General features: G+C 34.1%; 8 protein-coding genes across 12 annotated transcripts in view; 5 read left to right on the forward strand and 3 right to left on the reverse strand.

The window, feature by feature from the left end:
• Positions 1-47, forward strand: part of LOC110606877 (protein ECERIFERUM 2) — a 1230-nt gene extending 1183 nt beyond the window's left edge. Inside the window, 1 exon segment of the mRNA XM_043953526.1 lies at positions 1-47. This exon segment is cut by the window's left edge and continues 499 nt beyond it. The gene's annotated coding sequence lies outside the window, so the exon portion shown is untranslated.
• A 3340-nt stretch (positions 48-3387) lies between these two features.
• LOC110606520 (NADPH--cytochrome P450 reductase) lies at positions 3388-11285 on the forward strand. Of its 2 annotated transcripts, XM_021745368.2 has the most exons (18): positions 3392-3882; positions 4873-4932; positions 5052-5128; positions 5231-5288; positions 5400-5483; positions 5561-5597; positions 7775-7844; positions 7984-8178; positions 8292-8384; positions 8796-9021; positions 9127-9210; positions 9315-9466; positions 9553-9649; positions 9792-9941; positions 10016-10093; positions 10185-10307; positions 10386-10499; positions 10694-11285. In XM_021745368.2, exons 1-18 carry the CDS (start codon positions 3589-3591, stop codon positions 10772-10774), a joined length of 2073 nt encoding a protein of 690 aa, XP_021601060.1. In that variant the 5' UTR covers positions 3392-3588; the 3' UTR covers positions 10775-11285. The 2 variants fall into 2 exon arrangements, 1 of the variants encoding a protein (XP_021601060.1); XR_006349368.1 differs by lacking the exon at positions 10694-11285 and having other exon boundaries at positions 3388-3882; positions 10169-10307; positions 10386-10418.
• A 2092-nt stretch (positions 11286-13377) lies between these two features.
• Positions 13378-20152, forward strand: LOC110606519 (NADPH--cytochrome P450 reductase). The gene is made up of 18 exons (XM_021745366.2): positions 13378-13986; positions 14989-15048; positions 15165-15241; positions 15324-15381; positions 15491-15574; positions 15666-15702; positions 16769-16838; positions 16979-17173; positions 17247-17339; positions 17756-17981; positions 18089-18172; positions 18276-18427; positions 18520-18616; positions 18743-18892; positions 18966-19043; positions 19138-19260; positions 19339-19452; positions 19712-20152. Exons 1-18 carry the CDS (start codon positions 13690-13692, stop codon positions 19790-19792), a joined length of 2076 nt encoding a protein of 691 aa, XP_021601058.2. The 5' UTR covers positions 13378-13689; the 3' UTR covers positions 19793-20152.
• A 706-nt stretch (positions 20153-20858) lies between these two features.
• On the forward strand, positions 20859-26576 carry LOC110606592. 3 transcript variants are annotated; one of them, XM_043953052.1, is made up of 6 exons: positions 20859-21437; positions 21531-21723; positions 21823-21909; positions 22267-22650; positions 24937-25246; positions 25413-26576. In XM_043953052.1, the coding sequence occupies exons 1-6, from the start codon at positions 21367-21369 to the stop codon at positions 26306-26308; spliced, it is 1941 nt and encodes a 646-aa protein (XP_043808987.1). In that variant the 5' UTR covers positions 20859-21366; the 3' UTR covers positions 26309-26576. The 3 variants fall into 3 exon arrangements, with proteins under 3 accessions (XP_043808987.1, XP_043808988.1, XP_021601160.1); XM_043953053.1 differs by having other exon boundaries at positions 21539-21723; XM_021745468.2 differs by having other exon boundaries at positions 20865-21437; positions 25093-25246.
• Positions 26577-28264: 1688 nt separating this feature from the next.
• LOC110605872 lies at positions 28265-32115 on the reverse strand. Of its 2 annotated transcripts, none has more exons than XM_021744541.2 (3): positions 31262-32115; positions 30643-31124; positions 28265-28651 (listed from the first exon to the last, which is right to left on the reverse strand). In XM_021744541.2, the coding sequence occupies exons 1-3, from the start codon at positions 31267-31269 to the stop codon at positions 28602-28604; spliced, it is 540 nt and encodes a 179-aa protein (XP_021600233.1). In that variant the 5' UTR covers positions 31270-32115; the 3' UTR covers positions 28265-28601. The 2 variants fall into 2 exon arrangements, with proteins under 2 accessions (XP_021600233.1, XP_021600234.1); XM_021744542.2 differs by having other exon boundaries at positions 31950-32107.
• Positions 32116-35655: 3540 nt separating this feature from the next.
• Positions 35656-39952, forward strand: LOC110605871 (argininosuccinate lyase, chloroplastic). The gene is made up of 6 exons (XM_021744540.2): positions 35656-36074; positions 36275-36655; positions 37065-37213; positions 37802-38093; positions 38409-38573; positions 39336-39952. Exons 1-6 carry the CDS (start codon positions 35712-35714, stop codon positions 39597-39599), a joined length of 1614 nt encoding a protein of 537 aa, XP_021600232.1. The 5' UTR covers positions 35656-35711; the 3' UTR covers positions 39600-39952.
• A 1721-nt stretch (positions 39953-41673) lies between these two features.
• Positions 41674-46015, reverse strand: LOC110606879 (kinesin-like protein KIN-4C). Its single transcript, XM_043953373.1, has 12 exons — positions 45750-46015; positions 45233-45328; positions 45001-45135; positions 44815-44895; positions 44455-44526; positions 44249-44342; positions 44130-44161; positions 43381-43454; positions 43097-43159; positions 42846-42987; positions 42339-42740; positions 41674-42195 (listed from the first exon to the last, which is right to left on the reverse strand). The coding sequence occupies exons 1-12, from the start codon at positions 45894-45896 to the stop codon at positions 41998-42000; spliced, it is 1536 nt and encodes a 511-aa protein (XP_043809308.1). The 5' UTR covers positions 45897-46015; the 3' UTR covers positions 41674-41997.
• A 1929-nt stretch (positions 46016-47944) lies between these two features.
• LOC110605947 (kinesin-like protein KIN-4C) lies at positions 47945-58030 on the reverse strand. The gene is made up of 28 exons (XM_043953582.1): positions 57891-58030; positions 57595-57754; positions 57285-57437; positions 57007-57159; positions 56675-56928; positions 56313-56488; positions 55391-55515; positions 55044-55080; positions 54847-54938; positions 54644-54760; positions 54448-54561; positions 54257-54340; positions 53951-54158; positions 53497-53597; positions 53149-53247; positions 52956-53069; positions 52772-52888; positions 52568-52648; positions 52280-52351; positions 52104-52197; positions 51992-52023; positions 51775-51860; positions 51264-51335; positions 50929-51156; positions 50446-50590; positions 49613-49708; positions 48872-49441; positions 47945-48644 (listed from the first exon to the last, which is right to left on the reverse strand). Exons 2-28 carry the CDS (start codon positions 57703-57705, stop codon positions 48237-48239), a joined length of 3939 nt encoding a protein of 1312 aa, XP_043809517.1. The 5' UTR covers positions 57706-57754; positions 57891-58030; the 3' UTR covers positions 47945-48236.
• Positions 58031-69277: the final 11247 nt, after the last annotated feature.

Here is a 69277-nt window from a genome sequence, read left to right on the forward strand (position 1 = left end):
ATAAAGTTTTTAATTTTATTTATTTTATATAAATTTTTATTTATATAAATATTAAAGATAAAATTATCAAAGTTAAATAACATTAGAAAATTAACATTCATAAAATTTTACAAATCAAATTATTTTGCTCATTTTAGAATTTTTTTAATTTAAATAATTTAATTTATTACCATACAAACACAATTTCATTTTATATATATTTAATATTTTTAAAAACAAATAATTTGACTTATAACCAATTAAACTTATTTTTAAAAAATTTTTTTTTTCTAAATTTAAATTCTTCATAAAAGCTATTAAATAATTTAACCGTTACTCATAAAAAAAATTTTCAAAAAATTTTAATTGTGTAATATATAATTTTCAATCATATAAATATAATTAAATAAAAAAATTATTATTTTTTACAATAAAAGTAATTATATAAAAATAAATTAAATAATAAATAAATAACTTATCTTATAAATATTTTAAAAAAATAATAATAAAATACTTAAAATTGAAATCTTAAAAAACAGAAACAAATTTTCTATATTGAAAAATAATAGAAAAAGTAGGTGGATGTTGTAAAAATAATATTTGAATTGTGGTTTTATATACGGGAGAAATTTAGTTTTTAAAAAATTTAATAATTTTTTATATTAAAATTATTTGAGTAAATTTTTTTATATTTTAATTATAAAATTAAATTATTTAATAATTTGTAAAAAAATTAATAAATTTGATTTAGTTTTAGTCATAAAAATTGACTGCTATGTATATTTTAAATATTAAATAATATATATAGTTAAAATTATATAAATTAAATAATGTGAATATTTAAAATAGGTTAATAAATTTTTAGATAATAAGATTAAATAATTTAATTTATAAAATATAAATATATATTTTACTTATATAATTTTTAAGTAGAATTTTTTTTTTAAATTTAAGAATTTAATAATAATTTTTCATATATTTAGAATTAAAATAAAGTTATTAAAATTTTTAATAAATAATTTGATCTCAAATATAAATATAGTATTTATTTTTTTTAAACATAAATATTGTGTTTATTCGGAGTGTTGCTTTTATTGTGAAATTCCAATGATTTTTAAAATCCTATGCAATCTTTAATCTCACATTTGGATAAGTTTGAAGAGAGAAGTGGGAAAATAAGAGAAGGGAAAAGTTTGTTTATTTTTTTATTTTCCTTGGATAACTATAAAATAAAAGCGCACACAAGCCATTTTTCTAAAAAAAGCAATTTTTTATGATTTCTCATTAAAGAATTAGTCATCAAATCAAATAACTAAGAAAAAGACTTCTATCTCCTCTTCTCTATCATGTTCATTATTTTATTTTTTTAATTTTAAGCTCTATTTATTTTTATGAAAATTTTTTTAGAAATAATATTTTTTTGATATTTAAAATTTTATAAAATTAGTCAACGATAATATTTTTTTAATAAAAAAATTAAAATATTATAAAGAAAGTAATTTTAAAAAAATAGAGTCATTTTCTATATTTTTATTAAATTTTTATATATAAATTTATTAATATATTTTATTTTTAAATTAAAATTAAATAAAAATAAATAAATTATATTATTAAAAATTATTTTCATAAAAAATATTTTCTATAAAGTTGCAAATAACAAATGGCGGCTCAGTATCAACTTTCAACACAACGTGTTGAGTTGATGTTACTTTCCGCCAATGCAGGAGTTTTGGGTCTCTGTTAAATCGTCAGGAAAGCCAATCACGCAAATGCCGTTTCCTCTATACAACTTCAAAGCGACAAATATTTCGCCTTATAATATGATGAACTGACCTAATTAGTTACGTATCAATGGCCACATTTCTTCATTATTTGTTGTTTGAAATATATAATTATATTTGTTGTATGCGTGCTTCCATGAATAAGATTAAAATTTTAATTAATTAATAATATGAAAAAAAAATTACTCGAGTAATTTTCTAGTTTCACTTGTAGAAAAGAAAAAGTTATCAATGAATTTTCACTTATTTACTATTGAAATATCTCTAAACTGAGAAAATGTCGGAATTAATTGTAAAAAAAAATTATTACTCACCATTTTATCACAAAGTGTGAAATTGGATTCAAATTTTTTAAAAAATATATATCAAATTAATTTTAGTTTTATTTTAATATTAAAGTTTGCTTTTAACTATAAATTTTAAAAACTTAATATATTCAGTATGTATTAAAAATTCTACAGTTTAAAAACAAAGAATAAAAGAAAACTATATAATTTAAAAAGCACCCTACCCTATACCTTTGCATGCAATTAATTTGTTTACTTACCATTTATTTTCAATCAATTTGTTTATTAAGTCAAAATTAAATAATATACACCAAAATTAGTAATTCCTTACAAAAATTAGTAATTCCTTACAAAATTAGTAATTCGAATATTAATGATATAAATAAGATACGAATCTGGATCGAGTAATTTTGCGGATATTTACTGTTACATCCAACCCAGCTTTACAACGAGGTTAAACTCTTCAACCCATGTTTATTTGGGGATGTTCAGCTCAACGATATTAATTCCTCCGAGTCCCATTGGAGTCCAACTAGCCAATCATGCAACCTACATTATACACAGTACTGGGACGCATGAAGCTCCAATAATCAACTTCCCTTTCTTTGAGCATTATTGTCTTTGTCAGCAATAGCATGCATGGGTTTGAAATTTTTTCATTGCCATTTGTGTTTTTCTTTTTCTACGTAATTACGATTCTGATAACATGATAGATAAAGGCAAATTATCCACAACTTGTTAAAATACAAAGCTGGCCTTGCAACAATGAACCCGGTGAGGTATTATTTGCTGGCTCGGTTAAAACTACTCCCATCACCGATATTTTTTAGAGAAGAATAAGATCTCCATCCTACCACTTGCAATTAACATGCAACACAACAAAAGATACATGCAACTAAGTTAGAAGGATAGAGGAACGTCGGACGAAGCCAGCAGAGAAAAGGTCGACTGCCCAAAAGTTCAAAAGGAGATGAGAATAAACGAGGAAAGAAAGTGAGAGATTTTTCTTTTTGCTCCTTTTGATTTCTTTACTGTAAACTCAAGTCTACTGTGTAATTTATTTATAGTTGCTGTGGAGAGGAGGATAACTGGACCGTCTGGACGAGGGCCCCCTTTTCACCTCTCTTTGACGCGGGAAGAGGGAGTTAAGCCATTAATATTCTGAAGAAAGAAAGACAATAATGTCAAACTTTTAGCTCGCGGTTGCCATAAAGACACCCACTTCGGGAAAGGAGCTCTCAAAATAAAAAAAAAAAAGGAAAAAAGGAAAATAAAACAACTGGTCAAGATCTCGGTGGGTCCCTTCTCCATACACCAAACCTACTTCTCCTTGTCTCCACTGTCTCTCTCTCTCTCTCTCTCTGCTCCTACCCAACTCTCTCTGCTTACCCACCCCCATCTTCTAGGGCTCATTCTCGATGCCACAAAGGGATAGAAGAAACTGAACCAAACCAAAACCAAAGCCGATTATTTCGAGGCTTTGAATTATTTATTATTGTATTGTTTAATAGTTTTGGTTTGGATTTGGATTTTAGATCGAGATGAGTCCCAGTTCGGATTTGGTCAACTTCGTTGAGTCGTTGATCGGTGTCTCGCTCGGAAGTTCTGTGTCCGACTCTGTGCTTCTTATTGTAACGACGTCGTTTGCTGTTATTGTGGGGTTGTTGGTATTGTCGTGGAAGAGATCGTCGGATCGGAGCAAAGAGCTGAAACCTGTGGTGATTCCTAAGTCGCTTTCAGTGAAGGACGAGGAGGATGAGGCTGAGCTTGCGGGTAGAATTAAGGTTACTATCTTTTATGGGACTCAGACTGGAACAGCTGAGGGCTTTGCTAAGGTATGATCATTTTCTTTTAATATGATAATGAGATTGTTTGTTTCGTTTTTGGTCTGGCCTTTGATTATGGATTGGTGTTTGGGGATTTGGCTGGATTGGTTAAAAGAGAACGAGAATTGATCAGCGTGGCTGTGGATGAAGGTTTGTTTGGCAGTCAAAGTTAGGGGATTATTTTGACTGATGTGAAATCCGAATTTAGTATTTGGTTAACAGCGGCTAATAAGAACTGCCCGATATGGTCTGGATTTTTAACTTAGTTTTTGGGTGATAGAATTTGGCGTTGAACTTTGAAACGAGTTAATGAGCTGAATCTAATTTTATGGGCATTCTTTGACAAGCTTGGAAGTTGGAAGTGGTTTTGTCAATTTCGAGAAAAAAGCATTAAGAGCCACTTTCCGATTGTATGTTAAGATCGATGAATTCAAGCTACACCTTGGAACTTGACCTCTGGGAGAAAATTGCGATAATATTAACTTTTCAACATTATGGGTTTTGATAGATGAAAAACTAGTTAAATGGAGGATTTTAATGTGCATATTAACTTTATTAGCTTTTTGTTCTTTGTTCTTTGTTCTTGTTGTGTCTATTGATTCCATGGTATTGGCATCCTTGTATGCATGATTATGGTATCAATTTTGGTTGAAGGCCTCAATCATTGCTAAGGTGGGGTACATAGGGGCAGATATGTGTAGCTTAATTTTATGATTTCAAGAGACCCTGCAGCTAAGTTCCATAAAATTTGGAGTGGAGCCTTACAGAAAGTGATGGCATAGTGTAAAAATTGCATGTGCGTTGCTGGGGATACAAATACAACAGATGATTAACTCTTTGGATAGATGTAATCTTCTGTTTGTCATGTGTTGTGTTTTTGATGTTCGGTGTTATAATTGGAGAGCAGCTGCAGAATCGTGTATTTAGCATTGTCTTAGAGCACCCCTATTTTGTATTATTTAAGCTTTTAATTATTGCTTTCCCTAATTATTATTGCAGGCCTTAGCTGAGGAGATCAAGGCAAGGTATGAGAAAGCAGCTGTTAAAGTTGTTGACCTGGTATGTTCATGGGATTGTTGAATAAGAGTGTGAAGTTGAATGAGAAAATTGCTTCCTTGGATTGTAGCTGTAGAATTATTATTATTATGATTATTTTTCTGTAATTTGGTTTGAATTAGGATGATTATGCTATGGATGATGATCAATATGAAGAAAAATTGAAGAAGGAAACGCTGGCATTGTTCATGGTTGCCACGTAAGGCAACTCTTTTCATTAATGGGCCTTTTGCATACATAAATCATATGATTGTTCTTTTAGGAAATGATGCTTTTTTTGTGGTTGTGTTCAACATTGCAGTTATGGAGATGGAGAGCCAACTGATAATGCTGCAAGATTTTATAAGTGGTTTACTGAGGTTGGTGATTTTGTTAAGATTCTAACACTGAATAACATTCCAAGACACATTTTATTGCCTTCTGTATCTGGCATTTTTTTTTCATGCATGATGATGGTGATTTAATTTCAGGAAAGTGAAAGGGGAGTTTGGCTTCAACAGCTCACTTATGGTGTTTTTGGCTTGGGTAACCGTCAATATGAACATTTTAACAAGGTAAATATAACAGGATATGTTGTTCTTTTCCTTCTTATCATTATTTTATAATTTGATGGAATGTCTTTGCAAAACAGATAGCAAAGGTGCTTGATGAACAACTCAGTGAACAAGGTACAAATATTCATATTTCATTCTCATTTTTTACCCGGTGTTTTGTTCATTTGCTTGTTTGTTTTCCCTTGATGGTTAGTAGAGTTTGTGTTATTGAGCCATATTAAATCTTGTTAATTGCCCAAATGTAGCAAATATTTTTGTTAAATGGTTTCATCTTTTCTAAATGTCCTTTTAATTTTTGAATCTAAGAGCCATGCCTTGGCTTTGAATCCATCAATGTACCAAGCGAGTAATGAGGTGAAAAAGCTTTAAAATTCTAGTCACTTTAGTTTTCAAAGCCAGAGAAATTTAGATTTATGGAACTTGTAGGATTTTATATGGGAAGATTGTCATATATGCTGGTTTTAAATGTTACATCTTGAAAACAAAGAGAGTGCAGAATAAAGTTGCAAATTTTTGGTTCCAAAAAAAATATCCCCCAATAAAAATAACCAAGGTCCTGAATATCATTCAGCATAGTTGCATAAGTCATAAACTCTGGTCTTACCATGTTCATAAAAGCATCAGCTTCCCAATAATAATCTCCATCAAATAATTAAATGAATATAGCATGCAAAATCTGGAAAAGGGATAAATAATTAACTAAATTCTTTTTCTCCAAGATGGTTATATGAACTCTGGTCTTACCATGTTAGCATATTGGTGTATGATTATTAGACTAGGAGCATATAAAATATTTCCCTGAAACTTGTGTCTGAAATTCTTTTTTCTTTTCTATTGTGGGCACTTAAAAGAAGGGCAGGGGGAGGGAGGGTTTAAATTTGGAAGCCTCGTCACCTTGTTGGCTTTGCTGTGTGGTAGATGTTAATATCCATTCTTGTAATTTCACTTTTGCGAAGACAGTTGATACGAAGTCAATATAATGTTTTACTACTGTTCTTCTCTGCTTGTGAGTTTTTGCAACCACTTCCATTTGTAGCTTATAGTATCATACTTATAGTGTATTTCATTCTTGTGCTCCTTTTGGAAGGTGATTTAACTGTATTCCACATACATAGACATTCACAACTAGTTCTGCATCTGGCAATGGTTAGTGCTTGTTATTAGGGGTGTGCAATTGGTGGGTACCGAACCCAACCAACATAACTGAAAACCAAATTTTATTTATAAGTAAAAATTGAATCTAACTGAACAATATATACAACCGAATCGAACTGAACTGTAGTAAATCGGTTCGATTCAGTTTGAAAATTCTGTTCCTTTCAAATCTCAAACTTCATATGGTCAACCCTCAACTTAAAGTCAGATTTCCCAGAAAATTCCAACAAAAGTAAAAACTATATAAACAAATTTTCATTAACAAAATACATTAATTCAAAATCACAAGCTTTCAAATGAGATAAAATTACATAAAATAAAAAAAAATCAAGGGAAAAGAATGGAGAAGTTGTGGCCATAGTGCTTCTATCTAATGTCCTATTGCTCTAAGGTGCTTCAACGATGAGCGAGGGAGGCTGAGCAATGCTGCTGCGGCCTTGACAAGCAAGCTGCCTCAGTTGCACGGCAAGCAAGGCTGATGTTGATGCTGCTTCCAGGGTGCCGCTTGTTGCCTTCCGCGATTGACGTTCACTAGTGGATGGAGAAGATTAGAGTGGAAATATGGATGGAGCATGGAAATGGGTAAGAAACAAAAGGAAGAGTTTGTGAGAGAGATGGGGGATGGGAAAGGGTATAGGTGGCAGCTGCAAAAAAAGAAAGAAGAAAATAGGGTTCTCTGATTTATGAAATAATAAATTTATAGCAACCCTTGAATGGCTGAGATTTAAGTATATTAAATGGATTGTCATATTTAATTTTCAAAAATTGGAAAACAAGAGACAGTGGTGTTTGCGAGTCTCGAGCCTTGTATTCACAAAAACTAGTGAAAAGTTCCAACCACTAAGCTAAATTGAGAATTATTATAAGAATCATCTTCAAAATATTTTATTGGGGTTCGGTTCGGTTTTTCTGAAATCTATTTTTCCAAAACCGAAAGGACCTATTTATTTCGAAATTTTTAAAAAGCCGAAACAAAATTTTAAAATTAATTGGTTCGATCGCTTTATTCGGTTTGAACCGAATAGTGCTCACCCCTATTTGTTATCATGTTTTTTTTGTCGAGTTACTCAATGGTTTGAAGTTAAAATGATATTATTCATTTTAATATGATAGATACATCTTTGTGGTTGAAATAGGTGCAAAACGCCTCATTCCTGTTGGACTTGGAGACGATGATCAATGCATTGAAGATGATTTTACTGCTTGGTATACTATGTAGTTAGATTTGAACATTCATTAGTCTATAGTCTTGCAATATAAATTCAAGTCCATGCCTTCTCCATCCTTGAGAGTATGAAGCTTTTACGATTATATGTTGTATCAACTGCACGTTGGTTTTCTCTAGGAGAGAATTATTATGGCCTGAGTTAGACCAGTTACTCAGAGATGAAGATGATGGGAATGGTGGGTCTACTCCATATACAGCTGCAATACCTGAATACCGAGTGGTGATTCATGATACCTCTGTTACATATTGTGAGGATAAATCGACATACTTGGCAAATGGGAATACTTCATTTGACATTCACCACCCATGCAGGTATTTATCGTTTGCGTTTGTCATTTATTACACTAATTGTTTACTGATATAGAAAAGGACAAGCATCATTTTAATACACAAATTAGTGATATGTTATTTTTCTTTCTCTATAGGGTTAATGTTTCTGTCCAAAAGGAGCTCCACAAATCTGAGTCAGACCGCTCTTGCATACATCTGGAGTTTGATCTATCAGGGACTGGTATTATGTGAGTTTTTTTTTTCCAAAAGATGGTACACAAAAATTAATCGGTGAACAGCTAGCATGTTCTATTTTCCACTTCATGTATTTTCGTGATCCTTTTCAATACAATTATTAAGAAACTACTTCCAACTTGATACAAGAAGAAACAATTTTAATATTCTACAACCTGCGTTCTCTGGCTTGATGTGGAATTATTGATACATGATTTATTCTCAGCCTTTTTGTTTATCTATTGGAATGCATAGTTGACCTTATATTGATCTTAATGATATTTGCTTATAACCAGTATGCTTTAGCTCAGTTGTATGGGTTCATCTTTAGGGATGCGCTATCTTAGGTTTGAGTCCCAATTGAATCAAAATGAACCACAAAAGGTTGCTTATACTTTTTCTTTTCTATTTATTTGTTTTTTTAGATATGAAACTGGGGACCATGTGGGTGTTTATGCTGAAAATAGTGATGAAACTGTTGAAGCAGCAGGGAAGTTGTTAGGTCAACCCTTAGGTTTGCTATTTTCTGTCCACACTGACAAGGAAGATGGCACATCACTTGGAAGCTCATTGCCTCCTGCTTTCCCAGGGCCTTGCACCCTTCGATCTGCTTTGGCACGTTATGCAGATCTGTTGAATCCTCCTCGAAAGGTGATATTTGGCACATTGCTAGTTAGTCTGTCTGCTATCTCCTCCTCTCGGTGTGTTGATATTGTAACACTAATTTATTTACTGTATTGTGTTGTCACTTGTCAGGCTTCTTTGATTGCTTTGGCTGCTCATGCCAGTGAACCCAGTGAGGCAGAAAGACTAAAATTCCTTTCGTCACCGCAGGGGAAGGTCTCTGAAGCATTTATGTCCTTTTCTTATTATTTGCTCTTGTGAGTCATCTTTGTCTGTTCTTGGCTTCTTGCTTATGCTTGTCATTCTTTTTTGTTATCCAGGATGAGTACTCCCAATGGGTTGTTGCAAGTCAGAGAAGCCTTCTTGAGGTAATGGCTGAGTTCCCATCTGCAAGACCTCCACTGGGTGTATTTTTTGCAGCAGTGGCTCCTCGCCTACAGCCTCGCTACTATTCAATCTCATCCTCCCCAAGGTTATTTACTGCTTGTAATTGAGAATTTTAAAATGCATTTTTGTCTAATAAAGCAAAATCCTAATTCCCCATCATACCCTCTGCAGATTTGCTTCCAATAGAGTACATGTCACATGTGCTTTAGTTTATGGTCCAACACCATCCGGTAGAACTCACAAAGGGGTGTGCTCAACCTGGATGAAGGTAGTGTATCCTTAAATATATTTTATGCTACTGGACTCTTCTTTCCACACTTTTTGATGTTATTGCTTCATGTGCACTACCCTAGTAACATTTTTGCTTTTGTACTAACACCTGCTTCTAACGTGAAAAAAAAAAAAATCAGAATGCAATTCCTCTGGAGAAAAGTAGTGCCTGTAGCTGGGCACCGATTTTCATTAGGACATCTAATTTCAAGTTACCATCTGATCCTTCAATTCCAATCATCATGGTGGGACCTGGTACCGGATTGGCACCCTTTAGAGGATTTCTACAGGTTTGGAATCACTTCCTGATTGTGGGTTCTATTATTTCTTATCTGAAGAAGAAACTAATAATTGTTTCTTTCAGGAAAGAATGGCCCTGAAAGAGGAAGGTGCTCAGCTTGGTCCTGCACTGCTTTTCTTTGGATGTAGAAATCGTCGAATGGTTAGCATCTTTTTCATGCATGACTCTTCGTTGGATAATTACCCATACATTGCAATCCTATGCTCAATGATCCAGTGGTGTTTCTTTACAGGATTTCATATACGAGGATGAGCTTAATAATTTTGTGGAGCAAGGTGTGATTTCTGAGCTGATTGTTGCATTCTCTAGGGAGGGGCCACAAAAGGAGTATGTTCAGCATAAGATGCTAGAAAAAGTAAGTACTTTCGTACTGCAAATCAATGTCCTTGACAATCTGAAGACATAATTTATATTGTGTTATTTAATGCAACAGGCAGCACAAATATGGAGCATAATTTCTCAGGGAGGATATCTTTATGTGTGTGGCGATGCCAAGGGTATGGCTAGAGATGTTCATCGGACTTTGCATACGATTGTTCAGGAGCAGGTATTTCTTATAGCCCAGTGCCTTTTATTTTGCTCTCGTTTCCTTTTGTGCATGCTTGCTAGAGTTTCCTGTTTTAGTAGAGTTGTTAAGTGGTCTCCATGGGAATTTCTGTTGTATGAAATGCGGCCACTCCAGTACTTGAAATTATCTTTGTTTGCTCCCAATATCACATGCCTGTAATTTTTGTATTTCAGGGGAATTTGGACTCGTCAAAGACGGAGTCTATGGTTAAGAAACTCCAGATGGATGGACGATATTTGAGAGATGTTTGGTGACAGCTATACTTCTCACATTCAATCTTATGGTTGTTTGCAGTGACATTGAAGCATAGTATAGCATTGGGTTTATTCATCTACTTTCTCAAGCGTCTTGACCACTCATATATCTTCCATCCTGGAGTTGTAGCAACGATGGAAGCTGAAACTTTATTTCCTTTAAAAACTGAAATTATGTAGTCTTGATGCCTTTTCATCCTCTTGAACTTTTCTTTTACAAATACATCTCCAAAATGGAAAAATTCAAACAGGCAGAGCGGGTAGGAAGTAGCAAAGTGGCAATAGTCGCTCACAGGTGGCTTGTATGTTGATGTAGTCAAATATGGTATTGCAGAATAAATTGAAGATTAAAATTGTTCTTGAGAATGTGTTTGTGGTGCACTTGTACCTTTGTTTTATGATGGGTCAGAAATTTTCAAGAATGTATAGATTTTGAAGTGAAATTATTAGATGGATTCGATTCAGTATAAATCAAGATCATAAAAATAATGGGTTGTATGTAATTTTTTCATGGAGTGATCTATTTATTTGTGTTTTGGATGCGATGGATTAAATTCTATTCGTAAATCTATATTTTTTATCCCCGCATATTTTCATTTTTAATATAAAAAATAAGTTAATTTCTATTAAGTATTTATTTTATTTTTATTGCTCTTGATGAATTAGACATGATATCTCAAAAAAAATTAAGTAAATGTTTTATTAAAATTGGGAAATATTGCAACCTCATTGAAATGTTGATTAAAATATATAAAAGATTATGTACTCTTATTACATTAAAATATAATATATTTAAATATTAATAATATTAAAACATAAATAAATAAATGTTATTTGATTGTAACTTATTCATAATAATGGCAATTTATTATAGTATTAACAAGTTACTAAATACTGTGTAACTCAATCACAATTTAAAGTAATTGAATAACTAGTTAATAAAATTAAATAATTTATTTTATAAAAAAATCATCCTTATATTTGTGGGTGTGGGAGTCTGTGTAATGATTATGACATTTTAAAACTTCTAATTTCGTTTAATTAAATTATTAATTGCTTCAAAAATAATTCACTAAAATATGATTCAATTGGGAATAGCCTTTTTTTTTAAACAACAAATATTTTTCTTTAATCTTATAACTCATATATAATATTTGATAAAGTACATTAAAAATTTGTCATAAATGAGAAAAAAAAATGCAAAATTAGTTCATTAAAAAAATATGATTCAATCATTAGCAAATATAAATTTTTTATTTCTCTTTTGAAACAGCAAATATTCTTCTTTAATCTTATAATTGATATATAATATTTTATAAATACATTAAAAAGTTGTAAAAAATATGAAAAATGTGCAAATATTAAATAAAAAATATTATTACTTTAGACAAAACAATAATATATTTGACAAAGTACATTAAAAGTTTGTCATAAAGGAGAAAAAATCATAAAAAAAATATATTAAATAAAGATAAACGAGTCACAAAAATGTACATTAAATAAAGAATAATATTACTTTTGATAGAAAGAAGTTATTTGACAAAGTACATTGAAAATTTGTGATAGAAGATTAAAAAATATAAAAAAATGTATATTGAACCATTATTAATATTACTTTTAGTAAAAATAATATAATGATTTTCAATTAAAACCACGAATATAAATTGTTAAAAAATACTACAACCTAAAAGTCTTAAAAGAATCTAAAAAATGGCTTTTCTAAAAATAATTTTTTTTTTGAAATTTAATTATTGAAAATCCTATTTTCTTGTAGATATATGTGCGTATTTAAATTATAATATTAAATTTAATATTACTTTATACGTATAAACGTTCGTAAGTACTTCTCATAAATGTTATATATTAATTATAGGATCGATGAATAAAATTCTTACTGATGCCAGTTACTGAACCAATTTAAGAAAAAAAAAACAATTTAATTAAAATTAAGAAAATTTTATCCATTTAATATATATAAAAACTATAAATAAAAAAATATTGAAAGTCATAAAAATAATTTTAAAAATTTATTAATATCAAAATAGTTTTATCAAATGAAAATATTAGGCATCTGATTAATATTTACTTTAATTATTAAATATTTTATATAATTTCAAAAGTTTAAAGATTATATTTCTTAAAAATAGTAAAAAATAAATTATATTTATAAAAATAAAATTAGAAATATATACAATATTAACTTGTATATATATAAAATTTTAAAATAAACTATATTAAATAATGTTTGAATGTAATTAAAGTAAAATAAAATAATATATATTATTAATTGCATTAAAATAAAATAAATTATATATTAAAAAATCTTATCTTATTTTATGTTACCTCTACCCAAATAGGGTATAAGAATTTTATTTCTTAGCCGTATTTCTCCCAAGTTGTAGACAGCGGATAAGTGGAAAAGGGTCCTTTTTCTCACCTCCCTTTGGCGCAGGTAAAGAGAGAGAGGGAGAGAGAGCATTAAGCCATTAATAATATTTCAGAATAAAAAAGGCGTACAATGTCAAAACTTTTAGCTCGCGGCTGCCATAGGGACACGAACTCCGCCACACTTCCAGGGCAGACGCCACAGAACTTAGCAAAAGCGAGCTCTTTTCCTCCCTTTCTATTTATTTATTTATTTCAATAAAAAAAATAAAACAACTGGTCAAGATCTCAGTGGTCCCGTCTCCATATATCAAACCTACTTCTCCTTGTCTCCACCGTCTCTCTCTTCTCCCACCCAACGCTCTCCGCTTACCCACCCCCATCTTTTAGGGCTCATTCTCCAAAGCCACAAAGAAAAAAAAAAACTGAACCCAAACCATAACCAAAACTGAAGCCGAGTATTTCAAGGCTTTGGATTTTTTTTTTCAGTATTGAATTGTTTTTGGTTTGGATTTGGATTATAGATCGAGATGAGTTCCAGTTCGGATTTGGTAAGCTTCGTTGAGTCGTTGCTCGGAGTCTCGCTCGGTGGTTCTGTGTCTGACTCCGTGCTACTTATGATAACGACGTCGTTTGCTGTTATTGTGGGGTTGTTGGTGTTATCGTGGAAGAGATCGTCGGATCGGAGCAAAGAGCTGAAACCTGTAGTGATTCCTAAGTCGCTTGCAGTGAAGGACGAGGAGGATGAGGCTGAGGCTCTTGCCGGTAAAACTAAGGTTACTATCTTTTATGGGACTCAGACTGGAACCGCTGAGGGCTTTGCTAAGGTATGATCATTTTTTGTTAATATGACAATGATTCTGTTTCGTTTTGGGTTTGGCCTTTGATTGTGGATTGGTGTTTGGGGATTTGGCTGGGTTTGTTGAAAGACTGCGAGAATTGATCAGCGTGGCTGTGGATGAAGGTTCGTTTGGAAGTCAAAGTTAAGTGATAATTTTGACTGATGTGAAATCCAAATTTAGTATTTGGTTAACAGTAGCTAATGAGAAGTGGCTGGTATGGTCTGGATTTTTAACTTAGTCTTTGGGGAAAGAACTTGGCGTTGAATTTTGAAACGAGCTGAATTGAATCTAAATTTTATGGGCATTCTTTGATCAGCTTGGAACTTGGAAGTGGTTTTTGTCAATTTCGAGAGAAGCGGCAAGAAGAGGCACTTTCCGATTGTATCTTTAGATGGATGGCTCCAAGCCAAATCTTGGAACTTGGCCTCCGAGAGAGAAATGCAATATTAGTAACTTCCCAACATTATGGGTTTTCATAGACGAAAAGCTAAACAAATGGAGGATTTTAAAATTGACATTCACTTTATTAGTTTTTTATTCTTGGTTCTTGTTGTTCCTATTGATTCCATGGTATTGGCATCCTTGTATGCATGGTGATGGTATCAATTTTGGATGAAGGTGTTAATCATTGCTAATGGTGGGGTAAATAAGGGCAAATATGTGTAGTTTACTTTTATGATTTCAAGAGACCCTGCTGCTAAGTTCCATGAGATTTGGAGGCCTTATTGAAAGTGATGTCATAGTGTACAAACTGTATGTTTGCAGGTTCCTGGGGATAAAAATACAACAGATGATTGACTGTTTAGACAGATGTAATTTTCTGTCTGCAATGTGTTGTGTTTTTGATGTTCAGTGTTATAATCAGAGAGCCACTGCACAATCCTGTGTTTAGCATTGTGTCTTTATCTTATCATGAATCTATATAGTGCACCTTTATTTCATATTACTTAAGCTTTTAATAAGGATTTTCCCTAATTACTATTGCAGGCATTAGCTGAGGAGATCAAGGCAAGATATGAGAAAGCAGCTGTTAAAGTTGTTGACCTGGTATGTTGGTGGGGTTGTTGAATAACATTGTGAAGTTGAATGAGAAAATTGCTTCCTTGGATTGTAGTAGTAATATTATTATTATTAACTTCTTATGTAAATTGGTTTTGAATTAGGATGATTATGCTGTGGATGATGATCAATATGAAGAAAAATTGAAGAAGGAGACACTGGCATTTTTCATGGTTGCAACGTAAGACAAATCTTTTCATTTACTGGCCTTTTGCAAACATAAATCATATGATTGTTCTTTGTGGTTGTGTTCAACATTGCAGTTATGGAGATGGAGAGCCAACTGATAATGCTGCAAGATTTTATAAGTGGTTCACTGAGGTTGGTGATTTTGTTAAGATGCTAACACTGAATAACATTCCAAGGCACATTTTATTGCCTTATGTATCTTGCGTTTTTTTCATGTTTGATAATGGTGATTTAATTTCAGGAAAGCGAAAGGGGAGCTTGGCTTCAACAGCTCACTTATGGTGTTTTTGGCTTGGGTAACCGTCAATACGAACATTTTAATAAGGTAAATGTAACAGGATATATTGTTCTTTTCCTTCTCCTTCTCCTCCTGCTTATCATGTTTTATAATTTGATGGGATGTCTTTGCTAAACAGATAGCGAAGGTGCTTGATGAACAACTCAGTGAACAAGGTACAAATATTCATATTTCTTTTTCTGGTGTTTTGTTCATTTGCTTGTTTGCTTTCCCTTGATAGTTAGTAGAGTTAATGTTATTGAGCCATATTAAATCTGGCAATTGCCCTAATATTGCAACTTTTGTTGTTAAATGGTTTCATATTTTCTGATTTTTCTTTTAATATTTGAATGTAAGGGTTATGCCTTGGCCTTGAATCCATCTATATGCCAAGAAAACAATGATGTGAAAAGCTTTAAAATGCTAGTCATTTCAGTGTTCAAAGCCAGAGAAATTTAGAGAAATATTGTCATATATGCTGTGTTTAAATGGTATGTCTTGAAAACAAAGAGAGGATTGAATGAAGTTGTAAATTTTCGAAAAAGGAAAAAAGAAATCCCTAATTGAATTAACAAAGGTCTCGATATGGCTCGACATAGTTAACATAAAGGGCATCAGCTTCCCAAATATAATCTCCATAAAGTAATTAAATGAGTATAGCATGCAAAATCTGAAAATGGATAAAACTGACTAAATTCTTTTCTTCCAAGATGGTTATATGAACTCTCTTCTTACCATGTTAGTATATTTGGTGTATGATTATTAGGGTAGTTACATATAAAATATTTCCCCGGAACTTGTGTGTGAAATTTTATTTACTGTGGGGCACTTAAAATAAGGGCAGGGGAAGGGAGGGTTTAAATTTGGAAGACCTTGTGATCTTGTTGGTTTTGCTGTGTAGTAGATATTATTGTCCATTTTTGTCATTTCGCTTCTGCGTAGACATTGGATCCAAAGTCAATGTAATCTTTTACTACTATTCTTCTCTGCTTGTGAGGTTTTGCAACCACTTCCATTTATAGCTTATAGTATCATACTTGTTATTTATTTCATTCTTGTGCTCCTTTTGGAAGGTGGTTTAGCTGTATGCCACATTCATAGACATTCACAACTAGTTTTGCATCTGGCAATGGTTGGTGCTTGTTATCATGCTTTGTCATGTCAAGTTTCTTATTCTATGGTTTGAAGTTAAAATGATTCATTCATTTTAATATGATAGATTCATCTTTGTGGTTGAAATAGGTGCAAAACGCCTCATTCCTGTGGGACTTGGAGACGATGATCAATGCATTGAAGATGATTTTACTGCTTGGTATACTATGTAGTTAGATTTGAACATTCATTAATCTTTGCTGTTGCAATATAAATTCAAGCCCATGCCTTCTCCATCTTTTAGAGTACGAAGCTTCTTACAATTATATGTTGAATCAACTGCTTGTTTGTTTTCTCTAGGAGAGAATTATTGTGGCCTGAGTTAGACCAGTTACTCAGAGATGAAGATGATGTGAACGGTGGGTCTACTCCATATACAGCTGCTATACCTGAATACCGAGTGGTGATTCATGATGCTTCTGTTACATATTATGAGGATAAATCGTCATACTTGGCAAATGGGAATGCTTCGTTTGATATTCACCATCCGTGCAGGTATTTGCTGTTCACATTTGTCATTTATCACACATTAATTGTTTACTGAAATGTTATCTTTCTTTTCCTATAGAGTTAATGTTGCTGTTCAAAAGGAGCTCCACAAACCTGAGTCTGACCGCTCTTGCATACATCTAGAGTTTGACCTATCAGGGACTGGTATTACGTAAGTTTTTTTTTTCTTTTTTGAAAGATGGTACACATAAGTTAACTGCTGAAGAGTTACAGTCTCCCATTTTTCTTTTCATGTATTTTCGTAATCCTTTCCAATATAATTATAAAGAAATTGCTTCCAAATTGTATACAATAAGAATCAATTTGCATTTTCTACTACCTGCATTCTCTGGCTTGATGTGGAATTATTGATATGTTTTGTTCTCATCCTTTTTCTTCATCTATTAGAATGCATATTTGGCATTATGCTGATCTTTATAATATTTGCTTCTAACCTGTGTCCTTTAGCTCAGTGGCAAGAATTAATCTTTAGTGATGCGAGATCTTGAGTTTGAGTTCATTCGAAGTCAAAATGAACCACAAGAAAGTTTCTTATACTTAGTTTGCTCTGTTCATATGTTTCTTTAGATATGAAACTGGGGATCATGTGGGTGTTTATGCTGAAAATAGTAATGAAACTGTTGAAGAAGCAGGGAAGTTGTTAGGTCAACCCTTAGATTTGCTATTTTCTGTCCACACTGACAAGGATGATGGCTCACCACTTGGAAGTTCATTGCCTCCTGCTTTCCCAGGGCCTTGCACCCTTCGATCTGCTTTGGCACGTTATGCAGATTTGTTGAATCCTCCTCGAAAGGTGATATTTTCAGCACATTGCTAGTTAGTCTGTCTGCTATCTCCTTCTCTCTGTGTGTTGATATTGTAACACTAATTTGTTTACTGTATTGTGTTGTCACTTGTCAGGCTTCTTTGATTGCTTTGGCTGCTCATGCCAGTGAACCTAGTGAGGCAGAAAGACTCAAATTTTTATCATCACCACAGGGGAAGGTCCACGTAGCATTCATGTTATTTTTCTTTTTTATTATTTGGCCTTGTGAGTCATATTTTGTGTCTTCTCTTGCTTATGCTTTTCATTCTTTTTGTTATCCAGGATGAGTACTCCCAATGGATTGTTGCAAGTCAAAGAAGTCTTCTTGAGGTAATGGCTGAGTTCCCATCTGCAAAACCTCCACTGGGTGTATTTTTTGCAGCAGTGGCTCCTCACCTGCAGCCTCGCTACTATTCAATCTCATCCTCCCCGAGGTTATTTACTGCTTATAATTGATCATTTGAAATTGCATTTTTGGCTAATTGTTAGAATGCAAAATCCTAATTCCCGGTCCTACCTTGTGCAGATTCTCTCCCAACAGGGTACATGTGACATGTGCTTTAGTTTATGGTCCAACACCAACTGGTAGAATTCACAAAGGGTTGTGCTCAACCTGGATGAAGGTAGTGTGTCAACACCAACCAAACTCATCTTTCCACACTTTTTGATGTTATTGCTTCATGTGCACAACCCTTGTAAAACAGTTTTGCTTTTGTACTAAAATCCACCTCTACCCAAAAAAAATTCAGAATGCAATTTCTCTGGAGAAAAGTAGTGCTTGTAGCTGGGCACCAATTTTCATTAGGACATCTAATTTCAAATTACCATCTGATCCTTCAATTCCAATCATCATGGTGGGACCTGGTACCGGATTGGCACCCTTTAGAGGATTTCTACAGGTTTGGAATCACTTTCTCATGGTGGGTTCCATTATTTGTTGTCTAAGAAGAAACTAATAATTGTTTCTTTCAGGAAAGAATGGCCCTGAAAGAGGAGGGGGCTCAGCTTGGTCCTGCACTGCTCTTCTTTGGATGTAGAAATCGTCGAATGGTTATTATCTTTGCCATGCATGACTCTTGGTTGGATAGTTACTCTGATAACATTGCAATCCTATTCTCAATGATTTGGTGGTGTTGCCTTGCAGGATTTCATATATGAAGATGAGCTTAATAATTTTGTGGAACAAGGTGTGATTTCTGAGCTGATTGTCGCATTCTCTAGAGAGGGGCCACAGAAGGAGTATGTTCAGCATAAGATGGTGGAAAAAGTAAGTACTTTTGTACAGCACATCAATGTTCTTGACAAGCTGAAGGCATAATTTATATTGTGTTATTTAATGTAACAGGCAGAACAAATATGGAGCATAATTTCTCAGGGAGGATATCTTTATGTGTGTGGTGATGCCAAGGGTATGGCGAGAGATGTTCATCGGACTTTGCATACGATTGTTCAGGAGCAGGTATTTCTTATTGCCCAATGCTTTTTATTTTGCTCTCCTTTTCTTTGTGCATGCTTGCATGTGGAGGGAGGGGGTGTCCCACTCTTCTGTTAGAGAACACAACAAAAAGAAAAGCATGCATATGTGCGTGAAGCTTTTCTTGAGTAGAGTTGTTAAGTGGTCTCCGTGGGAATATATCTTGTATGAAATGTAGCCATTTTGATATTTGAATTTGTCTTTGCTTCCTCCCAATATCACGTTTCTTTATTTTGTGTTTCAGGGAAATTTGGACTCATCAAAGACAGAGTCTATGGTTAAGAAACTCCAGATGGATGGACGATATCTGAGAGACGTTTGGTGACTGCTACACTTTTCACATTCAATCTTATGGTTGTTTGCAGTGAAATTGGAGTATAGCATTGAATTTATTCATCTACTTGCTCAAGCTTCTTGACCACTTGTATATCTTCCATCCTGGAGTTGTAGCGGGTGATAACGATGGGACTGAAACTTGATTTCCTTTAGAAACTAAAATTATGTCGTCTAGATGCCTTTTCATCCTCTTGAACTTTTCTTTTTCAAACACATCTCCAAAGTGGGAAAATTCAAACAGTTAATAGCGTGTAGAGGTTGCAAAATGTCGATAGACGCTCACAGGTGGTATGTATGTTATTATAGTAAAATATGGTATTGCAGAATAAATTGAAGATTAAATTTGTGATGTTTTTGAGGATGTGCTTTTTTTTTTTTTATTAATGATAAAATTAGGTGATTTTATTGAAAGTCTTGAGAGGCAAAGATAAGATACAAAGCTTTCCTGAACCATTGGGTTACGCAGAAAAGAATCATCAGATCTAGTTCTAGAGTTTGGTGAACTGGTACCTGTAGACATCGGAGTAGCGTGAAGGATAATTTTTTAAAGAGTAGCAACCTTGGTTTGAAAGAATGGGCATAAATTTTTATGGATGTGTGTTTTAAAATTTTTACTATCTTCATTCTTTGCTGAAAGACCTGATCATTTAATTCTGGCTGCATTTAAATATCTAAACTCAAGCTTTGATAAAAAGTATCCACCCCTGAAGTTATATATATAAATCTCACCATGAAATTTTTAGCTCTAATCAAGGATTCAATCAATTCGGTAATTTTCAAGCGTTTAATTTAATTAATTTTATTAGAATAAGGTTATATTGCTATATAATTAGGATTAATTTAAATTTAAAATGTTATTGCATTGATTTTAGTTTTTATATGTTGAAAGGAAATATAATATCTTAAAGAAGTATAAATAAAAAATATATATATATATTAAAAATAAATTATTAATTCGTATACAAAACTAAACTTACTAAGCATTATTCAAATAAAAATAAATAAATTTAAACAAATTGGAATCTAAAAATATTAACTAAATTATATTTAAACCAAAATAGATAATATGGTATCTTCACCACAATAATAACTTTGCGTCCTCAATCACGGCCCTCCATCTCTTTCCATCACAAAGCCAAGGTAAAGTCCGTTTTCCAGATTAGCTTTAGCCGAGGGCATTATCATCACAGAGAAAGTACCGTCATATCCTCGTCGACTTCGAGCCTAAACCCCGCCCCGCAATTCAGCGTTTAGTCGTTTACCATTTTCTCTTTCCCTACTGCGCACCGTTTCTTTCTCCGCCCGAAAACATCCCCTGCTAGGCGCGTCTCCTACACGCTATTCAACGGTCGGTCCTCCTCCGTACTTAATACCAATTCTTCTTTCTTCTTCAGTTCTCGGCTTCTCTCCGGCCCTCTCCTTTTCTGAGTTTTTACTCTCTCTTTCCTTCTCTGTGTAAAACCCTTGCTAGGGTTTTGGCTAATTGGGACTTAACAAGTGGTTATTGCTTCAATGTTCTGTTTATCCTCTATATAATATGCAATTCTACTGTAAGCGCACACAATGATTGAGAAATCCACGAAACAAAAGAAGGGAATAGTTAGTGAAGAAGACATCTCGACTCTCCTGCAAAGGTAACTTCTTCATTCTTGTTCCTTTTTTTTTTTTTGAGATTTATTGGTCTTTTTTTGCAATTTGTTAAATCTCGGGGTTTTGGGTGGGGGAAGGTATACAGCGAATACAGTGCTGACATTGCTTCAAGAAGTGGCTCAATTCGAAGGAGTGAAGATTGATTGGAATGCGCTCGTGAAGACAACGACTACAGGGATTTCTAATGCGAGGGAGTACCAGATGCTATGGAGGCATTTGGCCTATCGACACGCCTTGCTTGAAAATTTTGAACATGGAGCTCAGCCTTTGGTTTGCTTTGCCACTTCCTTTCAAATTCCTTAGCTTCCTAAACATCCAATATATCCCCCCCTCCATTTTTTGAAGTTATTGCTCTTTTCTGTGATGCAGGATGATGACAGTGATTTAGAGTATGAATTACAAGCATTTCCGGATGTTAGTAGTGAAGCTTCAACGGAGGCTGCGGCTTGTGTCAAGGTAAATCTAAAATGGAATTTTGGGAAAGTCATGAACCTTTGTGATGCACTTATATTATGGTCTTTAATTAATCCAAAGTCCTTCCCTCTCACTTCTGGGAGTATTCTGGTAAGATGTTGGCTGGTGTAAAAAAAATTGAGGTTATGTTGCATTTTTGTGCTCTATGGAGAATGCCAAGAGGGCAGAATGATGTAATTTCTGGTGGGTTGCTTGGATCAAATATAATTGGGGAAGGCGTATCAGTCTCCATGACTAATGGGAGAATATTTTTATTTTTGAATTAATTTCTTAAAAAAAAATAGTGCCTTGTGATATGTAGAATCTATATGCTTATTTAATGCAAATGATTCTGTTTAGGTCCTGATTGCTTCTGGTTCACCAAGTGACTCCACCCACCCAAATAGCACAACAGTTGAGGCTCCCTTAACTATAAATATACCTAATGGGCAAGCAGTTAGAGCTACATCAGAAAATTTGCAACCTGCTACAATGCGAGGGATGAATATTACGGTTCCAGTTTCTGTTCAGAAACAGCCTCTGCCTGCAGCAACTTCCACTGAAGGATTGGATGCAAATGGATCTGCAAGTGGCACTATTCCTCCACGAAGGAAAAGAAAACCATGGTTGGAGTCTGAGGATATGGAATTGATTGCTGCTGTGCAGAAGTATGGTGAAGGGAATTGGGCGAATATCTTACGAAGCGAATTCAAGTGGGATAGAACAGCTTCACAGCTATCTCAGGTTGTTTTCCTCACAGTGGTCCCATTAATTTCACATTTTATTTTAATTTCCTCCCGTTTCCACCCCATCCTGCATGTCCTTATCATACATTACATATGGACTTATTTACTTTCTTTAGTCTCATAGGTTGGAAGAAAGCATGTAGGATTAAGTGAATAATTTTCTGTTTAAACTCTTTTTTGCTTTCTACAGTTGATAGAACCTTTGATAAAGAATCTCTATTCCTTTGTGAAATGGGATTCAAATAATCTCATAGCCAGTAGGTGGTTGCTTTGTCTTGGAAATCATTGATTAATATGATTTACATACGTTGGCTAAGCATATATGGAATGTTGCATACTGATCAGTATTTTCATGAAACTATATGATGTGATGATATTTATTCCACATGATTTGGGCAGTCATATTGGTATTTCTTTGGATGAAAATATTTAAGGTAATTCAAGATGAGATCAAATAATTGAAAATGTGGATTCAGGAAATAAAAAGGAATTGAAATGATCACTGGAAATTAAAGGACAAGAGATACCCTTTAGTCTCTTTCTTTTTGTGCTAATTTTTCATAATATATGTTGGTTTTGGCTTTCTGGGTCTTTATAGAATTGGCCCGGCCAATGCATGGTTTTGGATGGAGAGGTTCTCTAAGTAGATTTGAAGTCAGGTTTTCAGAATAAAGAAGCTTTTGTGTTTTGTTTTGTTTTTTAAAAAATTGCTGTTGAAGAACTATATGTGTGACTAATTCAAGCAAATATAGAGTAAGAATTGGGTCATGTGATGAACTAGATGCAACTCGATTAATGAACTAGGAGACTTAGTGAAGGCATGGTAATGCAAATTTATTAGTGTATAGATAGGAAGGATCAAGAAAAGGCACCAGAAGGAATATATAGAGAGAGACAACGTCGCTGAGGAATGGCAGGAGGTTTGCTGTAGCTAGAGTGGATAGCGCAGAAGCATGAAGACACTGCATAGTTGCTCAAGTTCATTTTTGAAATTGAGGAACCATATGGAATATATTTTTCATTTTAAATTTTGCAAGTGATCTATGACGGCTCTTCCTTACTCTGTTGCCCTCTTTCAGATAATACAAAATTTTCAAGTGGATGTGTAATGATATAGTGCACATTTTCCAGTACTCTCATTTTCTCTTCTGAAGGGGAAGGTATGAAAAAACAGTTACATGAGTTGATTCTCTGTTTGGCGCAACCACCGAAACATGTGCTGTGCTTTTGTCTTATATGATTATTTATTTTATTCTATAAGATTTCTATCCGAGTTCAATGCTAATCCTGGCATGAGCCCATGACCCTTTTCCAGCTTGTCCAAGGCCCAGGGACTTTCTGAAGTATAGTTACACATTAGCTGGTAGAAGATTTGAAGGTGCAGAATAAAGCTTTTATAAAAAAGATGTATAAAAAGAGTGAAATTATTTAATAGTTGCTGATGTGTGATAATGGTAAACACTGCATTTGATAGGAGGTCGAGAGCATATATCTGTGCATTGTCCAAGGGAGAGGGAGAGTACTGAAGAGGTCTATGATATTTATAGAACATTTGAGAAACAAATGCTGTGGGTTTGAGCCATGAAAACAACATCTCTACCTTCATTTGGAAACAACACTATGAACTGCCAATACTGCGTTGGATTTGTATATTCATTTTGAGTGAGCCATGTTTACTGTATTGTAAAGATTTCAAGAGTAGAACCAGTTCTTGGCATCATCTATGGAAGTCAAATGCATCTTCGTCCTTGTTGAAGTTCTATTTGTAGCTTTCTTTTAGCCATATATGTAATGGATTGAAATGCTTTTGTTAATTGATTTTCTTGAGAGTGAATAATCTATATCTAAGCTGATACAACGCGAGGAGAATGACACTTCACCAAACTTCTAAATATCATAATGTTGGTTCTGCATTTTCTTCTTTTTCCTAAGCTGCTGAAACTGACATTTACACATGTTCTGTAAACTTCTACTCAATGTTGATAATATACCTATACGTGTTAGCCAGAAAATAAACTTGATGTTTGGTATGAGAGCATTAAACTTCAATTATATTATTTGAAGTATTACCTCTTCATAAATAGAATTTTTGTTTTTAAGTTGCTTTGATTGATTTATTTGTTTAGCTTTATTTTATTGGGGACTTAATACTGCCATGTAATAAAATCTGTTGTCATCTACTCTGGTTAGGGTGTCTGGAGTCCACCTAGTTTTCCTGAGTTCAAATTCTGGCAATGGGAAAAAATTTCTGACCTGAATAATAAATTTTGCCTTTTCTACTAAGGTCTTTGAATCTGGCTTATGTCAACGAAATTTCAATCTGGGTTCACCTTCAGTATTATTTTTTCCTGGTCTATCTCCTATGAGATTTCGGGGCAAATTCTATGTTGTTTTGGGCCTGGTTTTATTTCTGCTAATGGTCATAGCTTGTCCCAAACAGAGGTGGGCCATCATTCGTAAGAGGCGGCTTGGCAACTGGAATCTGGGAGGTAACACAAGCGGTGTGCAGTTAACTGAGGCACAGCGAGCTGCACGTCATGCAATGAATTTAGCCCTTGATCCACCGGTTAAGAGCACATTTACAAATAACTCTGGTAATTCTCTTCTCTATCTCTTAGTATTACATGATGTCAAGTATATCCAAAAAGCAGGTTAAATTTTTGAGTTGGCATAACTATATTGAAATTTACATCTACTTAATTTTTTATTCAGTACTGGCAATTAGTTCAATGCGTCCAATTCATATGATTGTTGTTACAGGTGAAACATCGTCTTCCCAACCCTCATCTCAAAGACCCTTTGTAACAAAATCATCTTCGATGGGACCACTGGGTTCTGCTGCAAACTCTCAAGTAGCTGTGAACAAACTAGTGAAGCCTGATTTGAATTCAAATCCAGTAAGAGCTGCGGCAGTTGCTGCTGGGGCCCGTGTTGCTACTCAATCAGATGCAGCTTCATTGCTCAAGGCTGCTCAGGCAAAGAATGCTGTTCATATTATGCAAGCAAGCAGTTCTTCAATACCATCCATGCCTGGTGGTGCGTCCAGCCACTCTGAGGCTCGTCTTGATGTCCACCTTAATGACCAGGCAGCTGCATCGGTTTCCACCCATCCAGCTGTTTCAACCAGTGGCCCATGCGTTGCTTTGGAGAAAGCTCCCTCACCAACCACTGAGCCTACTCCAAATTCTAATGCTGAGCTTTCATCGAAGCAAGATGCTGAAACCACTGAAGAGACAAAAATTTTGTCAGAGGATGTGACAAAAGTGCAAGTCCAAGAACATCAAGGCATTGTCTTGGGAAATGTTCCTAGAGAGCAAGTTCAAGAAGAAAAAGCAGCCTTGCCAAACCAAGGAGCAGAACTTAAAACTGAAGTAGGTGTTGCTCAGAGTACTGATGTATCACGGAAAGTGAACATGGTGGATGTCCATGGCAACCAGGCTGAAGGGATTCAGAAATCTAATGTTGATAAAGTCCCGTCTTTGTCATCAGTTGGAAAAGATGAAAACCAATCTCCAGTTCAGGAGAATGGTGACAATAAAAGCACAAGCAACAAACAAGTGGATCTGCCAAGAGTGGCAACTGATGAATGCAGTGAAAAACTTGAAGCTGTGTGCAAAGCAGAGCCTTGCAATATGATGACTGACGGACAAGGTTAGTGAATCTTAGGGACAAGGTTAGACAATCTTGTGTAAAGTGGGAGAAATTCATTCTTTTTTCCTTTTCAGCGTAATCTTATATTTGCATTTTGATTGACTCTTGAAATTAATTAGTGTAAATTAGTTAACAGAATTTTGTGGAAGGAAAATGATTGAATGATGACTTGATTATGGTCCAAATCCTATTTGCTTCCTGCAATGAGATTGCTTGGACTGCACACGAGCATGTAAGAAATAAAGCTTTCTGTTGGGCGCTAAAATTCGCCAATTCTATGTGTCTAATCTTTATTAAGTTGTTGTTCCTCCTCGCTTCCCCTTCCCTTTCGATGATTTTGAAGCTCAAAAACCATAGAAAATCTTCTGCATACTTGGAATGTGCATAGTTAATCCTAGGGGTCTAAATTTTGGACACGACTTGTCTGAAGCGGATATGAAAATAACAAAAATTAAGGATAGGGTGAGCTTATTCGTATTTGTATCAAAATCGTATCAACTCATTTATATTTGTTAACGGAAATTGATATGTTTATGATAAATTGATATGTTAGCAATTGATACGTTTATGACACATTATACGTTTATGACATTGATACGTTTCTTTGTTATGCCATCAGTTAAATTCATAATTATATTATTAAAAAAATATATTATTTAATATAAATATTAATTTTTTATAAATTATTTATATTTTATTTATTAAAAATTTATTTAATATATGTATTTATATAATATTATATTGTTTTATAATTTTTTGTTAAAATATTAATTTATTAAATATTAAATTCTTTTTAATATTAAATAATTAGGCTTTGTATTTTAATTATTATTAAATATGAATATTTAAAATAAATATATAAAAAGAATGTTAAATTTTTTATCCAAATGTTGGTGCTAAATTTATGTAAATTGCCACCCTTAGTTAATCCTCCCATCATGGATTGGTCTAAGAACATGTTGGAATGGAAAAAGGAGAAAAGAGAAGTCAGCCTATTGTATCGTGGGTGTTCTTTCACAGGCATATCATTAGTTCATCAAATTCAGGAATTGAACATGAGAAGAGTGATTCTGATTTCCATCTCCTTTTAACATCCAAAAAACTTTAAGCCATTTATGAACAACAAAAGGGACTAAATAGGTAGTTTGATTAGATTTCATTTTAACAATTTTATTTTCCCACGTCAGCTATTTAAGGAAGACAAACATATTTAACAGTTATGGCTCAATTGGCATTCTCAAACAATTTAGTTATTTTTATAGCATTTTTTTTCATGAATACAATAGCATTTAGGGAAACAAATCTATTAGCCAAGTTAGACGCAACCCTTAACAAATCAGATACAAGGACGCGCTCTGCTCTTGGATCTTGCGTGTTGGAGACGCTTCGTTTGTTATTCCCAGCCGGCGCTGCATCTCTGGCACAAGGAACTCCGACAACGCTGTAGGCTGTTTCGATTCTTGGACTAAATCTCAATATTTTCCGGTGAATTTTAGGTGTCCAGTTCTGCTCAAAATATAGTTTTTCATCCAATTTATCAAAACGCTTTGATTTATATCAAGTTAGCTCATTTTATTAAAATAATAAGTTTAAATTTTAATAGTTAGATATTATTTTATATTTTAAAACTATTATAATTATTAAATATTAAAATATTTAACCATTATATATCCAAAAATATTAAAGTATAAAATAATTTTGTAATATTTTTTGCTTGAGATATAAAATACAGATAATATAAAATATTTTTAATAAATATTAAAAATTAATATTTTATTATTAATTATGTTAAAAAATATTTTTTTTTAAAAAAAAAAGGTATTCTTTTGTCGAAAAAAGAGCTAATTCGATTCTAAACCAAAAGATTTGGACATTAATGAAATTGAATATTACTCTAAAATTTAGGGTTAAAAATATATATCTTGGCTAAAACTTTTTTAATATTTATTTTATGTAAAATATATTAAATTTCTACACAATTTACATAAACAACTTGTAGTTATGTACATTTTATTTACAGCAAGAAAATGAAGCATGAGACTGCTTCAATATATACAAGCATATTTACATCAAAGAATATGGAACCCACACACACACTTCCTCTTTAATTTCTAGTGCTTAAAGCATTATCAACAGCGTTTGATCAACTACGCCACCTACTCTCTCTCCTTTTACATCCCCAGCTATCTGTTTAATCTTTATACAAGATCTTTCCATTTTAAATCAACAGGTCTGTTTCTTCCAGAAGATCCAGCAGCTAAAAAGAGACCTGCGTGCAACTATTTAGAGAGCTAAATGTCAGCTGCTCTGGAGAGAAGAGAGCCACTTTTCCATGTACTTTTTACTCTCTGCACACGCAGGAAAAACAAGAAAGAAAAAGATCAACCACTCAACAAAGAGCAATGAGAATAAGAACTAAATTTGCTTGCACCACCTTTTACATGACCATTGCAACTAATACATCAAGAAATAAGTGAACGAGGAGCCAAGAGAAAGGGGGAAAAAATGATGGTTGTATGTATCAAACACCGACAAAGGCATAAGACAATATATCAGCAGATACAACAGAAGCAAAATATGAGTTGTGACTGAATAAAAAGGAAAGGAGATGGAATGCACATCATGAATTCCTTTGAACCTTGTAGGGAAAAGTTACTGAGCCACCTAGTGACCTATTGCCAGTTTTGGATGACAGATCCTCTTAAGTTTATGGTTAGAGATTCATAAATGGTAAAGGAAAAAAAAAGCTAGAACTTGCAGCTGAGTTGGCCTTGAAGTGATTGATATTGGAGGCAACAAGGCAAGAGAAATGGTTAATTCGAGAATCTCAGATTCCACTTGTAGGCATTTTTGACCGCATGAAACTTTTGGGTTTTAAGTGTTCTTTTGGGTAATTGATTGATAGGTAAATTCTGGATAGATGCAAGGGTTATAAAGTTCACTTGTTTTGTTCATCGGCTGGAGCTTTGGTTTTGGATTATTAAGTGCTTGATCTGGTCGGAATTCACCATGCAGTGAATATTAACCATTGTAGCAGCATGTTTAGAAATCAAAGAAAAGGAGCATAAAGAAGACGACCTATCACAACCGTTTAATTCTAGCACAATAACGCATAATACCACCAATAGTTTTCACAACAATCTTAAACTATGACACCAGCAGCAGGTTTGCAGATCAAGAAAGGGAGCAAAAAGAAGAGGAACTATCATAAACATTCAATTCTAGCACCACAAACTTAAACCAAAGTTTTCATAATAAGTAAATCTATTAACAACATTAGGAATCATAGGTTATTCGAGACAGAAAACCATCAAGAAAAGATCTCAACTGGATTATACCACATTATTGTCAGTTGTGCAATTCCCCAATGTTATATTCCTAAAAAGCCTCCGTACAAGAATAGAGAGTTTGACTAGTAATTAACCACTTAATAAACAAGACTATGTTATTTCATATCCTTTGCAATAACAAAATGCCTCAGAAAAGTTGCAGTAAATTGCAGCTAACATCTCTCGAGGCAAACTATTTGTTAGAGAAGGGTGCTTTGTATTAAAGGCCAGTGAAAACTGCTAAATTTCACAACTTTCTGAAAACCAATGCCATTTTGGATGATAAAGAACTTTCAAGCATGAAAGTCAAAAGGAAAATAGAAGTGCAAGCGCACACAAATAAGATGAGAGAGCAGGAGACTTCTTGTCTTCCATGCATTCACTTGGGCACACTACTTCAAAATGTTGAAATGTCAATATTTGAGCTTAAAAAAGTTCAGCATAAGGGTTAATTGCTTGGAATACAATAATCCAGATGTGGTATGTGGTCAACTAACTGCCCAACAGCTTTCGAATGAAGGACTTTTTCAATTTTAGGTTTGAGAGAAAAAAAAAAAAAAAAAAAAAACTTAGCCATTGTTGAATCCCACATGGGTTGTGAAAAGGGGGTAATGTGCCCCTTATAGGCCATAGACACTCCTCCCATTAAGCTAGCTTTTGGGTGAGTTAGGACGGAAAGTGTAATGAGCCCCTTATATATAGGCAATAGGCACTCTTCCACTTGAGGTAGGGGTGAGTTAGGCCTAACCCTTTTGACCTTAGGCATCACAGACATCAAAGAACATAGTCCATAACTTCGGAAGAAGTTTATATATAGAGAGAGCGAGAAATTTGGAAAGAATAAATAGATATGAGCTATTTCTGTTATCCACAACCAGATTACTTGTACTCTAATCAGACAACAACCTAACCAGTAAATTACTAATCAACTTTAAGTAAAATTACTTTGACATTGCATAAGAAAATAGAAGATCCCATGACAAGTAAAAAACAAAGAAAATGACTCTCACCTTCAGAGAAACCATCTTGAATGTTGACAATGGCACCAAACATATTGTTCTTTGAACTCTCAAATACTTTGTCTTGAGCACGCCCGTAGCATGGGACCAGTACAGCAAAACTGTTATCTGTTTCATCATCACTCAGGAATTCAGGTCCATGAGGCTCCAACCATCCGATGGAATAATCTGAATCATCAGACTCAGACCCTGAAACACAGCCACCATCAGATGGCACAAGAACAACATCATATTCCCTGTCAATTTTCCTCTCTTCCCGGCTGTGCCATTTTCGCTTGACCCTTCTAGATGAGGAAGCCACATTAGCCCCTCGAACAAAAGGAAATTTCAATGTATCTGATTCCCACAAGTCTGAATCAGGTCTGGCATTTAAAGAAGATGGATTTGATATTCTAGGCTCCCGGTGCTTTCCACTCCATAACCACCACGAGAGATTGGTAAATGCCACAGCCATATTGAACAGTCCTTTCCTCCTGTCATATTAATTGAAGATAAGAACAAACTGAACATACATAAAACCCACTCACGCATTCAACCCAAAAAGAAGAACAAGAACATTATGATGATGATATGGTTGCTGGAAAATTAAGGAATGCAAGGAAGATTAAACCTTCTCATGATTTCCTTCTTTTTGCTGAACTATATAGAAACCGCATAGGCATTTTAAGCAAAATCTTGCACAATTTTCGCGACAGTAATTACAAATCTCTCATTGATTTCGTAATCAGCATGACAAAATATCAAAAAAAAAGTTCAAGTAATTTTCCATGTTCTCTTTCTTTCTTCAAATCTCCCCGTCCAATCAGACCCTCCTTCCTTTACCATACATCGGCAACTAAACTGCCAACACATAACTTCAATACATCTACTTTAAATACGCTACAATGAACCGAGAAATCACAGAAATATCTCCAACTACAATAAATCTAGCTTGGCAAAATTGCCTTCAAACCACCAAAACTAAGATATCCAAAAATAGCCTAAATAAATAGAAAACACGTAATTAAGCCAAAAATAGCAATTTCGAGCTAAAAGATCATGAAATTAAACTAAATAGAAACCATTAAAACTTATTAAAGCTCAATCTTTCTCTTTATTTGGTTCAAAAAAAAAAGCACCCTTTATTTCCATTTCTGGGTTTTATTACAATTCCAATCCAAATCCCATGATCAAGCAGATCCCAAAAAGAGAGAGAGAGAGAGAAAGAGAGAAAAGAAAAGAAAAACTTGTCGCTGAAACTTGGAATATCAGAGTAGATTCAAAAAGGCACGCCTCTGCAGAAACTATAATGTGGATACCTTCAAAGGCACAATTGGAATGTAAAAATCCCTAATTCGTTTTCCCCTCCCTCTCTCTGTCTCCTCCAACTGAGAAAGAAAGTGATGGAATTACAGAGAAAATTTAGTTTCCAACATCCAACTGCTAATGCGAATGTTCTTCCTTTGTTCTTTTATCAGCTGCTTCAATAATTTCGAATTATTATATGAAACTGAGTTCCGTAAGTGAAACAAGCGCTCGCGTACACGTGCACAAATGGTGGGCCCATTGGGAATTCTCAAAAGAGAGATGAAGGATAAAATTGTCAAAAGCTTTGGTGTTATAGTGGGTATGGATGTAGGAGAGTGTAACCATTGGGAGGGAGAATGACAAGTCAGGCAAAGGCGACTGCGACTGCGGCTGCGGCGGCCGGAAAGGAAAGAGGAAATGATGACGTGGAGTGAGAAATGGCCAGAGATTGGATGGTTTGCGTATGTGTGTGGCTCAAGTAAGTGAAAGCTCTTGTTCCTGGAAGTGGCAGCCCACTTGTTGGGAATTTATGGCCTTAAAAGTCTTTTCGTTCGCTTATAGTCCATCCAATTGAATTATTCCACATTTCCCAAAAAAAAAAGGAATCATTCCACATATTATTAATTAATTAGATAAATATTTTTGTTTTTTTATTCATTACACAACTGATATTTTCCTTATTTTTCAATTTTTAACTTTTATAATTTTTAATTATATTAATATATGGTATTAAAATATACAATCTCTTAAAGAACTGCAATAATTACGATAAAGAACTATATTTTTAAAAAATATAATATATGAATAAATTCATAAATTAAAAAAAACATATGCATATTATAATTAAATAATTTAATATTAATACTTAGCAATTAAAAAAGTAATTTATAAAATTTATGACATTTAATTAAATATTATATAATAAATATAATTACTATATCATTTAACCGCTATTACAACAACTAAAAATTATTACGATAGTTAGTGAATAGTATTTAAATCGAAAAAATTAATCAAATTAAATTAATTTAAAATTTTAGTTTAATTTTTTATTTATTTCGATTCGATTTAATTTTTATTTTTAAAAATTTTCGATCATTTTAATTCGATTCGATTTTGATAAAAAAAATTAAAAAAATCAAATCGAATCAATTTAGTGATAATAATATATTATTTTTAATAATACAAAAAGATTAAATTATATTAAGGTTAAAATATTATAATTAAATTTTAAAATATTAAAAATAAAGTATAAAAAATAAAAAATTATTAAAAATTTAAATTAATCAAATCGAATCAAATCAGATCAATTCAATTTGATTTAATTTCTAATTAAAATCAGGTCGATTTAATTTTTATAAATACTAAAATTTTAATTTTTAATTTATTAAATTTCATTCAGTTTTACACGGAACCAATAAATACTCTCGTATTACTAAATATATATACATAAAGATGATGATCGTTGTTAAATATTTGTATATAATAAGAAAAAGGCTTAAACATTTTTATATAATAAGAAGAATGGCATAATTTGAACATGGAGACATTAAAGCAGAGGCATACTTATTTTGGCAATAAATGAGAAAGAATAATTGAGAAAAAGCAATGCACAGTCATTATTTATTTGTATTCATATCCAATCCAATTGATGAATTAGTAAGTGGAAACAAATCACAATTATACTAAACATATCCTTCATTCATCCTCCAAGACAAGAACAAGAGAATAATTTTTTGTTTGGCTCTCATTGCTCCACATGTTAAAGGATGCTCCTAAAAACTTGCATGTCTTATTCGAGCCCTCTAATTATGTGATTAAGACTTGCTTTTATCAATTTCTTAGAATAGAAATGAAAATAAAGAAGAAAACAATGATGAAAGGAAAATGTTTTCTTTTTTTCAAAATGCATTAAATATTTTTAATATTTTTAAAAAATTATTAATTAATTTTTTCTAATCGTTAAATATTTTATTATTAATTTTTATAATATTAAATATTTTATTAATTAATTTTTATTATAAAACTAGGGCAAGAGTTGTTAAAATAAGGCAAGCAACTATTTGTTATATGCTTTGAAGTCTAAACAGCCTCTCATAACAAACATAGAGAATGTAGAATGTTAATACTTCAGAAATTCACTTCTCACCGATATTTTTTTATAATTAAAATTTAACATTTTAAAATTATTACAATTATATTCTATTATTACTTGTACTATTAAAAACTAATGAATTTATAAGTTATTCACCACGTTAATGCTACATCAATATGATACGTTTTTAAAGTAAAATTAATTTTATTTTAAAAATTTAGGATAAAATTACAATAAAATTAAAAGTGTATAATTTTTTTAATAAATTATTTATTTTAAATATTAGTATAATTTAAAAAATATAAATTAATATTATACTTAAGAGTTAAGAGAATAATTAAAAAATATATCTTAAAAAATTAATTTATTATTTTTAATATTTTCAAAATAAATTATATTAAATATTATTTTAAATTATTTTTTAATACTCTATAACTAATGTATTTAATAAAATTATTTTCTTAACAATAATTTTAAAAGTAATGTTAATAAAATTATTTTCTTAACCATAATTTTAAAAATAATAGTAAATATATTAGACAATTAAAAAAATTAATTAATAATAATTTTAATCGAAATAAAATCAAGATAAATATTATTATTATAAAATTATTGATAAAAATTAAAATAATAATAATAATAGTAATTTTTAATATATTTAATAATAAAAGAAATAACTAGTTTTCAATTAAAAAGTAACATAGTACATTTCAATAAACATTAAAATAACATAATTGAATTGATAAAAAATAAAAGTATAGACAAAATTATAATAAAAAATATATATTTTTTTATTTAAACTCACATATACCTATTTATAATATTTTTTTATTTAGACTCACACATATTTTTTAATTAATAGAGATATTAATTAATAAATAAAAAGACATTTATGTTGTAGAATAAAGGAATCAAATACATCTTTTTAATTAAAAATATCAATGTTTATTATTAATTTCATCTCATAATTTTTTATATATTTTTTAATTATTTTAAAATTATTATTTATTTTTTATATTATAATAACATATAAATTATCTATTATAATCATATTTAATTTTATTTTATTTTTAAAAAATCTCCCAAAATATTTATTAGTATTTAATAAAATTTAATATTTATAAAATAAATATAATAAAAAATATTATTTTTTAATCTGTATAAAAAAATAATAGATAAAATTTAGATAAAGAGTAATTAAAAAATATAATTATGATTGAATAGATCCTGCCACAATTAATTTTAGGTCAAATTCGAAAACTGAACTTACAGTTCTGATTCTAAAACTAGAGGCATTAAAATCGGATCAAAGACAAATCCTCTATCATGTTTTTTTTTTTTTTTTCGTTTCAATTTTAATATGGATTTGATCTTAAACTTATTATAATAAAGAGAAAATTTCAATTTGATTTAAAAATAAAAATCTATTTAAATTCAGTTTTAATTAATTTAATTTTTTTAATTAGACTGTTTCAAATTCTACTTTCAAATCAGATAATGGCTTTAGAGATGGCCCAAAACACTTACAGCCTTTTAGGCCCAAAGCTGATTCTCCTCCGGTCCACCCCCACCGCCGCCCCCGAGAAAGCCTAAACACAAACGGACAAATTCTCCCAGAAAATTAAAAGAACCCTGCTGGAAACTCCCACTTTTGTCTGCCTCAGTAGCCGTTTCCAGAATGAAATCGCACTCACTTCCACTCTCCCCTTCACTGAACCGTTTCCAGTGCTCTTCACCTGGAGCCTCCTTCTTTAGACAAACCACACTCACATGCCCGCCACTTGTTCCTTTAACGCTTCAGAGTAAAGCCAAGGGAAGGGTCGAAGGTTTGTGCAGCATTAGGGCTATGGGTCCGTCTTCTCAACCTGAGATTGAAACCAAGGAAACTAATAATAAGGAGGCCAAGTTGTGGGGTGGAAGATTTGAAGAGAGCGTCACCGATGCCGTGGAGAAATTTACAGAGTCCATTTCCTTTGATAAGGAGCTTTATAAGCATGATATAATGGGTAGCAAGGCCCATGCTTCTATGCTGTCCCAACAGGTTTTTTCCTTTTTTCCTTTTCAAATAGACTCTGTGAATTGTTTGTTTTCTGAGAAAATGTGGGGGAGCAGAGAGAGGGGAAAAAAGACTTTGAGTTTGATCTTTATTTTTGCTTATGCCATTCGTTTGCCCTGAAAACTCACTGTGAATGATTTTTTATGGTATTCGTTTTAATCATATGCATATGATTGTATATTTAGGGATTGATAAGTATCAGTGATAGGGATAGTATCCTACAAGGTCTTGATGAGATTCAGAGACGCATTGAAGCTGGTGAATTTGTGTGGAGGACAGACAGGGAGGATGTGCACATGAACATTGAGGCTGCACTTACTGATATGATTGGTGAGCCAGCAAAAAAGCTACATACAGCTAGGAGTCGAAACGATCAAGTTCTGACTGATTTTCGTTTGTGGTGTCGTGATGCAATTGATAGAATCATTGCATCTATCAAAAATCTACAAGTTGCATTAGTGACTTTGGCCTTGAACGAGGAGGGGCTTATTGTTCCTGGTTATACGCATTTGCAAAGGGCACAGCCAGTTTTATTGCCACATCTTCTGTTAGCTTATGTTGAGCAGGTATTCATTGTTCTGTTGCACAGCAATTTATTTTCTAATGCTTTTAGTGCATTTATTTGCTGAGAACGAAAATTTTTGGTGATTCCAGCTGAAATTTATAACTGGGACTTACCGACATTAGTTTGTTGGGGAAAATATCTCATTCATGTGGTTACACAATAACAAAGTACATGTGCCCTAATCTTTCCATAAAAAGCTTCTACTTGAATTTTCTCTGGACTCCTTAAATATCAACTTGATATTTTTTATATCCCTCCATGGGACATGATAAAATATAGGTTTCTTTACTTTGGAATATATTGCCAACGTTGTTGTTACCAACCAAAACAGATCTAACATAATTTTATTTAAATTACCTCAGGTGTCTTCACAGAAGATAAACTTAAATTTTCATGATGTTGTGTTGTAGCTTGATCGCGATGCTGGTCGATTAATTGATTGTAGAGCTAGGTTGAACTTCTGCCCCCTTGGTGCATGTGCATTGGCTGGCACTGGTCTACCCATTGATAGATTTATGACTTCTAATGCTCTAGGATTCACTGCTCCAATGAGGAACAGGTGTGTATACAATCCCTGATATTTTTACTCTCTGAGCTGCGATGTCAAATTTGGCATTTCTGGCCATCTGGCAACAACCATAAATATATTTTGCTTCCTTGATCCACAAACAGCATTAACTGCAAAATTAATGCCCTCTTTTCTCCTTTGGTTGAGGCCTCTGTTATTAGTTTCTGATATATATATGCTCAATCAAGTTTCTGCTACTTTTTTACCCCCCTTGCATATCATGCGATACAACAATGGGTACAAATTGATGCTGTGTAATGATTTCTCTGTGGCATTTTTCTGAGAGCTAAAGCTTTTGCTTGATGGTCAATGCTTTCTTTGTGGAAGATTTTCTATTCCTTTGTGCTCTTTAATGTTTATGCATTTGATTAAGCGCCAAAAGTAAAATGCTTATGAGAAGGAAACATTCTTCTCTGTGGCTCTCCATATCATATCAGTTAATTGTCCTGCCAAGTGTGCCATCTCTGGATGGTTGGCCTATTTATTTGTCTCATTGAGATTACTTATCCTTTTGAGCTTGCATAATTCTTGGCATCTAGCTTCCATGGGTAGTTGGTTATGCTTAATTATTTTTCATAGTATTGATGCAGTTTCAGACCGAGATTTTGTCTTGGAGTTTCTTTCTGCTAATTCCATCACAGCCATTCATCTTTCTCGGCTGGGTGAGGAATGGGTTTTGTGGGCATCAGAGGAGTTTGGTTTTATCACACCAAGCGATTCTGTTTCAACTGGTAGTAGCATAATGCCTCAGAAGAAAAACCCAGATCCTATGGAACTTGTTCGAGGAAAATCTGCTAGAGTTGTTGGAGACCTGGTCACTCTCCTCACATTGTGTAAAGGGCTTCCACTTGCTTATAATCGTGATTTACAGGTGGACGCTATGCACTTATTTAACTTTTTAATGATGAAATACTAGAGGATCAACTTTCGTATTGCCAGAACAACACAAACCATTCAGCTATAGATGCTTTGGCTATTCAAATCTGTTGCTCTACACATAAGACTTGCTTCATTTTGGTTTTCCCTTTAGATTTGTGTATTTGTATGGTCTGTTTCCCTTAATGAATTTTCAGCAATTCCACGCAAACATATGCCACTGTGATCCTTACGTTCTTTATTCTCTTCTAGCAATTTTAAACTTCTTGGTGTTTATTCAGGTCATCTTTTTTTATTTTTTTCAACACAGGAAGATAAGGAACCTGTATTTGACAGTGTTAAGACAGTTATAGGGATGCTTGAAGTTTCAGCCGAATTTGCACAGAACATTACCTTTAATCATGCGAGAATTCAAAAGTCTTTGCCAGCTGGATATCTGGATGCCACAACACTTGCTGATTATCTTGTGAAGAAGGCAAGTAGTACTGAACAGTGTTTCACTTCTTAGAATAGCTTAGGTTTTTCATTTTTCAAGTGGAAATGTATTACCCTAATGCAGTTAGAGCAATCCTGTTTGGTTTTAAGTGCATATGAAAACGTTGATATCAAAGGCCTTAGAGGTTCTGGTCTGAAATATGTATCTGCAATCATATACATGGATTTTATTTAATATTGAACTAATTGCGAACCAACAATTATTCTCCAAAATTACAAATCCAAAATACTTTATGAAGAGAGTTTCTGTACATTGGATGTGTTCAAAATTGACTTATTTTCTCTTGTTATGACCTCAAGGTTCCTTGCGAATAAGTAGAATAGTTTAATAGAGAATGAGGAACTGTGAGTTATAACAAAGGAAACATGGTCATAAACAATGCCTGTATGTTTCTCGCACTCAGGATAGATAAATTGAGAGCATGTAATCCTGGATGGTGACTGACACGGACATGAACAATGATATTAATTGTGGCAATGTGCTGTGTTAATCACTCACTGTAGTAAGTTTGTATTTTGGTGTTGTTTCCCATTTTAGAGTCAAGACCTTTAACTCATCCCAAGGTTTCTATAATTCCCAAGTCCAACTATCTGCATCTTGCTCGTCTATGACAATTGATTTTTCTGGTTTTTGCCGAAGCATGGTTATTCATAGTTGCTCCACAAGTTTTAGTGCCAACTTCTCTGAAATCCTTGGTCCTTTTCCAGGGTTTGACAAAATTTCTTCTGTTTTATTCTACAGGGAATGCCTTTCAGAACATCCCATGATATAGTTGGAAGGTCTGTTGCCTTGTGTGTTTCAAAGAACTGTCAGCTTCAGGATCTAAATCTTGATGACATGAGAAGTATAAGTCCAGTTTTTGAGGAGGATGTATACGAGTACATTGGAGTAGAAAATGCTGTTAAGAAATTCAGCTCATATGGTTCCACAGGTTCCGCTTGTGTTGCTAATCAACTTGACTACTGGGTTGCCAAACTTGAGATTAGCAGAAGCAGATCTCATTAATAAACAGCACAGTTTTTAGTTAAGTTATTTGCAAGGCCTTAATGCCATTTTTTGAGGACTTGGAATCTGGTAGATGCATTGCTCGAATGGGAGTTAAACTATTCATCGTGCAATTCTGATGACCAAATTGTATGTTTAGAAGAATTAAGCACCTGGTGTTGGAGTTTATGTGCTCTTGCCTTCTTTAGTTAATTAATCTTTGACTGCCTTTCGACCAAAAAAAAATCTTTGACTGCCCAGTTTGCTGTGTGCATTTTTTGAATGTCTTGATTTCCACAAAGATGCGTGTATGTAATGCAATAATTTTCAAGATACTTGTCTAGTAGTGAGATAGCATTTCTTTCGTTTTGTTCTTTCTTCTTCTAGGAGCAAGGCTCCTTGTTTTCTATTGCCAGCGACTCTCCCCTTCCCCTCCGGGCAGAGGAAAGCTCTCTCTCTACCTTGAACGTGGTTTTTCGGGTGGTGCGTAAATGGTTTTTTATTTGTTATTTTGGAGCAGATCCGACGATTTCATAGGGGGATGGATATCGTTTTTCTTTCAAGTTTTTCTATTGGTTTCTTATTTGTTGTTTGGGGCTTTTTGCATGCAAGCCATGGTTTCTCCATATCTGGTGTTAAAGTGTCTCGGTAGCGGTGAGGGAATCTCGCGGACACTCATAGAGTACATAGAAAGCTCCTGATTTGTCAAAGCCTAAAAAAAGAGTGAAATGGATAGAGCTTCGCCTCCTCTCCATCCGTTTGGCCATGGTGTTGCATGGCATGCGGGTATAAAGCTTGGAGATTTGTTTCTTGGAGATGGTGGTTCAAGCCTCAGTTCTGTCTCGTTCTTCATAAGCTTACTTGTTTTTCTTATAAGTGACTTGGTTTTTGGTTTCGTGGATGGGCATGCAGCGTTTAAGCTGACCAGCGGTTCTTCAAGGTTTGGACTAACTCTTCTCAGGCGACTCTTCTTCTTCTGGGTGTTGTGCTATTGAGAATGATTTGTTTAGTTCGGGTTGTCTAATGCAGATTGCCTTCTCGGCGCTTGAGTTCTGTACTTTTCGGTCTCTTGTACTTCTAGGGTTTTAAGTCTTATCTCATAAAAAGTATCTTTCAGTATATATATATACCTGCCTATTGTCTATATTAAGCAAGGCAGGTCTTTTGGGTATTAGTAATATATAGATCATAACAGAATGGTAGCTCAAACTGTTCTAGTTCTTTGTCCAAGTAACCAAATGAAGCAGTATTCTGTTTCTTAATGCTTAAAAGCAGGCAATAAAAGCAGCCCGTAAACTAAACAAGAGGACGGTAAGAGGTAAAATTGAGCACTAATCGATTTACTGAATTGATCTAATTAATTTAATTTAATTTTAAAATAAAAAATCAATAAAATTGAATTGTATGAATGAGTAAGCATAACTTTCATTGTCTTAGATAGCTAACTAATTAAGAATGTAAAATGTCTGATATCAAATGTTAGCATCCTTAAATATTACTTTTCCTTTTTTCATCTTTAAATCTAAACATCCACCCTTAAGCTAATTTATCCTTTTTCTTTTCTTTCTACCGCCCCTCCTTCAATCCTCCATATCGTCAGCGTGCGGTCTCCAATATCGCGGCTCCAGCGTAACATCACAGTAGCGGCATAGCTCCAGGCCAGCCATGGCAGCGAGCGATCTCCAGCTTTGTTGGCGTTGCAACTCCAGCATCGTCAGCATCACATCTCCACCATCGTCAGCGCCGCAGCTCCATCATTCTCCAGCGTCGCGACAGTCAATCGATAAATCCTTGTGTTGTTTATATTTCTTATATTATGTTCCATTTAATTCTAAGATGAATTTATAATATAAGTAAAAATACAAAAAAATAAAGATAAAAAGATTAACTCTAGGGAGAAATTTTCAAAACCAAAAATAGAACGATTTCAAAAATTAAAAAATTTAATGCGATTTGATTTTTTTAATTATTTTAATTCGATTCGATTTTGTATTTTTAAAAGTTAAATTTTAGTTGGATTCAATTTTTATACGAATCGATGTATTGCTACCTAATAAGAGAGTTTCCTCAAACTGTTTCATAGAAGCGCAGGACAGACAAGAACTTTACCTGATCGAGTAATAACCAGTAATCCAATTTCTCAAAACAATTGTTCGCCTTTGAACCAAAGATAAATTGAGCAAAAAATTAATCACTCGAGAAAGCCACCTCATACGTAGCACACAAATCCCATCTCCCCATCTCAAACAAAAATGATCTTATAAAGAGTTCCTCAATCTCACACCAGAAACAAGCCCTTCTGTTGCGTCCCTGTTATCTCTAATTTCAATTCATGCTCTGTAGTCTGTACATCTCATATTCAACGTAGAAGTTACTGTTCTCGTTTAATGTTCTAAGCCATGGAGCTGAACTTACAGTTTCAAGTATCCTTTTTGGAGACTGTTGACCGTTTGGCCCTAGTTAACCTTGTAGAAATATCTGCTTGAGAAGCTCTGTCTGCTTTTTTTGGGCCTTCAACAATTTCAGGCACTAACAAAGAGGAATCTACAGTGTCAACCTGTATAACTGGTTTGCCCCCCATCATTTTCTGGTCAGGTTGTATAGGACTGGATTTGACCTGTATACAAAAAAGAAAGCAAAAGAAATAGGAGACTATTCACTTGACAATATTTGCCACCAGAAACTACAGAAATAACTTCGCAAGTGCAGGCTAAAGGAGGACAGGAATTAAAAGCAGTAGGAAATGGGAATGAGGCGTACAAGAGTATTTCCAATGTCAGACAAAGGTTTCCTTCTCGGTGCACAATCGTTATTAACCTCAGCAGGTTGAGAAGTGACAACGGCTTTCTCAGTTTCTGAGGTGCCTGAAGAAAGCACCAAGTCACTAGCCACCTTTTTTTGCAGCGAGTCATCCACTTTGATAGAGGTTCCTCTGTTACTGCATTTAGCGGCTGCACACCCACATCCAGTCCCACAGATGCCAACTGCAGCTCGACATTCACATTTTGATGTCTTGCACAGAGATTTTTTACTGCAAGAACAGCATACTCTTGGTGTAAATTTCCCCGACACAGCATTACTTCCTCCAGAACATTCTGATTCAGGTGTGTCCATAAGCTCAAAACTACTTCCAACAGAAATAGAAGATCTAACCAGATTCACCTAATCAACAAACAAGTAAAAGTAAAATGATTAAATTTGCTTATGTACTGAGAATTTATCTTTGATTAGAGCTCTCATAGCAGCACATGGCAGCAATGCACTTACGTCTTGCTTCTTTGCATGAAATTGTGCCTTCGGCATTCCCAGTTGATTAACCAAATTACTTAGCCTGACTACTTCTTCCTTCAGGTCTTTCAGCTCTGAATCCCTCACTATGCATTCAGCTTCTTTTTCCTGTAACAGGTACCTTAAACGACAGATTCAAATAATGTCTTTCAGCATTTGGCCTTTATTTACAAACACTAACAGAGGAAACGGTAGAACCACTAGGAAAATATTCAGCAGCAAAATCTCACCTATAATTTTCTTGCCTTAGCGTTTCTGCATCTTCCTCGAACTTTCTAACCTCATCAGCCATCCTAACCAAATGCATTGAAAAATTTTCATGATTAACACTTATAAGGGTATTATGCTTACATTTGAAACTTGTAATGAAAAAAACTGAATCCACATATATATAACCTAAAAAATGAGGACATGTTTGACAGCAAACACAAATGGTAAACTAGGTAAAATGACCAAAGTTTAGGAAACAAAAAGTCTAGTTGATCGACCATTGGATAAAACTTCAATCCCTTACTCTTCCATTTGACGTTCAAATTCAGAGCGTATTTCCTCCACCCTTGCTGCAATTTTGAGATCCAATTCTACTGCCTGCACAGTGCCATGTCAAGATGGATATGAAATATAGAGGTTGTTGGTTTAACTGAATTACCCTGTTGTTCAACAGGAAATAGAACATTGCATTTAAATCTAAAACACACTTATAGTTCTATACATACATGTGCTTATAGAAAAAGCCCAACATCTCAGTTTTATTCTAGAAGGACAAATAACCAAAATTGTTATATAATCATATTTTGAACCTTAATTTGAATGAAAAATGACATACAGTTGAGGAAAATACATTGCATCTGAGAACCAGAGCCGCAACTTATGGAAAAACATATTTCACAGTTTTATTCAAATAGACCATAGGAAAGAAGGTATGTGTATCCAGAATCTAGAAAATTTAAACCAAAATGAACATTAGTGAAATTTGGCAAATGGTACTATTTTATATATCCTAACCAAATTAATACCAGGGCTAATGGATTTAGAAATGATATTATGAAGTAGAAACAACTACTGACAGTTACTGCTACACCAGATGGAATTGCAATTGAAAGCAGACTATGAAACAAATCTATGACAATGAAAGAAACCTGTGTGCAAAGACATCCAAACAATCCAAGCACGCCAAAGCACTTTATATGACAAAGTATTATTTAGAGATCAATAAGTCCAACAATAGAGATTATTTGGTAATATTTACTGCAAGATGCCTACCTGAATTCCAGAACTGATGCCGCTTTTAGAACCTATATGAGGTTTGGAAATAAAGAAAAGTTAATAAAATCACAATTGAACAAACATATACAAACTGCACCAACTGTGGATCCCCTAACCAGAAGTTCTATGAGAGGAAGCCCTTCGTGATTCTATTAGCTCTTTTAGCCTTTTAGTAGCCAGAGCAGCTTCTTCTGTCTTTCGTTGCAATACCTAATGTAGAAGTAGAAGAAATTGGGAGAATGATTCTATAGAAGTTATCTGTGGACCACATAAAAGGAGCATCAAAGAGGAATGTACAAACTTGAAAAGGTACTCAAGTTACCAGCTTCTGTTTTTCATTTAGAGCCAGCAGCTTTCGCATTTCATAATCATTCTTCCTTTGCTCTTTCTTAAGCTGTAAAGAATGAATTGGCATGGTGGGAGTGTCAGAAAGCAGGGGGGGGGGGGGGGGGACATTGACTATATTAATGCTTCCATATTAGATATAATTAATAAAGCATATAAAATAAGAAGTGCGCAACTGATCAGGCAGAATTTAATAAACATGAAACTGAGTCATGAGGCTTCAAGCATCCGGAATAAATAGATGCCAAAGCAGATTATTCGTCCCTGAACATCAGCTATTACATTCACAAGCCACAAACAACCACATACTAATCTAGTCATCAACAAAACCACATGCCTGAAGAACTTCTTTCTCCAATGAAGCTTTTGACAGCCTGAACTGCACGGACTCTAGCTTGAGCTTGCAAAGAAGGTGGACCTTCAACGGGAAAAGGGGGGAAAGGATAGCAAAATTAACACAAATAGTGTTAGAAAAAAGCAAACAATTCATTTACAAGGGCATAATTCGGAGAAAAAAAATCACCTTTTGAGCCTTTAATCTCTGAATTTCGTCCTGTGTTGATATACGTGGCTCACCACTTCTCTTTTTGTGCGATGAGATTTGCTTTTGTGCTGAAAGCGGAGAACGTCCGTCCGGCTTCTTCTTCATTTCCACAACCTGAATAAATATTTTTATTATACAATTGCAAATGCAGTTAGAGAACATATGGTTGTATTGCAAATCAAAAATCTACTTGTTTCTCCAGGGCATGCACCTTTTGAGAATCATCATCTTCCTTCGTCTTTCGAAGGTCATCAACGGAGTTGAGTGAAACATTAGCCAGTTTGTGCTTCAGTTCCTCAATCGTGCTCTGCCATTTCACAGGAAAATTAAACTAATCTTATCTCACAAAATGGATTTGCGCAAATGTAGTAATTTCAATCAAAATACGTAATATTTGCAAATTCCTACGCCCTCCCCGGCGCCCGGGGCGGCGATGAAAAAGTAGATTGACTTTTTTTTTTAAAAAAAAATTAAGGGAAAGAAAACCAAAATGTATTAGCATTCAAAAAAACAAAAAACAAATCAAAAGCTGAACTTCATTAGATCTAAACAAAAATAACTAGATAGAGCAGAATAAGATTTTTCCCACCCTTTCTCGGTAGACAATCAGATTTATATTGCTCATACAACAAATAAAACAAGATTCAGTAAGATAATACTAAAATTAAATCAAATAAAATAAATTGAAAGAAAGATTAAGTAATTGTAATGTTAAACTTAAAAGTCACCTTAAGGGCTTCGTTTTCTTTCTCCAAATCAACCCTCTTCTCATTATGCTGCTGCTGCTGCTCTTGTGGTATACCATCACCGCTGGCTAGTGATGACGAGGAATCGGCAACGCTTGTTCGCTTCGATCGGCGATTCGGCTTTTTCATCTTCTGTAACTAAAGACGAAGAATGTACTAACGCCTAGCGGGGATTTGAAATAGACAGTTCTTCCTTTAAAATGAGCAACGCATTTCTTCGCCGATCAGCAGCGAAATTTTCAAAATTTGTAGTGTTTCCCTCTTATTTTAGTACACGGCAACGGCGTGGTGTCGTCCCATCACTCACTATTCACTTTGGGCCTTTGCCCCTTTTGGGCTTTTCCGCCCGACAAGGCTTGTTTTTATGCGAAATTGCGAATAGAGATTACTGGGCCCAGATTATGTTTGTTTCTTCTTAGCCTAGGTTAACGCTTCAACTGGGGTTTGCGTTTGTCGGGAACGGTTTGTCGTTTTTTATTTAATGTAAAGTATTTTATCAAAAATTAATTATTTAAATATTTATTTTTTTAACAAAACTAAACTTGTAAATCTTTTTATTAGACTTTTGAAAACAAAAATATATCAGTCGAAATATTTTTAACTAAGTTGGTTAAAATTTTTTCCTACCTTTCGGATGTTGACTCCTCTTTAAGGTTTTAAATTAAATATATATTAAAAAATATAAAATTATGTGCTTCCATCTGTCAATTAACTGTCAATTTTTCATGTATAACCGGTCCGAAATAGAAAACAGAATACAAATGAATATCTGAACTTTGATTCAAAAAAAAAAAAATGAATATCTGAACTTTACATATAAATATAGAGTCTAAATTATATATTTCAACTTTTTTATTAAATTATAAATAGTACCGTAAATAAATCAAACTATTTATGAGTTATTCAAAATTTGACTCGATAAAAATTCGATCAGATTCGATTCAATTTCTAAATGGACCGAATTTGAATTTAATTTTTAGACTCATTTATTAAATTAGCCAAACTTGAGCTCAGTAGTATTCCACTCATTAAAATTTGTGACTTAACTTTTTAAGAGACTCGTGAAAAAACTCTTGAATAGATTAGTTAAGAGATTCGTAAACTGACTTTTTAAGAGACTCGTGAACAAACTCGTTAAGAGACATCGAAAGTTATTGAAACAATATTTTCTATTCCACATCAAAAATTTATAGAGATAAATGGGTGAAACTTCTCTATAAATAAATATTTTTATTTTCTATTATATTTTAAATTAAAGACTTAGTAAATGTAGTCTTTAATTAAATTATATTTAATTTTATTAAAACCTTTTAATTTTTTAATTTAAAATTTTAATATTTAAAATTTTAAATTAATTAAATTTTATTAATAAATTTTTTAATTAAACTTAAATTAGATTCATTATTAATTTAAATGAGCTTTTTAATCGAACTTTCGAGTTCAAACTTCAATTAGACTCGTTATTAATTTAAACGAGTTTTTTACGAGTAAAACTCGAATCGAATTTAATTATAATATTTAATTTTTGAATCGAGTTTGAACTAAATATTAAAATTCGAATTTGAACGAGTCTAGACTTTACAAAACTCGGCTTAGTGATTACACCGTAATGTACAAATGAATCCAATTCTTGTTTTTTTTCTTTTTACAAATGAAATTATAAATTTTACTAAATTAATCATATCTAGTAAAATATTAGTATTAAAAATATAAATTAAAATTGTAAATATTTTATAGAAAATATAAAAAATATGATATAATATTATTAAATTTTTTATTTCAGAAGTTATAATCGAAATATTAATTTAATATAAATTAAATTATATGATAAAATTATAATTTATTTTTTTATATTTTTTTTAATTAAAAACTAATTTTATTTACTTTATAAAATTGCTACTATTTGCTTTAAAAATAATTGCTACTATTTATTAATAATACAATACCATAGATATTAATTTAATATAAATTAAATTATAGATCTTATACATAGATATTTTTCATATTTTTCTTTATTTTTTAATATTAAAAAGTTATTTAGATTTAAAAATAAAATTCATAATTTTATTTTAAAAATAGAATTGAACGTAAACTTTGATAAAAAACTTTGGAGACTGATTTGATTTGAGCGAGGAGGGGAGGTGAGACTCGCAAGGGAAGAGGGAGGATTGGGAATTGACAAATGACAATCGATATATCATTGACAGTAGAGCACAAAAACAACAATGAGGAGTCTGAACAGCGTGATGGCAGAGAAGCAAAAAGTGAAGGGAAAAAGAAAATTCCTAATCTAAACCTGTCTTGGATTTCTAGGAAGAAATCCATCCCACAGGATCAAAGTACATTCTCAAGAGTTAAATCATATATTTTAGTGCCCCAACAAACCTTTCTTCTAAGGAATCCACTGAAACAAGAATGCTTGATTGTGAACGTTAAGAACTGTTGATGGTCAGGAAATATATCTAAAGGTCAGCGGCCATAGTTCTCTTTCTCCTCAGATGTTCTTGGCGGTCGGGCAGGACTTCTTGCAGGATGAACGCTGGCTTCTTTATTTACTGGTTCATTTGATTGATCAGCATTCCTTTCTTTCAAAAGGGCGTTGCTCTGTGATGCAGCAGATAGCATAGCCCTTGGTAACTTCAAAGGCACATCTGCTTCCCTTGCACTATTATTATCTGGCTTTGCATTATTAGATGCAGCAGATAGCGTAGCTCTGGGTAACTTCAGAGGCATATCCGTCTCTCCTGCACTATTGTCTACCTTTTGAGGGGCTTCTGCTTTTCCTGGTTGTGTGGAGGGAGGAGCAGTAGGAACAAGCTGAATTACTGACTTTCGCCATTTCTTTCTCTGGGGGGGCTTCGGGGCATTAGATTTGGCCTGCAGGGGTTTCAAAGTTACACTTGATAAGCCCAGAGGAAAGTACAAGACGATACGTCAACAGAAGTATATATCACAGAACAATGTGTTCAGGTCCTCCTGGAAAGGACAGAACACGCAGCAAAAACAATGAATCTGGTTGAAAATTGTTTCCGCTAAACGCATATTGAAAAAATAATAAAGGAAAAACTTTCCATGGAAATATCATAATGTCAAAAAGAACATACCACTGTATTCCCTATGTCTGACAAAGGTTTCCTTCTAACCACACCATCATCATTTTTCTCAGTAGGCTTCTCAACCAATGCATTCTGAAGAAGCATTGCACCATGACAAGCAAGATCACGATTCTTCTCTATATCCTCGGAGCCCGAACCAGTTTCAGCACATTCAGACATCTCTCGTGCCAAATCATCATGCTTCAACATATTACCGTCTCTATTAGAGCATTTACTTGCAACACAACCGCAAGAGGCCCCGCAAATGCCCTTAGCAACTCGGCATTGGCATTTCATTGTCTTGCATGACGAAAATTTACTACAGGTGCAACATACTACTCCAGATGCAGTTTTTTCCATTGCAGCAGCGGATCCCTCATCTTCTGGATCCTTGACATCTCCCGCATTTTGATTATCTCCGCTTCTGGAAACTCTATTCTTAAACCGCCGTTTGTTTGGCCTCGCAGATTCATCATCAGCCATGTCCACATCTGACTGTACCCATTCATCATCGACATCTGAATCCTCTGACTGAGATGTATCCATATCCTCCAATAAAATAACAGAGCTTCGATGTGCCTATCAAGGGGGAGAAAGCAAGAAAACAATAATTATACAAGTTGATTCTACATTATATACCATGATCCAATAGCAGAATCAAATGGAAAGTTATTAGGAAATGGGAAGCAGTAGCCGACATGTAGTTCATTGACAAGTCGTAGTTGTTGAAGTTGGATAAAGGAAATTTACCTGCTTGCGTAATTCATACTTGTGTCCTCCAGTGCTGAGGTCTATTCCCTCTGAATCCACTTGGCCTCTCATGGAGTATTTCTTCAATGCTAAATTCTGTTGTAAAAAATAAATAGAAGTATTTAATCATCCAAGATCCTAGTTCAAACAAAAAGGAACCAGAAAAGAATCTAAGGTTTAATCCATCAAGACCAAATCTAACAATGTCAATCCAAAGTGACAACTGCAGTTTACTTGCATGATTCCGACAGATTTACAACCCTATCTTATCAACTTTTAACTCTACAACTTTGTCATCTAAGTACTGAAGCCAATATCCCCCCTTAAACATGGAGAATGGTCTCATCCAAATACATATACTAAATGCAGCAAATTCTTTTCCATGTCATTTATGTAGTGAAATCTGCACTTCTTGTATTTGGCTAGTAGAACCCCGAGGGACCATATTATCTTGTTAATTTCCTAGTTATGCTTTTGGAACAAACAGCGCATTCTAACCTCAAGCAACAAGATGGGTAACAAAACCTTCTACAATTAATGCATTCTATGAAATAAATTAATCATTCATCCACTCGACAGATAGAAAAAGGTTAGATGATGTAATGTATGAATTATTTAAGAAATTCAACAGAACAAGAAATTATATTGATTTGATCCACCTATTAAATGGGCAGAATGAAAAGGGATTCTAACTAGTTGAATCCATTCATCCAACTCTGCATCTGGGTCACCCCAGGTTACATGTTCTTACGTACATGCACGTAAAAGTTGAGTGCAATATATTACGTGAAGTGCCCCATATCATTCGAAAATAAGAAGAGCATGGAACTAACCTGTGACTTAACCTGATGGATTAGTTCTGCCTTCTGCATTTCCAGATGCCTAGCGAAACCACCAAGTTTCACTATTTTTTCCTTTAGATCTCTTATTATGGTATCCTTCTCTCTGCATTCAACCTCTTTGTCCCGCAATTGGCACCTTGAGAAATAGAAAAAAGGTGAAAAAAAAAAAAAATCAGACCAGTTCATGACTGGCGAATTCTAACAAAGCATGAACTATGCTGACTTAGCCTTGTTACAAAAGCAAATTTTGTCCGCAATTCCCTTAGCTATGATTAATACTATTTTAGAACTATGTATGCTACTGAGTGCATGTAACCGTACTGAGCTCAGTTTCAAACATATTCAAATTGCAAATTTTACTGATCAGTTACATGAATTACAAGGGATCTAACTTCCGCATGGATTTGTTTTTACTTAAATCCTGAAGCAAAAAAAGAAAAAAAAAAAAAAGAAACAAACAAAAAGGATGATCACCTGGAGGATGATGCTAAATTGAACAGATAATTCATTGCACTTTTAGCGTCAGCTAGAGATCGAACTTGGTTCCAGCGACCCCTGCCGGTAAAGCCCCGTTCACGCTCTTCAGCTTCTGACAATTGTGATGCCATAGAGACCAGGGTGCTTGAAGAAGTAGCAAGCATGTTCTCAAGTGCAAAAATTCTGGAATTTCTTGCACCAGGAGACATTGCCGATGGACTATCACTGTATTGGATTTAACGAAAATATTCACTCATCGATTGGTATTGTGTAACAAGAACAAGATCATATCATTGTCACATAATGTTACTGATGAAAACAAAGAATTTCACCATGAATTAGTTTGTTTGAGTAATTGTTCTTCCTCTTTCAATTTTGCTACCTCCTTGGCCATTCTAGCCCTCCTGTAATAGCAAGCATAATCTGAATTAGCTTACACAACAAAAGCATTAAATATATAAGTTAGCAAGAACTTGTTTAAAAGTTGAAAGATCTCAAAAACAGAGGATTAAGACCTCAAATATATCAATTTCAATAATTTTTCTACCAAATAGTATCATCGAAAAGGAAAGCAAATTTTCAAAATGTGGACACAAAATGAATTTAGCTGAATGACACTGACACAAACCAGTAATTTTTACCTACAAAGGTGAAAAAAAAGGTAAAATAGATTTAATTCTCCAGTTAAAGGAGTACTCCACCAAAATCAATGAAACTAAATAATACCAACAGTATCCGGAAACATATCCAGCCATAAACTCTAATTTTAACCACCTCATAACACGATAGAGCCAAGTGTATCTACATGGATTGGTATCGAAATAGTGCATGAATGGGACTCACTCTTCCATTTGACGCTCATACTCAGAACGTACTTCATGTACTCTAACTGTGACTTCAAGCTCGTGCTCAATGGATTGCATCATAGCCTTCACATGGAAAAACATAAGTCAATCTGAGAAACAAATCTGAAAATCTCACTAAGACGCTAAATCCACTAACTTTTCATTTATGTGCGAGCAAAATTCATAACTAAATGTCTTGATACTGTTAGAAATACCTGAATTCCAAGACCATTGCCATTTCCAGCACCTTCAGAAAATAAAAAGATGTCAGCAATTAATATAACTATGGAGAGCAAATGAAGTGCATGAGACAATAGATCTTCTCACTAGAAGTTTCACGTGAGGAAGCCTTTCTAGATTCTAGAAGTTCCTTTAGCCTCTTAGTGGCCATAGCAGCTTCTTCTGTCTTTCTTTGCAGTACCTAAAATGAAAACAAACAAATTTAGAACATCTCTATTCAAGAAATAGAAGGAATCTAGTCACACAATTGAACATCAACTTACCATTTTCTGTCTCTGGTTCAAAGCTAACAGCTTGTGCATCTCATACTCATTCCTCCTTCCCTCTTTCTTTAGCTGGTAACGTTAAAAAGAATGAAGTAGATCCAACAAGAATCAGTGCAGGCACAAGTAAAATATATCTGGACATAATATCTGCTTGTAATTTTATTAGACAACCAAATAAAATCCTGTAGGGTCAGGTAAGAAGCATTAAGCTTTTCAATCATGGACAACTTATGATTCCAAAATGCATGGGGAAGGAAGGAATAATGTATTCATTTATTTCAATACCTGAAGGACTTCTTTTTCACGTGATGCCTTCCATAACCTAAACTGCTCAGACTCTTGCTTGATCTTCTGTTGCAGTTGAACCTAAATAGCAAGATTGCATTTGCATTGAGATCAAAGACAATATTTAAAATTACAAAAAGAAAAAAAAAAAGAAATAATCTCTTTGCACAAACAGAAAAAAGAAATAAGCAAGCAAAAGTGCACCTTATGAGTCTTGATTCTCTGAATCTCTTCATGAAGTCGCTTTGCTGCTTCATCACTTTTTTGTTTTTGTCTCAATAGTTGAGCTTGAGCATCTTGTTTCTTTTTTAACTCAGAAACCTATAAATAATAACACAAATGTCAGAACATTTTTTATTAAAATGCATGGAATTAATTCCAAACTTGCCTGTGCCTCGAGGAGAGTCAACTTTTGCAGATAGTCTTCTTTCAACTTTTGAGCACCATCACCAGATGCAGATGAGATATTTGCAAGATTGGATCTCAAATCCTCGATCTCTTTCTGCCAATTAACAGCAAAAACTGAGATTGACATATGTATACCAATAAAAAAACTGTGTTAATAGCACTAGTGGACAAACCTGTAAAGACCTCTTTTCTTGTTCCAATTCTTGAACTTTCCTCTCATAATGTTGTTTAAGAACAGAAGTATCAACATTTGTAAAACGCTTCATTTCAGCCTTCAACAAGTAAAAGAGAGGGGGTAAAAAGACATTAAATAAAATGCTAAATGTCGTAGAATAAATATAAGAAAACCTAGAAGCTCAGATAAAACAAAGAATTCATGAGCAAGATTACATAGATCTAATTAAAGGCATAAATAAGAATAAGTCCTTTTGCCATTCAAGCAAGTGATTCATGAAAAGATTCAGCGCAGTATTCATGAGACTTTCTATCTGAACAATGCTTACTAATTATGCTGCATTTACCTCCTTTTGTTCCAGTCTTTTATCCAGTTCTTGTAGCTCCCTGTCCAGTTTTTCTTGAAGAGAAGAATGTTCAAGCTCCTTTTCCTCATCTTCAACCTCTTCTGCAAATCAGTAAAAGATAAATGTGAATGAGTTTATATACAGCCACCTATGATAATTAAAAAAGAGATATTACTTGATCACCGTTATTGAAAATGCAAACAAAAGAATGTTCAGCAATAATATCAAAGGCTTCCTTAGTACTTATGTCACCTACTAAAAATGAAATTGATTGATTTTGATGCACATGCAACCACTGATACTATTACATGGAAATGAATCCGCAATTCCCAACGAAAAGCAATAATATCAGCCATTTGCATGAATAAATAAAAGAGAAAATTATTCAACAATAAAATCAACTAAGAAGCTACATTGTATATACCAAGACAGAATTAAACTTCAAGAAAGTTACCTGAAATGTCCATAGTTTTTGAATCAGAGTTGGAAGAAAGCCCACTTAGGGATGGAATGGATGCATTTTTACATTGGAAACCATCATCATCCGAGTCAACACAATCAACAAATTGACTATGCTTAGAATTTGACAAGTTTTTCAATCGCAATAACTCCCCTTCTAATTCTTGAATTTTCGAAACATAAGTTTTAATCAAATCAAAATCCTGAAATTTTTTAGAACCTTGTGTAAGCATTGACTGACAAAAATCTGCATATGCAATATGCATATAATGCACAAGAAAAGCATCAAATAGAATCTAACCTGATCTGAATTAGATTCGATTTCATCCCAAGGTTTGCCATTACGAGCTGACTCAATTTGCATTAGCAATTTGTCTTTTTCTGCCTGAAATATTTGATGGAGACCAAAACAAATGAATCAGTTTTGTTAATGCAAAATAAACATCCAAAAGAAAATTATAACTACTGAAACACACCAACAAAAATAGTAACCTGAGCATTAACAGCATGTTGTGTCAAGTGGTCACAAGTGATTCTACGATTTTGAAGCTCTCGTTGCAATTCCGCATTGCTTGCTTCAAGCAAGGATACTTTATGTTTAAGAATCTGGGGAAAATACATGGCATTAGTTGAGAAATTGCACCAATACATAAAGAGTGCGTATTTTACTTCTTATAAGCGGACAAACCTGAAGTTCATCAAATGGAGCACTTGCATCACCACGATAGAATACCAATTCAGCCTGCAACTGTTCAATTTGGCTCCTCATTCTTTGAATTTGAGCTGCCAATGGATCTCGGTTCACCTTGAAATAAAGTGAAAGTTGACAATTATGAAGATAAAAGTGCAAGTATAAAAAACCAGAAGGCCAAAGGGGCAAACTTAACTTACTATTGCTTTATTTTGAATGTTGCGGGCACGATTTGCATATTTTAACGTGTTCAAAGTTTCTTCAGCATTTGTGTCAGCAGGACTAACACATGCTATAACAAATATAACAAGTAGAAGAAAAATCAAATTCACTAAAAAGCAACATGCTATAAAGAAGCTTTAAATCCCATAACAAACTAATTTGTTAAATGGCATACCGATCATCAACGTTTTGCTGTTTCCTCCCAAAGAATCCTAGAAAATTAAATTGAAAAAGGTAATTAGAAGAGAGCATTTTAACAAAATAGGAAGAAAATATTACTTGCTGATGATTTTATGTGCTTAGGCTACTACCTCTACCTATTTCGTACTCCCCACTTGCATGCTTTTATTATAATATAACATATATTCTTGTTTTGCTAATTACATAATTTACTCATCATCAACTGAAACCATCATTAATAAACATGAATATAGTTTAACTAACTAGTTGGTTAAAATAACTGCAAGCAACCTCTTTTGAAAATAAAAATCACAAGAGATAACAAAATAACAACTCTCATACTTGTAATAAACGGGTCAGCTTGCTATCACGATAGGGAACATGGCCTCCTTCTTTCCTTTTCTTCTCATCTCCCAAAGCACTGATCACATTGCCAAGAGCTAATAAGCCCTTGTTGATGTGAATGCCTAAACAATAAAAATTGTCATATTCAGTGGTAAAACAGAAAAAAAATATATAAGTGAATTATTATTTAGTCTTACATATTACTATTATTTACAAGTAAATCATTTTATCTTAAAAATTAGACTAAAGAATTTTTTATAATTTAATTTCATTAAATCAAAGGATAATTCACATTGTATAAATTAACTGTTTAACCAGTATTGGACATATGTTATTATCCTTATTCACTCCATAAATTTAACAGCTGAATTTGACAGCATATTGGAAATTGGCATTGGTTGGATAGGTTAGCAATTTGTTGACCAGAATTTTAAATTTATACTTGAATTGTTGATTTTTTATTTTAGATTTTCTATTGAATTGGTTGATTTTGATTTGGACTGGGGAAAAAGATTGCTTGTGTTCATGTGTTAATTCAAATTCTAGAGGTCGTGCTCTCAGTTCTAAAAATACGAATAGTCTTTGTTCTAACTTTGACTGATCGAAAAATTTTCATGGTTAGATGAGAGAGATGGGTAGAGCCAAACCAAAGGGAAAGGAAGAGAGAAAGGAGGGAGGGAGATGGAATAAAGTAAAACTAAAGGGAGGGAGGGGGAGCAGAAAGAGAAGCTTTAAAAGATAAAATTAATATCAGGAGATTCGCATAGGAGGGTTTTTTACTGAATTAATATAATTGAAACTTAAAGTTCCTTTTTTTTTCTTAGTGCCAATTTACAAACACAAACATCGGCATGATATTGTGTCCAAAGCAACATCATAATCTTGTTATATTAAGCTAGAATGAAGAAGGTAAACATACCTTCTTTGAAACGCATTCCATCTGCACCTGTTCGCTTTGCGCGTTCAGAACCGGCAAGGTCTACTAAATGCAGTTTTGCGCATAAGATGTCATCTCCAAATTCATCATTATTTGCTTCGTTTGAATGAGCGATTTTCTTTTGCTCCATTGTAATCGTAAAGATAGCATGCGAACGACTGAAGAACAACCAATAAATATTTAGTTTTAATTTAAAAAGAATAAGTAAAAACAATTAATATTAAAAACTTCAATCTCTATATGAAGACATAACTGAAAGAGGGAGGTCTTTAGCACCAATAAAGATGAGTGTACTCTGCAATTCACATGTATTGGCATCAAATGCAATTAATAAAAAACTTGACCTGGATTGACTGTTCATATTTGTACTTCCCGTGGCTCGACACAAAGATCCACGAGATAGATAGGATGCCATCTCTTCTTTACTTCTAACTTCTGCTTCAGTTACACCAGCAAGAGTTATTCCCCCATTTACTGTTTCTCTAATTTGAATGGGAACTCGTGTAGGTACTACAGTCTTCGTGACATTTGAAACTTCTCCTCTCGAGAGAACTGCTGAATTCGGGTCAAGCAAATCAAACACTTCTTCCTTGAATATCTGTTTGGCATCTCAAGTAATTAGCAAAACCAATCAACTATGATGATTAACAATATAGATTAATTGTAGAATGTTTACCTCAATAAATGATACTCTAATCAAAAACTCTGTGGAACCCTTAGTCGTCTCAACTCTCCTGAATATACTTTCCATCACTTTAGGTATAATTCCACCATTATTTTCTTCCCCATTATAATTTGTCCCCATGGTATAAGTTTTTCCGGAACCCGTCTGATTGAACAAACAACATACCACGGTTCATTCACAATATACAAATATCTAAACAAGACAACCAAAAATTCTCACTATAAACTGCAACAAGAGCACAAAAACAATAATATTAAGTGATAGGAAACCTGGCCGTAGGCAAGAACTGTGGCATTGTAACCACGAAAAAGTGCATCCACTAGTGGAGCCACACAATCATCGTATATTGAATTTGAAGAAGACGACGATCCCGTGTTTCCATACACATAGTCGTAAGTAAAAGCATGGGATCCAATTTGAACCTGATTTGGCCAGAAAATAAAATAATAAACAAATCAAATACCAATCTAACATTCTACAATCGGAAGCTTTGATTGGCAAAAATCAAATTAACAAATATTAATGCAAATAAATCCTTCCAAGGCTAAGCATTTACTAGCAACTACTCTAATAATATACCTGCGGCTCTCCTGGAACAACGGTGATGCAATCCGTGCAACCAATGAGAAGCTCAGAGGTAATCAAAGGCCGAATATTAACAGCAACTCTCACACACTCTGCATTATCCATCTTTGCTTCAACCGATCCGTTTCAATACGCGAAATGAAATCAGATAGCCCTAAAACAGATCGAAACGGATGAAAATTGAAAAATCCATGAAATACAAAAATCCAAATCACGAAAACAAACATTTCTACCTGAATAACCAACGAAATATAGATCTAAGCGAGACAAGACAGAGAGATTGAAGATACCTGAAGCAGATGAAGAAATATATTTTCCCCTCTGTTTTTGAATAGAATAGACAGAACAAGAGAGAGAGAGAGAGAGAGGACTGGTTGTGAAATTTGAAATATCGGGGGATTGGATTTAGGGGTAGAGAGGGCGATTAAATTAATGAATGGAAAATGAGAAAAAGGCGCTTCAGGTCAGAATTCAAATATTTGGTGGGGTAGATCACGTGAGATGCATGTGAGCAACGGCTAGTATTGGAATTTTAGAAGCATATTGTCCGTACATGTTGGCTATGTCCTAATTTAAGCGATAATTAAATAATAATAATAGATTGGATGGTCACTGTGGTTTGTGTTAGTCTGTAAATTTTTACTAAATTGTTTGTGTTGCTCACTCTAACCATGTATGTAATTTACTCTACCTTAGCTATAATGGGACTAAATAATTGTGGGTTAAATAGTTAATGGTGTCATTTCATTTTCTGTTTTAAATCGATTAGTAGCCTATAATTAAATTAAATATTCCACGTTTCTGAAAAGTATTGATACTCTAAATAAATAAATTTAGATAAATTTTTAATAGTAAATGTATTTTTTTCACAATATCTCCAATGACAATACTAAGCAGGCTTTTAATCTTGATTTGAGTTTACAGACATCCAAACAAAAAAAAATTTAAGGCTTTTTAGGTATGGGTTGGACTTGGATTAGTGGGCTTTGATAGGCGTATTTTTTCCAAGTAATTATTAAAAAAATAATATTGAAGTATCGGGCCCAACAAGCTAACGACCATCTATCCCCACTCAATTTCCAAACCATCTTTACGGTTAAGTTCACTGCATCTGCATGATCTATGTGGTAGTTATAAACCGTTGACGTGCTGATGCTTCTTCATTTTGAATAAATCTGGCGGCTTTTATTTATTTATTTTTTACTTTTTCAATTTTAACTTTCAAATTTAACTCTCAAATTATCTACAACGGTTAGCTACTTTCACCTTTTATTGCTCGCTTTTCACTTTTCTCCAACTAATTATAAAGTTAGTTTGGCATTTGATTAGTAATAATTTTGGTCTCATCATCAATAAGATGAATATAAAAAAATTGATCAAATATAATTTCATGTTATAAATTTAATATTTTTTATAAAATAACTGAAGTTTTAATATTCAATTAATGTGAAATCTAACTGAATATACAAAGCACAAAATTTGTATATAAAATTTTTTTTAAAAAAAAATTTTGGCTCTGCAAGAAATACTCTTTACTTGATTTTTGCATATATATAAAAAATTTTATCTACAATTGTAATTTGTTTCTATAAAATATGTTATTCGCAATATTTATTACGATCGATGCCAAAAAAAATTAAACATTTCAAATTTTTATAACTTATTTAAGTGCTATGATTTGAATTCATCTAAGCAATATATTAGCATACTTTGGCCAACGATCTGACTAGCAGCACTAAAATCTTTTTTTTTTAATTTAAACCTTAATATTATCGTTAAAAAAAATGTGAATTTATTAAAGTTAAAAATTTGACTTATTTATATTTCAATTTTTGCTAAAACGAAAACATAAGAATTACTTGTTCAAACCTAATTTGATTTAGTACTGAATGCATTGTCATTTATTTACTCATTATTTAAAATTAAAAATTTCATAATAATCTAATTTATTTTTTTATATTAAATTTATTTTATTTGCAATGCAAGAATTTAACTAAAATTTTAATTTAAAAAAATAATTAAAAATCATACAGAATTTTATAAAAAATTATTTAATTTTTTAAAATGATTGTTCTAAATTAAACATATATAAATGGATGTTGGAATTTTCACTTTCATAATTCTCAAACTTAAAAAGGAAATTGATAATAATAAAAAAAAAACTTAAAAACGAGGGAGAATTAAGGAATTCATGTGTTTATAGGGATATTAGTTTTCCAATTATTATTAAACATGAATATATATAATAAAAAATTATTTTATTTATCTCCGTATAATAAAACAAAATTAGTGTTTACATGTATTTTCTTTATTTATTTTTTTTATAAAAACTTTTCTAACATCGGGCAGCCGCCACTTGGAAAGAAATTCCATTTGCAGCTGTTTGCAAGCGCGAAGAAAACTGAATGATTTTTAAGACAGGGACGAAATTAGATGGTGCCTTGGAGTTCCAGCCTAATATTATTAACTTCGTTATTTTTGAGTTTTTTTTTCCTTAAAAATAACTTTCTAGTTCCGTGCAGGATAGAAGAACAGTGACCCTCCACATGGTACATCAACGTGCCACACACGTGTCTCATTCCATTCATTGACGAGTGACGTGCTGACAAACATTTCCCTGTTGTGTGTCCAAATGTATACCATAAAAGAAATGTCACGTGCGAAACTAATATTCTAATTTTCTTTTTCATTTTTGTTTTTGGAAATTTCCTCCCAAGTTGGCTTTATACAACCCTATCCAATCTCGCTGGATATTTCTCATCGATCTCTCGATTTTAACGACTTACCATGCCATGCCATCTACTCCTTACCCCTTACCTTTTGATTAAAAAAAAAAAAAAGCGCCTTACCATGCCATCTGAAAAAATACTATGCCACAATAATGGATATATAGCTGAAAATACTTTGTTAATTTTGTTTTATTTTTTAAAAAACATTTACTTATTACTCTCACTTTTAATTATAATTTATATGATATTTAAATTTTATAAAATTATAATTATTTAATTTTTAATTAATGAATAAACAGTTATAAATACTAAGCACTTTCATTTTTCGTTATATTTTTATTTAAAAACCTATTCTAAAGAATTTATAATGGGATAGAATTATTATTTTCAATTCTAATTGGATTATAATTAATTCAGTTTTATGCTCACTTTAATTATTTCATTATTTTCACTCTCATATTCAGGAGTTTGTCATAGTCAATTTAAATCAAATAAGTCAATTGATTTAAATTGAAATAAAAGTTAAGTTTGATTTTACTAAAATTTTAGTTCAAATATATTTTAATTTTTTAAAAATTAATTAAATCAGTTAGATTTGATTTTTAAAATAAAAAATAAAACTAATTCAAAACTCTTCATTTTAGTATATTTAACCTTGTCATTCAATCATTTATTCTATAAATTTTTATGAGTTACGCTAATCTTAACACCTTACTTATAAAATTTCCTTTTATTTTCTCTTCATTCTTCATCATCTGGATCTAGTCACCCTGTTCTATTAGTTATAAACTCTTTTAAGCTCTTTTCTCGACTTGGTGTGTTTCATCAAGAGAGGTGAACTTGAAAGTTGAATGAGATGTGCTAGACTGCGGCTACCTTCAACTACTAAACGGTTGTCACGTCTATAAATCCTGGAGATATACAACACCATACTAAGAAAGATGTTATCGTGAAGATTGGGTGGAGAATAATGGGGAATTACTCAAAAGGGCCTTTGTGTGTGGGATTGTCATTCCTACATACACTAGTCGAGGGCTGGGCCGCTCTCCGAATGAGCTCAAGGTAGAATGAATTGATTCGGTTTGGTTCGATTCGAAATCAATTTTTGGACTTTTTATGGACTTATTTAATCAGATGTTGATTTCTCTAATTTAATTGAATTATACTATAATTTGGGCCTAATAACAATTGATTTAAACCTAATATATTTAATTAATCATAAAATCCAATCAATTAATCATAAAATCTAATCAATGACTTATAGCCTAATATATTTAATTAAATATAATAATTAAATTATACTTATTAAAATAATTTGATGAGAGATTAGACACGACAAAGAAAGATAGAAAATAGTTGAAGACTGAACTGAGATCTAAGATAGCGTTGGAGAGATCACGATCATGAGAGAGATGCGAGCGACAGCCGTGACCGTGAGAGAGAGATGCGAGGCCATGAGAGAGAGATGCGAGCCACGAGCGACAGCCGTGAGAGAGAGACGCAAGGGACAGAGACAAGACTCTAACTTTGGCGACTGGATGGGTGGGTGGTTGTGGGACTGGAGGACGAGAACAGAGAACGACTTCTGGTGATTGGTGAAGTGGTGAGGAGCCGTCGCAGCGAGTCTGCGGGGTCAGGTCAGGGTGCTTCAACTGAGTGAGATGGAGGTAGGTGGCGTGTCACGTGACTGACTCTGTATGCAAGAAAGAAGTGTTACTTGAGATTTAGCATATAAACCTATAATAAAACGCAGCATTTATGGTAAAATTTGGTCAGTTCGGTTCAATTGAACCAGTTTGTCTCCAAAATCGAACCGAACCGATCAACCTAAAATTTTCAAAAATTAAAATCAAACCGAATCTAATTTATTTTAAAACCAAACCAAATTATTAAATCAAATTAGTTCGGTCAGTTATTTCAGTTCCAACCGAATAGTGCTCACCCTTACTTGCAAAGAATAAAGGTAGAAGAGAAATCAAACCCCCTTCAAGATATAATGAGGTTAAGACCGTGACTTTTGCCTTCACATCTGCAAAAGAGATCGAAATTGAAGAACCAAATTCGAATTAAGAAGTCATGGCCAAATTTGTAAGCGGGGAAAGGTTTTGGAGTTTGACGGATGAGCTCGTCTACTCAGGTCGGACTGGTTGGGACAACCAACCAAGCCAAGCAGGATGAGTCGTGAAACATGAGAGAATTGTAACAGCCCGGAAACCGAACTGCCACCGGCACTAGGATCCAGATCGACTTAAGGTCGCCGGGACCCGTAGTAAGCCTGCTATCCTGACTGTGAACCTGTGACATCCCATACATGATCATATATTTTCTGTAAAACACATAAAACTTTTCTTCATTCCAAGGCTTAACCTGTGCATGCACTATCTCTGTTCTCTACCCATCCCTACTAGAGCTCATCATGGCTCTAGGCGGATAAAACTCATAATGTTAAGCCTGGTTTTCTCATAAACATACAACAAGATATAAACATAAACTGATCATGTGAAAACACAAAAAGGGATTACAACTCTTATAATCAAGCACCAATCTATACACTGTACACATACATTATCTCTTTACATTTACATGTCCCACTTGTAATACCCGGCTAGACTCCGGTATCGAAATTCCTACCGTCCGGTGGAATCTCGGATGTCGGAAGCCTCTAGTAGGGTAGAAACATGTTTTCATAAAATGTTTTAAGGTATTTCATGGTTTTAAGTATGAAAATTTAACGAGTTTTTGCATGAAAAGTCTTTGGAGGAAAACCCAGGTTCGGCCGCCGAAAGTGAAGTTCGGCCGCCGAACATGCATGCGTTTTGGAGGCACGTTAGGCCCCCGAAAGCATGAGTGAGGGAAGTTTCAGGTTCGGCCGCCGAAGGTCAAGTTCGGCCGCCGAACATGGCATGCATGCGGAGGCAAGTTCGGCCCCCGAACGTGGCCTGGCCAGCCACTATAAAAGGGTCACTTGGCCGAAATGGGCGAGCTTTCTCCCATTTTCGGCCACAGCTAGCTTCCGACCTCCCTCTTCCAAATCTAGTGTTCTTCCTTCAAATCCCCACCATTTTTCTTGAGTTTTAAGCTTGCATTGTAAGTTTTGAGCTTTTAAACCAAGTTTTGGAGCTTTAGGAACTCAGGAGCTCATTTTCGTGGATCTCCAAGTTTGGGTCGTCTTCCTCTCGATATTCAAGAGGTAAGGGCCGATCTTAAGCTCCTTATATGTTTTAAAGAAGTTTTATGAAGTTTTATGGGGTAGAAATGCATGTTTAAGTTAGTTGAGCTATGTTAGGTTTTATGGGATTTTTGAGCAATGTGGCATGTTTGAGTATGTTTGAAGTGTTGTAGTTGGGGTATTTGCTAGTTTGAGACCCCTAGGTGTAATGTATGGTATGTATGCATGTTTTAGAACTAGTTTATGCATGATTTGAGCTTGGGAGGCGAAGTGTGCTTAGGGGAGCTGAGTTTCTGCCATTCGGGAGAAACTCAGGTTCGGCCGCCGAACCCCCTTGTGGAGGCAGGCCTTTCGGCTGCCGAAGTTGCCCCCGAAAGGAGACTTTCGTCTCTGTCTGGGACTTTCGGCCGCCGAAGGTGCCGCCGAACATGCATGAGTTTCGTCTCTGTCTGGGAGTTTCGGCCGCCGAAGGTGCCGCCGAACCTGCCTGACTTTCGGCTTTGGAGGGACTTTCGGCCGCCGAACCTGCCGCCGAAAGTGCCCTGTTCAGCCATTTCTTGCATGTTTTTATGTGATTGTTTCATGATGTTTTAGGGGGTTTTGGGGAGTATATTAGAGTTATGTTTATGTATGTTTGGTCCTTCATTGGAGTCCACCTGTGTAGGTTCGGACCGAGGAACCGAGGACCCAGCAGTGAGCCAGCTGCTACAGAGTTTGTCAGAGCTAGCCAGAGGTGAGTGGAATAAACCTTAAAGTTTTAAAAAATAAATGAAGTATGAATTTTGAGCATGATCCATGCATCATGAATGCCATGAGATATAGTAGGTTGCTTGCATTAGTATTCACGAATATGTTGCATTGCATTTATGATGTTGATGTGGATTGGTCATTGGATGATCCTTTAGTCCTCATACGATATGATGATGTTATGGCATGGAAGTCCAGGTTGTACCCATTCTACATCCCTGGCACGATGTAAGAGGAAGTCCAGGTTGTACCCATTCTACGTCCCTGGCACAGTGGACTGTATGATATGTTATGTAAGGAAAGACCGGTTGTACCCATTCTACGTCCCGGCACAGTTGGACTATGTAGAGGACTATAGGTGACAATACCATCCGAGATGTGATTAGTTGTGATGTGTTGCATTACATAATGCATAAAATTTTAATATATGATTTCTTTATTCTGCTCACTGGGCTTTGTAGCTCACCCCTCTCCCCTAACCCCAGATGTGCAGGTACAGGGTAGACCAGGAGGTTAGCCAGAGTTTGAAGTATGTTCATGAAATAGTTAGATTGTGGACATGACAAATGTATATTGATGTAATGTAAGAGATTACAGTATGTTATGTAATGAGATATATATATTTTTGAGGTTATAGATGTGCTTGACCCTATGAGTATTGTAATCCCTTTGATACATGACCTATAGAAATGTTTTATAATGTTTATGTTTAAACCAACTCATCTCATGTTATATCGCCCGTTGGGCATTGATGAGATCCCACAGAGGGATCATGATTATGATCATGTCTATGTACATGTATGTTCAGGTTGAGTTGGTGTATGAGAAATGAATGAAAGAAAGTTTTTAATTTTTATGTATTGATTGTGGATCATTTATGGGATTAAACAGGTTTCCAGGACGTATGTTTGGCTTGCTACGGGTCCGGCGGCCTTAAGTCGACCCGGATCCTAGCGCCGGTAGCGGTCCGATTTTCGGTCGTTACAACACTAGCTATTACAAAATACTCTTCCTGTACCCTGCTGACCTCTGACCTCTGAACCTGCACAACTGGAGTTAGGGGAGAGGGATGAGCTACTATAGCCCAGTGAGTAGAACAGTAATAAAGAACAGGTGATAAAACATGCTCTCATGCAATGTATCACATCACAAGTAATCACATCTCAGCATGGACGGATCAACACTCCCTCTATACCATATGCCTGATCCCCGTAGGGCTGTTCCAGGTCTTTGTGCTTGGTCCCCGTAGGGCTGTTCCAGGTCTTTATGCCTGGTCCCCGTAGGGCTGTTCCAGGTCTTTCCTCTGAGGGCTATTGAATCCTTACTATGTCCATACAGTCATAGAATCAAGGATAAATGCAATGCATCATCTTCGTGTACACTAATGCACTCAGCCTATAGCATAGTCATGATGCATGAAACATGATAAAATGTCCATTTCTCATATTAAAATATTAAAGTACGTTCCACTCACCTCTGGCTGACTCTGTGCTAACTCTGCAGGTTCTGACCATGTACTCACTGCTACTCTCTGGGGTTCCTCTGGTCCATTCCTACACAGGTGGACACAAATGAGGGATCAAACTAACTCAAGAACATCGCTAAGAAACTCCCCAAAAACCCTCTAAACTATCCTCAAACAATCACAGAAAACATGCAAAGGAAAACTGGACAGGGCACTTTCGGCGGCAGGTTCGGCGGCCGAAACCCCTCTCCAGAGACGAAACTCATGCATGTTCGGCGGCACTTTCGGCGGCCGAAGGTCTCGTCCAGAGACGAAACTCACATACTTTCGGCGGCCGAACCCCCTCTTTCGGCGGCCGAAAGTCCTATTCTAAACCGAAAGCTTAGCTTTCGGGGGCAAGCTTTGGCAGCCGAAACTATCTCCACAAGGGGTTCGGCGGCCGAACATTCCTTCGGCGGCCGAACCTGACTTTTGCCCGTTGGGCAGAAACTTGCTCTGTTTCATGCAAAACTTACCCAAAACTTACTCAACATGCATATCAACTACTCCCAACTAGCATATACACATATAGATGCACAAAGGGGTCTACAACTATCCTAAAACCCCAAACAAACACATCTAACAACACTTAAACATGCTTCAACTCAAAGATCATCAAAAACCTCACCTAAACCTATCCATGCATACTACCCATACAAACTTCATAAAACCTTCAAAAATCAAGAAAGGAAGGTCAGGATCTTCTCTTACCTCTTCCAAACAAGAGATTAGACGATTCCAACGTGGAGTTATGAAGAACCAAGCTTCCAAAGCTCCAAACTTCCAAACTTTGCTCTTTTGCTTAAAACCTTCAAAACAAACATAAAACCTTTCAAAACTTTGAAAGATCTGAAGGAAATCATAAAAACCATGAAAGTCAACGTGAGAAGGTTTTGGCTCACCTCTGGCTGCAAGTGGAGGAGAAAATACCCTCCTCTCACCGACCTTTGGCCCTTTTTATAGGTGGCTGGCCAGACCACCTTCGGCAGCCGAACGTGAATCCGAAACCATGCAATGTTCGGCGGCCGAAAGTGACCTTCGGCGGCCGAACCTTTGCATTTCTCCCTTGTTGCTTTTCATTCCAAAACTCTTTTCCTTTAACACTTTAAAACATTAAAACATGTTAAACTACCTTAGAAAACAGATGTATTACCCTTCTAGAGGGTTCTGACATCCGAGATTCCACCGGACTATAGGAATTCCAATGCCGGACTCTAGCCGGGTATTACAAGAATTGTTGGCGAAATGAGTTGTTGGAGGGCCAAAGAGTGCTTAGAAGCTCGGAAGGGCTGAAGTGTCTCATATGCTTGCAGGGCTAGTGGAGCTCGGATGCTCATCAAGGTAGACCAATTGTTTATAGAGTTTGGATGCTCAGAAGCTTGCAAGGTAGGAAGGAGAGTTCGAATGCTCGGAAGCTTGCAAGACAGGCTTGAGAGCTCGAAAGTCTGGAGGCTAGAGGGCAAGAGTAGCCTAAAAGCCTGAAGACTCGCAAAGGATTAGTGAAGCCCGAAAGCCCTGCCAAGCAGAAATAGAAAGGAGCACAGGTGAAGCGTGTCCAGCATGAAGATCACTCCGCAACACGGGACAAATCTATGTAGTGTTATGTTTCTCTACAAAGATTTCAAATGGGTTTTGTTTTTTTAGAGACTTTTTGAAGCGTAATTCATAGAGGCGGTAACCCAAGATATTTTAGGGTGATTGAAACAAAGCTTAATTTAGCTTATCCAGTTGGAGTCATCAGTAGGTTCATGAGCAAATCAGAAAGAGATCACTGGTGTAACATCCTAAATAAATAATAATAATAATAAAATAAAATAAGCATAGTATAAAATAAAAATTAATAAATAAGAAATAAATAAATAAATAAATAAAAAGAGAGATAAAGTAAATTGTAATTTGGAGACAAGTGGCTTAATACTAGCCACTTCTAGAAATTAATTTTGTAAATTAAAAAAAAAAAGAAAAAGAAAAAGGGAAGAACAGAACATAAAAGAAAAGAGTAGAAGAAGAGGCCATTTTCTTCCAAAAACAAAAAAGAGAAAGAATCCCGTTCATCCATTCCATCTTTTCCCTCAACTTCTTCTTTTTAATTCTACTCTATTTTCTTCCAAATTTCCAATATTTCATTAATATTTCCTCTCCCTCCACCTTGAATTTTCTCCTTGATTCTTCCTCCTACCTTGAATATTTAACTAGGAAAAGGACTTGGATAAGATGGGCTAGCAATTTGGGTGAAAAATTGGAAGAAAATAGAGTAGAATTGAAAAGAAGAAGTTGAGGGAAAAGATGGGATGGATGAACGGGATTCTTTCTCTTTTTTGTTTTTGGAAGAAAATGGCCTCTTCTTCTACTCTTTTCTTTTCTGTTATGTTCTTCCCTTTTTTTTTTTTTTTTTTTTTAATTGACAACGGGAATGTTGTGAAATGAGTACTTAGGTACATTAGAGGAACATAGAAACTAAAACTTAATTATGTAAAAGAATCGAGTTTGAAAGTAAGAGGTTTGTGATTTTGATTATGCAGTTGATTTGGACAAAAGGAGATCGGTGTCAGGATATGTATTAACTGTTGGTGGAAATGTTGTAAGCTAAAAGTCTGGTCTACAACATGTTGTAGCTCTTTCGACCACAGAATCCGAGTATATGGCATTAACATAAGCCATTAAAGAGGGAATCTGGTTAAAGGGACTGATGGAAGAGTTCAGATTCAAACAAGATATAATAGAGATGTTTTGTGATTACCAAGGCATTGACAAGATTTTAAAAATCCACACAGAAAGAAAACCTTGCCAAGACTTTACCTATCAATAAGTTCAAAAGGATGCTGAGTTTGTTGAGGCTGACCGAAGAATGAAGAGGGTCAGATTAAAAAAGGAATGAGGATTCACATGTGTTGAAAAAATTTAAGCAAGGTGGCGAATTAAAGGATCGATGCTCAAATTTTTCAAAAGAGCTCAAAACTTTTAGACAAAAAGAGAGAGATCAGACGATCATACGAGATGTGACAACCTGTTGATGGGGTGATTTGCTAAAGAGCTGCCTGCCAAAAAAGGGCCGACTCGTCTGATGGAAGTAGGCCTGAGTAAGACAAGTCTATGAAAGAAGGGATGGAATACCCGAAAACTCAGAATGCATGAATTCTTTAAAGTGCTTAGAATGTTTGAGAGGTTTAGGAGGAAATGAACGATGATGTTTTTTATTAGGATCTCATTAAAAGAATTGTGGGAGTTTTTAGCCTTTTTCCATGAGGTCAAAGTTGTCAAATATGTTATTTAAGAAACAAACATTTCTCTGTTTTGATGTGAAAAAGTGCGCAAAGTGAAAAAGTACCAAAATTATTTTTCTCTATCATTTGTTGATCTGTAATCAAACGTATGCTCGTGTGTGGTTGTTTTTTCTTTTGTAACTCATCGTGAATAAAAGATTTTCTTTAAACGTAGGACGATTGTCAAAATATCGATTTGAACTCATAAATCTCTCTGTGTTTTATTTTTTTTATTGTTATTTTTTTTTCTGTTACATCACTCAAC

This window comes from Manihot esculenta, chromosome 18 (assembly GCF_001659605.2).
Source record: "Manihot esculenta cultivar AM560-2 chromosome 18, M.esculenta_v8, whole genome shotgun sequence".
NCBI lineage: Eukaryota > Viridiplantae > Streptophyta > Magnoliopsida > Malpighiales > Euphorbiaceae > Manihot > Manihot esculenta.

Coding starts and splice junctions, on each gene's coding strand:
- LOC110606520 (XM_021745368.2), top strand. CDS start 3,589: ATGAGTCCCAGTTCGGATTTGGTCAACTTCGTTGAGTCGTTGATCGGT. Junction 5,129..5,230: donor GCATTGTTCATGGTTGCCAC/GTAAGGCAACTC, acceptor TCAACATTGCAG/TTATGGAGATGGAGAGCCAA. Junction 7,845..7,983: donor GAAGATGATTTTACTGCTTG/GTATACTATGTA, acceptor GGTTTTCTCTAG/GAGAGAATTATTATGGCCTG.
- LOC110606519 (XM_021745366.2), top strand. CDS start 13,690: ATGAGTTCCAGTTCGGATTTGGTAAGCTTCGTTGAGTCGTTGCTCGGA. Junction 15,703..16,768: donor TGAACAACTCAGTGAACAAG/GTACAAATATTC, acceptor TGGTTGAAATAG/GTGCAAAACGCCTCATTCCT. Junction 17,982..18,088: donor TGTTGAATCCTCCTCGAAAG/GTGATATTTTCA, acceptor GTCACTTGTCAG/GCTTCTTTGATTGCTTTGGC.
- LOC110606592 (XM_043953052.1), top strand. CDS start 21,367: ATGATTGAGAAATCCACGAAACAAAAGAAGGGAATAGTTAGTGAAGAA. Junction 21,438..21,530: donor ATCTCGACTCTCCTGCAAAG/GTAACTTCTTCA, acceptor GGGTGGGGGAAG/GTATACAGCGAATACAGTGC. Junction 21,910..22,266: donor AGGCTGCGGCTTGTGTCAAG/GTAAATCTAAAA, acceptor GATTCTGTTTAG/GTCCTGATTGCTTCTGGTTC.
- LOC110605872 (XM_021744541.2), bottom strand. Junction 28,652..30,642: donor TCAAGATGGTTTCTCTGAAG/GTGAGAGTCATT, acceptor CTGCGTGTGCAG/AGAGTAAAAAGTACATGGAA.
- LOC110605871 (XM_021744540.2), top strand. CDS start 35,712: ATGAAATCGCACTCACTTCCACTCTCCCCTTCACTGAACCGTTTCCAG. Junction 36,075..36,274: donor CTTCTATGCTGTCCCAACAG/GTTTTTTCCTTT, acceptor TTGTATATTTAG/GGATTGATAAGTATCAGTGA. Junction 38,574..39,335: donor CTGATTATCTTGTGAAGAAG/GCAAGTAGTACT, acceptor TTTATTCTACAG/GGAATGCCTTTCAGAACATC.
- LOC110606879 (XM_043953373.1), bottom strand. CDS start 45,896: ATGAAAAAGCCGAATCGCCGATCGAAGCGAACAAGCGTTGCCGATTCC. Junction 44,896..45,000: donor AGAGATTAAAGGCTCAAAAG/GTGATTTTTTTT, acceptor TTCCCGTTGAAG/GTCCACCTTCTTTGCAAGCT. Junction 42,196..42,338: donor CTGACATTGGAAATACTCTT/GTACGCCTCATT, acceptor TTTTGTATACAG/GTCAAATCCAGTCCTATACA.
- LOC110605947 (XM_043953582.1), bottom strand. CDS start 57,705: ATGGATAATGCAGAGTGTGTGAGAGTTGCTGTTAATATTCGGCCTTTG. Junction 53,070..53,148: donor AAGAAAAGAGGTCTTTACAG/GTTTGTCCACTA, acceptor GTTAATTGGCAG/AAAGAGATCGAGGATTTGAG. Junction 52,352..52,567: donor GTGAAAAAGAAGTCCTTCAG/GTATTGAAATAA, acceptor TAACGTTACCAG/CTAAAGAAAGAGGGAAGGAG.